The 72089-nt window shown below is 42.3% G+C and overlaps 1 protein-coding gene across 3 annotated transcripts; it reads left to right on the top strand.

Annotated features, from left to right (window-relative positions):
- The first annotated feature begins 11446 nt into the window (after positions 1 to 11446).
- pkma (pyruvate kinase M1/2a) lies at positions 11447 to 71249 on the top strand. 3 transcript variants are annotated; one of them, XM_048520929.1, is made up of 11 exons: positions 11447 to 11490; positions 46068 to 46246; positions 46845 to 46936; positions 53991 to 54122; positions 55208 to 55394; positions 56675 to 56945; positions 57370 to 57520; positions 59022 to 59174; positions 65139 to 65305; positions 70246 to 70427; positions 70622 to 71249. In XM_048520929.1, the coding sequence occupies exons 1-11, from the start codon at positions 11462 to 11464 to the stop codon at positions 70726 to 70728; spliced, it is 1650 nt and encodes a 549-aa protein (XP_048376886.1). In that variant the 5' UTR covers positions 11447 to 11461; the 3' UTR covers positions 70729 to 71249. The 3 variants fall into 3 exon arrangements, with proteins under 3 accessions (XP_048376886.1, XP_048376887.1, XP_048376888.1); XM_048520930.1 differs by lacking the exon at positions 65139 to 65305 and adding an exon at positions 64563 to 64729; XM_048520931.1 differs by lacking the exon at positions 11447 to 11490 and adding an exon at positions 40286 to 40417.
- The last annotated feature ends 840 nt before the right edge of the window (positions 71250 to 72089 follow it).

Genomic DNA, 72089 nt, shown 5'->3' with positions numbered 1-72089 from the left:
TAACTGTGCAACTGTACAATAACTTCCTCTGGCAGTTCATTCCATTCACAAGCCACCGTCTGTGTGAAAATCTTTCCCCTCAAGCCTTCTTTAAATCTTTCCCCTCTCACCTTAAACCCCATGCCCCTCTAGGTTTAGACCCTTCTACCCTGGGGATAAGACCTTTGCCATTCACCATATCTCTGCCCGTCATGAAGTTATAAGGTCCCCCCTCGGTCTCTGATGTTCCAGAGGAAAAATGTCCCAGCCTACCCAGTGTCTTCTTATAACTCAAACCCTCCAGTCTTGGCAACATCTTTGTCAATCTTTTTTTGCAGTATAATCACATCCTTTCTACAGGAGGGCAACCAGAATTGTACACAGTACTCTAACTGATCTTGGCTTTATCAGGTGACATTAAGAATCAATCATATTTTGTCAGTTGATAGCCAGACCTGGTAGAAATCATTGGTTTCTTCCTCTGACAAGTAATAAGCCAGATTTCTAACTATATATTATCTTTTGGCTCAACATCATTTTCTCAGGGGCATTTGAGAGTGGGCAATAAATGCTGGCCTTGCCAGTGATTAGATTAGATTAGATTCCTACAGTGTGGAAACAGGACCTTTGGCCCAACAAGTCCACACCACTCTTTGAACCATCCCACTCAGACCCATCCCCCTGAACACTATGGGGCAATTTAGCATAGCCAATCCACCTAGCCTGCACATCTTTGGGCTGTGGGAGGAAACTAGAGCACCCAGAGGAAACCCACACAGACACAGGGAGAACATGCAAGCTCCGCACAGACAGTCGCCCGAGGTGGGAATTGAACCCGGGTCCCTGGCGCTGTGAGGCTGCAGTGCTAACCACTGAGCCACCGTAATGGAGATGTGAAGGGAGTAAATTAATAATAAACGACTTGGCAAGAACATAATCAATGTAACCAGATTTTCTTCTCTCTAGAAATGAATTTAGAATTCTGTCTGACGGTGGAACGAAACAGCCCATTCTGGCAGTCAAGGGTATGGGATAATAATATTTAACCCTGCTATGGGAAAGATCGTGAAACTTGACCGGTTTCAGAAAAGATTTACAAAGACGTTGCCAGGTTTGGAGGGTTTGAGTTATAGGGAGAGGTGGAATAGGCTGGGGCTATTTTCCCTGGAGCGTAGGAAACTGAGGGAGGACCTTATAAAGGTTTATAAAATCGTAAAGCACGGAAAGGGTGAATAGCCAAGGTCTTTTCCCTACGGTGAGGGAGTCCAAAACTGAAGGGCACAGGTTTAAAGTGAGAGCAGAAAGATTTAAAAAGGACCTAAGGGGCAACTTTTTCACACAGAGGGTGGTGCATGTATGGAGTGATCTGCCAGTGGAAGTGGTGGAGGCTGGTACAATTACAGCATTTAAAAGGCATCTCGATGGGCATATGAATAGGAAGGTTTGGGGAGATATGCGCCAAATGCTGGCAAAAAAGGACTGGATTAATTTAGAATATCTGGTTGGCACGGACAAGTTGGATTAACTTAAAATAATCAGAGGGTTAGATAGAGTGGATAGGGAGAACCTTTTTCTTAGGATGGTGACGGCGAGCACGAGGGGGCATAGCTTTAAATTGAGGGGTGAAAGATATAGGACAGATGTCAGAGGTAGTTTCTTTACGCAGAGAGTAGTAAGGGAATGGAACGCTTTGCCTGCAATAGTAGTAGATTCGCCAACTTTAGGTACATTTAAGTCGTCATTGGATAAGCATATGGACGTACATGGAATAGTGTAGGTTAGATGGGCTTGAGATCGGTATGACAGGTCGGCACAACATCAAGGGCCGAAGGGCCTGTACTGTGCTGTAATGTTCTATGTTCTACGAAAGGGTCTGCTTCCATGCTGTACAGCTCCCTGACTCTCAGTAAGAAAACAGACTGGCTTGAAAACACACACCAAAACACTAGCAGTGAGGTTGGTCATTGCTTTAATGTGCGCATGCACTACACCTGCTTACTAAGTACTTATGTACCATCTTTAATGACCTCAGGACATCCTGAATTGTTTTAAAGTGAATGAAGTCTGCCCGAAGTTTAGTTGTTGCTGTAATGTAGTGAACGAAGCAGCCCAGATATGCTCAACAAACTCTCAGTAATGTATAACTGATGTGACAATGGGTCAAAAGGCACATGAAATCAGCTTATAGTCCAACAGGTTTATTCAAAATCACAAGCTTTTGTAGCACTCTCACTTCGTCAGCGCTGCTCTAATGAAGACTATTGGCCGGAAATTTTGACTTTCCTGTTCCTCCTGACTGGCTGTGCTTTTCCAGCTCCTTATTTATTGACTCTGGCTTCCAGCATCCGCAGTCCCTACTGTCTCCCAACACCTCCTCCCATCAGACATCACCAATCACAGAATATGAGGATCAGACCAGTTTTTTTGTGTTCAGTACTCTGAAGTGGAGCTTGAATGCGTGAGTTTTTAATCCAGAAAGAAGGCTAACAATAAGCCACCGCATCTTATTTATGCGAAATGGTAGATAAGCACACAAATTAAAACAATTCCAAGGGGCCAATTAATAATGCAAAAAAGATCCAGGGCTCAGTCTCTGCAGCAACAGCTGAGGGATATAATTCACTGCAACACATGTTGGTCAGAGCCGGACCTATTACTTTTGATCAACATCCAGTATCAGTTGTTGGAATGTGCACAGCCATTAAAATTCTTCAGGGTCCATCCCAAAGGTTATGTCATTTGTCAGTTTCACTCAGTATCCTGCAATTTTCTACCATCTAGAAGTGCTAAGGCAACAGATGTATGGGAACAGCCGAGTTCCCCTCCAAGCCGCACACCATTCTGCCTCGGAAATATAACACTGTTATGGGTCAAAGTCCTGGAAACTCCTTCCAAATGAAGTGCCCTTATACCCCAAGGCAGCAGCACACCCCCAGAAGTGGCACAGAGGCTCAGTGGCTAAGCACTGCTGTCTCAACACCAGGGACCTAGGTTCAGTTCCCCACCCTCAGGTGACTGTCTGCATGGAGTTTGCACATTCTCCCTGTGTCCATGTGGGTTTCCTCTGGGTGCTCCGGTTTCCTCCTACAGTCCAAAGATGTGCAGGCTAGGGAGATTGACCATGCTAAATTGCCCAGGGAACGCAGGTTAGGCGGATTAGCCATTGCAAATGCAAGGGATAGGGTGGGTCTGGGAGTGGTGCTCTTCAAGGTTGTTGTGGACTTGATGGGCTGAACAGCCTGCTTCCATGCTCTATGATTCTCACCACCACTTTCTCAATAGCAATTCGGAAACACTGACGTATCCATCAATGCTCAATTCCTTGATCCAGAATTCAACAGTGACAACACTTCAAAAGCTATTGTATTGACCAATAAGTCCTCTGGGATTTCTGTTATATAAATGTAAGTCAGCCTTTTTTTCCCCCTTCTTATTTATTTCTCTTGCTCTGTATCTATCTCTCTCTCTTTCTTTATTTATATCCTTCTTTCTTCCTTTCTGCCAACAGAACCAGAAACTGAAAGAGTCTTATCCTGGAACTGACAGCACACATCAATACTTTAAGAAAAGAAATAAAGGAGGGGAAAAAAAAGGCCAAGCTTTACTTCTCTAATTTGTGGCTTCACTCAAAACCTGCCACCAAGTTTGATATTTACGGAGCATGCACTTTATTCCCGGATGTGAGCCGCTGCTAAAAGTTATTTGGTGCAGTAGTTCAACATTATTGATTGATGGTCAGGAGCTAACCATCCATCTGTGTCAGATGGCTCTTTTGTTTAAAAATCACAGATCTTTGCAAGCAGAGCCAAGCTAACCCTACACACCATTCCTGTACAATGTGAGTAGACTTTCCTTTAATTCATTCACGGGATGTCACTGGCTAGGCAGCATTTATTGCCCATCCCTAATTGTCCAGAAGGCAGTAAGAGTCAACTACATTGCTGTGGATCTGGAGTCATGTGTAGGCCGGACCAGGTAAGGATAGCAGTCTCCTTCCTTAAAGGGCATTAGGGGTCCAGATGGGTTTTTCTTACAATGGATTCATGGTTATCATTAGATCCTTAATTCCAGAGATTTTAATCGAATTCAAATACCATCTGCCGTGCGAGGATTTGAACATAATCCCAAACTAAACTAGTCCCACTTGCCTGCTCCTGGCCAAGCAGCATCTCAGGAGCACAAAAGCTGACGTTTCAGGCCTGGACCTTTCATCAAAGAAGGGAGATGGGGAGAGGGTTCAGAAATAAATAGGGAGAGAGGGGGAGACAGACCAAAGATGGATAGAGGAGAAGATAGGTGGAGAGGAGAGCATAGGTGGGGAGGGGCTAGGTCAGTCCGGGGAGGACGGACAGATCAAGGGGGCGGGATGAAGTTAGTAGGTAGGAAATGGAGGTGCGGCTTGAGATGGGAAGAGGGGATAGGCGGGAGGAAGAACAGGTTAGGCGGGGGGGGGGGCGAGCTGGGCTGGTTTTGGGACACAGTGGGTGGAGGGGAGACTTTGAAGCTTGTGAAGTCCACATTGATACCATTGGGCTGCAGGGTTCCCAAGCGGAATATAAGTTGCCGTTCCTGCAACCTTCTGGTGGCATCATTATGGCACTGCAGGAGGCCCAGGATGGACATGTCATCTAAGGAATGGGAGGGGGAGTTAAAATGGTTTGCGACTGGGAGGTGCAGTTGTTTATTGTGAACCTGTTGTGTGATTTGAACCCTGATCCCCAGTACATTACTGGGGTCTCTGGATTAACAGCCCAGTGATAACACCATTCGGCCATCGCCTCCCCTCACGATGACAGGGGAGGGAGAGACACTCGGATTTCATTGGCATGCTTTACAAAAGACTGAAGTGAAGGATCAGTTCACTTCTTTGGAACATGGGAGTTGGAACAAACGTAGGCCATTAAGTGCCTTTGAGCCTGCTCCATCATTAGAACATAGAACATAGAACAGTACAGCACAGAACAGGCCCTTCAGTCCACGATGTTGTGCCGACCATTGATTCTCATGTATGCACCCTCAAATTTCTGTGACCTTATGCATGTCCAGCAGTCTCTTAAATATCCCCAATGACCTTGCTTCCACAACTGCTGCTGGCAACGCATTCCATGCTCTCACAACTCTCTGTGTAAAGAACCCGCCTCTGACATCCCCTCTATACTTTCCTCCAACCAGCTTAAAACTATGACCCCTCGTGTTAGCCTTTTCTGCCCTGGGAAATAGTCCCTGGCTATCAACTCTATCTATGCCTCTCATTATCTTGTATACCTCAATTACGTCCCCACTCCTCTTCCTTTTCTCCAATGAAAAGAGCCCGAGCTCAGTCAACCTCTCTTCATAAGATAAGCCCTCCAGTCCAGGCAGCATCCTGGTAAACGTCCTCTGAACCTTCATCAAAGCATTCACATCTTTCCTATAATGGGGCGACCAGAACTGGACGCAGTATTCCAAGTGCAGTCTAACCAAAGTTTTATAGAGCTGCAACAAGATCTCACGACTCTTAAACTCAATCCCCCTGTTAATGAAAGGCAAAACACCATATGCTTTCTTAACAACCCTGTCCACTTGGGTGCCCATTTTAAGGGATCTATGCATCTGCACACCAAGATCCCTCTGTTCCTCCACACTGCCAAGAATCCTATCCTTAATCCTGTACTCAGCTTTCAAATTCGACCTTCCAAAATGCATCACCTCGCATTTATCCAGGTTGAACTCCATCTGCCACCTCTCAGCCCACCTCTGCATCCTGTCAATGTCCCGCTGCAGCCTACAACAGCCCTCTATAATGTCAACAACACCTCCAACCTTCGTGTCGTCTGCAAACTTGCTGACCCATCCTTCAATCCCCTCATCCAAGTCATTAATAAAAATTACAAACAGTAGAGGCCCAAGGACAGAGCCCTGTGGAACACCACTCACCACTGACTTCCAGGCAGAATATTTTCCTTCTACTACCACTCGCTGTCTTCTGTTGGTCAGCCAATTCGGTGTCCAGACAGCTAAGTTCTCCTGTATCCCATTCCTCCTGACCTTCTGAATGAGACTACCATGGGGAATCTTATCAAATGCCTTGCTGAAGTCCATATACACCACATCCACAGCTCGATCCTCATCAACTCATCGACCCTCAACAAACAAAGGCCATTAAGTGCCTTTGAGCCTGCTCCATCATTCTAGATCATTGATGGCCATTGACCACAATGCTATTTTCTGGTATTGCCACATCTTTGATGGCTTCAGTGATTAGAATCTATCAAACCTTCTTCTGAACTGAGCTTCGATGGTTTTCTCAGGTGGACAATTCTGAAGATTCTATACACTTTGAGTGAAGAGTTTCTTCCTCACCTCAGCCCTAAATGGCCAACCCCTTGTTATCACAATTTGTCCCCTGGTTCGAGACTCAACAGCTTAGGCACATGTCCATTCTTGTATCTACTCTGTCCGTGCTTTTAAACATTTCTGTGGGATCAACTCTTATTCTTCTAAACTCCAAAGTATACAGGCACTGTCACCCCAAACACCCTCTACGGCAAGTATATCCTTCCATTGGCAAGAATGTATACAATACTCCAGGCACATTCTCACCAGTGATCCTAGTTCCTAGCAGTAACAATCTCCAACAATCTGTCCTAGTCCATCCACATTGATGTGATAGTCACGCGAGCACACACCTCTACTTTCTCAGGAGGCTAAGGAAATTCGGCATATCCATAGAGATGCTTACAAATTTTTATATAGCCCACCCTAAGGGCCTAGAGGGCAGTTAAGAGTCAACCACATTGCTATAGATCTGGAGACATATCTAGGTCAGACCAGGAAAGGATGGCAGTTTCCATCCCTAAAGGATATTAGTGACCCAGATGGGTTTTCGTCCTGACAATCAGCAATGAACCTATGGTGAATTAGATTGGTGCACCGTAGAAAGCATTATATCTGGATGCATCTTGGCTTAGTATAGCAACTGCTCAGCCCAAGACCACAAGAAACTAGAGAGTTGTGAATTCAGCCCAGTCTAACATGCAAGCCAGCCTTCCATCCATTGGCTCTAAATACACCTCTCACTGCCTCAGAAAGGCAGCCAACATCACCAAAAGACCCCTCCCACCCAGATTATAATCTCTTGCAATCTCTTCTGTCAGGTAGGTGATACAAAAGATTAAACACAGACATCAACAGATTCAAGAACAGCTTCTTCTCTGTTGTTACTAGACTTCTGAATGGACCTGAGGTTGTAGGCATGCTTGCTGAAGTAACGTCGTCAGCATGCCTCCAGTGTTATTGAGTAGGGTGACGAAACGTTTGCAATCAAACCCACCAGCTCAGCGAGCAAATCTACAACTGCATCCGCCACGCGAGCTGCAAATCTTCTCAAAACTTCTGAATGGACATCTTAAATTTCAAATTTAATGTTGATCTCGCTCTGCAGTCATACTATTGTATTCCTCACTTTGTTCTATTACCTTAATGCACTTTGTATGCTATGATCTACCTGTACTGCTCACAAAACAAGACTTAACGGCCTCAATACACATAGTCAAAGAAAGACATACATCTGACTAGGACAATACATCCATAACATCACAAGTCAAACAGAGACACGCCAGGGAATTCCTGAAGGCCTGGCATTCCAAATGCAACCCCATCAACAAACACATTGAACTGGATCCGATGTACAAATCACTGAAAAACTTGACCGGAAGTAACACCGACGAACCCAGCAAACTGAAGCATACAAATAATAACCAAGACAGAACACCAACGCTTCACCAGAGGTGCACGGATGATGTTACCCAGCAGCATATTGAAACATCAGCAATCAAACACACCAGCTCGGCGAGCAAGCCTACAACCTCATCCGTGGCCCGAGCTACAATATAGAACATAGAATCCCTAGTGTGGCAACAAGTCCACACCAACCCTCAGAGCATCCCACCTCGACCCAACCCCCTATAACCCACCTAATCTACACCTCCCTGAACACGATGGGCAATTTAGCATGGCCAATCCACCTACCCTGCACATCTTTGGACTGTGGGAGGAAACCCGAGCACCTTGAGGAAACCTACACAGACACGGGGAGAATGTGCAAACCCCACACAGATAGTCACCTAAGGCTGGAATTGAGCCCAGGTCCCTGGCGCTGTGAGGCAGCAGTGCTAACCACTGAGCCACCGTGCCGCCCAAACCTTCTCAAAAAACAATGAAGGCTTTTATGTGATCAGTTAAGTGTCACCACTAGATTGATTATCTGCCTCTCCAGCAGATGAGAAGAATGTCAGGTTTCGTCTCCGGCCTCCTTCTGGGCTGGGGAGAGAGACTCTATTTGCCTCAGTCTTGGTGGGGAGGGTGGAAACACAGGATGGTAACACAGGATGGTGGGTATACTCAGATCTGAAATCAAAGCACATAACTTCTTGCCATTTAAACCCCTAAAGCATAGCCCTTGAGAGATGCTGTCTAGTGCCAAGAAGCCATCAGGTTCTGATTGTCTGGCTCTTTCTGGTGGAGGTGAGATTTCAGTATGAAGGTTAGTAATTCACAAGCAGCTCGCTGGTCAGCTCTCAACTTGCTGATTGGAGCTATTATTTTTTCTTTCTCATTGTTGAATTTGGAGAGAGAGTCACTTGACCCTGAGAATGCCTGTCTCCACATTTAGTGCACGCATCTGTGTGTGAGCTAAGTGTCAGGCTAGCTCATTGGTAATGTTTAATCTTTGAGTCAGAAGACTTTCAGGTCACAGAGTTTCTTGGTGCATCAACCTTAAATCTTGCTGTAAAGAGAAACAGGTTACCATTATTTTCCATGTTTTACCCATCAGAACAAATGCAAGAATGCCAAAATTTGAATAATCATGACAATTTACACCTGATGAGACAGGGGTGTTAATTAATTAATCAGCACATTGACATTAGCCAAAAATGTTACCATGGGGAAAACAGTAGGGTAACTCGAGGTTCCCCAAGCAACAGGGACATTCGAAATAAGTTGTAAGGCTTGAATATTGTCCTTTTATCCTGATGAATGTAAGATGAAAAACTTTTAATACTATCTCTCACTTCAGCAATTCCTAATTTTTAAGGATAGTAGGAACTGCTGATGCTGGAGAATCTGAGATAACACGATGTGAAGCTGGATGAACGCAGCAAGCCAAGCAGCAGAGGAGCAGGAAAGTTTGACGTTTCGGGTTGAGACCCTTCAGAAGAAATGTCAAACTTTCCTGCTTCTCTGATGTTGCTTGGCCTGTTGTGTTCATCCAGCTTCACATCGAGTTCTCTCACTTTTTAGGGTTTTGCCCCAGTCTAGGAACATGAGTAAATCATTTACAATCACACTAAGAGATCACTGCACTTTTGAAATTGCCATTTTTTAACTATTAAATTAAACAGGCCCATCCCAAGTTCTTGTTAGATTTATAATGATCACACTCCATTAATTTAAAGTTAAACTGAAAGATTCTACCCATTCAAAGATGTGCAGGTTAGGTGGATTGGCCACGCTAATTTGCCCATAGTGTCTGGGGGTGTGCAGGTTAGGTGGTTCAGCCATACGAAATAGGGTTTATAGAGACAGGGAAGGGGTGGGGGGGTGGTGAGATGGGTGGGAGGGTCAGTGCAGACCTGATGGGTTAAATGGCCTGCTTATGCACTGTCAGGATTCTATGATTTTATCAGTTTCAATCCTGACCCAGGCCCTTAACTGCTACATGTGGAGCTTCCTATGTACAAATTGGCTGTCACATCTCTTCTACTGGAACAGCTCTTCAAAAATTCACCCTAGCCTGTATGTTCCTTTGGGGCATCCTAAAATCATGAAAGTTGATCAAGTTTTTCTTTTGACTTGTTTTGACTACTTTTAGCTCAAGTTGCCAATAAACTCTCTCTTCTAGTGTTGCAGATTTTGCTCTGAAAGCCTCATCACAGTTTGATCAGACAGCTAGAAAGTTTACACCCCTGTACCACATTAAACAAATGTCATTCCTGAGTTCTCTGATAGTTTAAAATATTAAGAGTGTGATTAAACCAAAGCTGATTTATCAAAATCAATTTGCTGAAGACTGGTGGTCAAATGGCCAATCCAGTCAGATTAGTATTCAAAAGAAAAATATAAAGAACAGAAAATATAATCAGAAATCAAAAACACAACAGAGGCTCCTGAAGGTAGATGGAGTTTGACAGAGAGCAGGGAAATGAAAACATAGTAAGCACTACCAATTTCATAAGACCATAAAGACATAGGAGTGGAAGTAAGGCCATTCGGCCCATCAAGCCCACTCCACCATTTAAATCATGGCTGATGGGCATTTCAACTCCACTTCCCTGCACTGTCCCCATAGCCCTTTCAACCTTCAGGTGATTGCCTGATGTAGTGGTAATAATCAGTGAAGTATCAATCCAAAGATTGAGGTTAATGTTCTAAAGTCACAGGCTCAATTTCCACCACAGCAGCTTGCAAAATTAATTATTTAACTAAATTTAACTATTAATACCTACAATTGAATGATTGTCAAATAATGGCAACAACTGTAACAACCATCAAATGTTATTAAAAAACAAAGCCCACCTGATTCTTTCAGGAAAGAAATCTGCTACTACTACCACCACCTTGTGCAAGTTACTCCAAACCTATGGAAATGTGATTTATTATGAACCATCCTCTGAAATGGCTCCCTCATTTCAAAGGCAACAAACACCCACGTACATAATCCCATCAACAAATTTTAAACATAACCTGCAGCATGAGTCACCAGCAGAAGCAGCAAACAGGGCCTGACATCATTGTAACATTACTTTTTTCCCCCCCAACTAACCAGGGCTGATTCAAACCTGCAGTCATTACTTAGGTTCTGAGGAATGATCACACAACCTGAAACATTAACTCTGATTTTTCCTCCACAGATGCTACCAACCCACTGAGCTTTTCCAGCAATTTCTGTTTTTATTACTTAAGGTCTATTTTGCACAATTCCAGAACATTCTGAAGGGTCATTGGATTTGAAACATTAACAGTTCTTTCTCTCCATAAATGCTGCCAGTCCTCCTGAGTTTCTTTAGCAAACTCTGTTTTTGTATCTATACAATTCTAATTGGTATAAAACCCCAATATTGCCTATGTACCTGACAAGGCACCCTGTTTGTTGCATTCTGAGGAAGGATCACTAACCTGAACCATTAACTCAGATTTCCCCTTCACAAACACTGACAAACCTACTGAGTTTTTTCTAGCAATTCCTAGTTCTGACCCTATTTATTGGGCAGGGTTGTAATGGTTGTGCCCATCTATTGGTGGCTTAAAATGTCAGTCAAGAGTCTTGAAGATTTTGACAATTATTGGCTGTACAGGCATGCCAATCAAATGTTTCCCCCGCCCTCATGTATCTCTAATGGGTGTTAGAGCAGCCCGAATCTTGAGGTTTTCTCCTGTATAAAAGTGACTAATATTTCAAAAGCTTTAAAAATTGCAGAGTTACTCTAACTGGTCATCTGTGATGGGCAATGCTGCAAGTAATACCAAAGTGTAAGTACAAGCCTAAAGCAGTAAACGTGACTATGTATATCCTTTTCAAAATATCTGTACCATGTTAATGTGTGACAATTCAAAAGCTGAGCTTTTGTTGTAATATATAAAAAGTATTTTTTATTCCCTTTAAAGGTTTGTTTCAACATAAATTCTAATTGGCAAATATTTGCTTCTCAGATCTTATGGCTCATTCTTATGAAATGTCATGTTATACTTTTATATTAGACAATATATTTTAAAAAGACATTTTCAATATGTATCTACTGATCGTTCTTCAAATTTAGGAAATTATTACAAGCACAGATTTATTTCATCTGGATAATGGTGTTCGGTTAATCGTTAAACCATTATCCTCTTACAAGGGTCAGGTGGATTTTATAAATACATATTTTTCCCACGTGCCTCTAGTGTTCATGACAGTTTTGAGTCCTTAGGTTATGTGTCAGAGAAAACACAAACAGTGAAATGATTGAACGAACAAGAGCTAACAGCTGACCAGAAGTGTTGTGATTTGTGCAGTAGGTTTTAGCAACCCAGTAATTCTTGGACAGACAAAAGGCAAGAGCTAAAAGCAAAGAGTAGAAAAGATGGACTTGCATTTGTATGGAGTTGTCCATAACCGAGACTATCCTGATATGCTTTAAAACCAATGAAGCGCTTCTGAAGTGCAACCTCTGTTGCAACATAGGAACTATGGCAATCAATGTGGAGTCATAGAGAGGTACGGCATGGAAACAGACCCTTCGGTCAAACTCATCCGTGCCAACCAGATATCCTAAATTAATCTACTCCCATTTGCCAGCATTGTGCCCGTATCCTTCTAACGCCTTCTATTCATGCACCATCCAGATGTTGTTTAAGTGTTCTAATTGTACCAGTCTTCACCACCTCCTTTGGCAGCTTATTCCATTCACGTACCACTCTCAACATGAAAAGTTTGCCCCTTATGTCCCTTTTAAATCTTTCGCCTCTCACGTTAAACCAATGCCGTCTAGTTTTGGACCTCCCTACCCTGGGGAAAAGACCTTGATTATTCACTCTACCTATGCCTCTCATGACTGTATAAGCCTCGATAAGGTCACCCTCTCAGCCTGAGACGCTCCAGGGAAAATAGCCCCTTCTTATTCAGCTTATCCATATAGGTCAAACCCTCCAACCCTGGGCACAGCAAGACCCCACAAACAACTATATTGTAATGACCAGATGGTGGAGATTGTTAATGACATTGATTGAAGGGAGGAAATTGTGTGGGGCACCCTTACCCTTGAATACAGTGGCAGAATGTTTTATTGCAGCTTGAGAAAATGTTGAGTAAAACTGTGTGAAAATGTTGCTCCTTAGGTCCCTTTTAAATCTTTCCCCTCTCACCTTAAACCTATGCCCTCTAGTTTTGGACTCCCCTACACTAGGAAAAAGACCTTGACTAATTGCCCTATCCATGCTCCTCATGATTATGTAAACTTCCACAAGGTCACCCCTCAGCTTCCAATGGTCCAGAGAAAACAACCCCAACATATACACCCTCTTCCTATCCTTCAAACCCATCAAGCTCAACTGCTCATTCTTAGTCGGAAACATTGCTTTATGGAGGCAAATTTACCCAGCCTGAGGTCAGAAGCAGCAACATTGAGCAAGAAGGACTAAGTGAGCTTGATAATAGAGATGATGTATTTTGTTTTTCTTGAAGAAACTTCTGTATTTAGTAGAATCAAGGTGAGGTTTGATTTTGAATGACACTCTGAACATTCACTTCTTGCCTTTGAAACAAAGCATCATATCAATTCAGAGATAATGGGAACTGCAGATGCTGGAGAATCCAAGATAACAAAGTGTGGAGCTGGATGAACACAGCAGGCCAAGATGCTGCCTGGCCTGCTGTGTTCATCCAGCTCCACACCTTGTTATCATATCAATTCAGTTGTGGTCTTGTCTCATTAAAATGTTTCTCTCTACCTTCTGAAATTGGTGAAATGCACATCAGAGAGAGGCGGTGGTAATGTCACTGGACCAGTAACCCAATGTAATCTTATTTGTTTGAAAAGAAACTGAAATGAAAGATAGTCTCAGTGATAGTGACCATTAAACTGCCATAAGTTGTCACAAATACCTAACTAGAACGAAGCCTGCCATCCTAACCTGGTCTGGTTCATGTATGACTCCAAAACACACAGTAATCTTAACAGCCCTCAAAAGGCAATTACTTGTGGGCAACCAACACTGGCATTGCCAATATTGCACAGATTCCATCAAAATAAGGAAAAAAAATAATTCTGGTCACTAGGACTGAGTGTGTGCACAATTTTTGGAAAAGAAAATATCATCATATTGCGGCTGTACAGGGCATTTGTTGGGCCACTTTTGGAATATTGTGTTCTTTTCCGGCCTCCCTGCTACAAGAAGGATGTTGTGAAACTTGAAAGTGTGCAGAAAAGATTTACAAGGGTGTTGCCAGGGTTGGAGGGTTTGAACAATAGGGAGACGCTGAATAAACTGGGGCTGTTTTCTCTGGACCATTGGAAGCTGAGGGGGTGACCTTTAGAAAATTTACATAAACAGGAGGAGCATGGTTAGGGTGAATAGTCAAGGTCTTTTGCCTAGAGTAGGGGAGTCCAAACTTAGAAGACGTAGGTTTAAGGTGAGACGGGAAAGATTTAAAAGGGACCTAAAGGGTAATCTTTTCATGCAGAGATTGGTGCTTGTATGGAATGAACTACCTGCGGAAGTGGTTGAAGTTGGCACAATTCCAACATTTAAAAGGCGTCTGGGTGGGTATAAGAATAAGAAGGGTTTAAAGAGATATGGGCCAAATGCTGGCAAATGGGATTAGATTAATTTAGGATATCTTGTCGGCATGGATGAGTTGGACTGAAGGGTCTGTTTCCATGCTGTATATCTCTGAGACTCTATGGCTAATACTTGTTTCATTCAAATCTAATTTAGTTTGTAATTGGCAGTCAGTTGAAATCAACAGCTTTAAATTCAGTCGATGCCAGCCTTAAATGGGGTTTCAGTGAAAATGTAGCTTGATTATGAGCCAGTTGAAACTTAAATCTTCATTCAATGAAACAGCTTGGCCATTTGTCTCAGGAACATAGAAAACAAGCCAGCTTAGTGTAGCTTAGCACCTGAGTGGAGAGTGCCAGGGTTAAATAATTAAGAATAAGGCAAGGAAGGGAAAGAAGTGCTTTGTTACTTTTCCTCTTCCTAAACTTTTTTTCAACCTCAGCAATTGATTATCCCTCTGCTATAAGGGATGAAGCTAGCTATTTGGTAAGTGCCTAAGGCCTATTGTATAGTGACCTCTGGAAAGGTTAATAAAATATGTAAAAACCTTAAAAATAACATTTAATGAAATAATTAAGTTGTTCCTTAGAATGTATTAAGGCTTACAGGGCAGGTGATGTGCCATAGTTTCATTTATGGGTGCTTCTAGATATGAATTTGGCCCAGAGCAAACATGTCTGCAACAAATGCTTGAGGTCCAAGCAACTTTGCTCAGAGTTTCTGAACTGGAGACTAAACTACATGGTGGCTCAGTGGTTCGCACTGCTACCCCGCAGCACCAAGAACTCAGGTTCCATTCGACGCTAAGGTGACCATCTCTGGAGTTTGCATGTTCCTCCCCCCATCCCTGCGTGCATTTCCCCCGGGTACTCCGGTTTCCTCTCACAGTCCAAAGATGAGCAGGTGAGTTGGATTTGCCATGTTAAATTGTCCTATAGTGTCCAGGGATGTGCAAGCCTGGGTAGGGGCTGGGGCTATGTAGGATGATCTTCAGAGGGTTGGTGTGGACTCAATGGACTGAATGGCCTGTTCCCACTCTGTAGCAGTTCTATGATTCTACAGACATGGTGATACACCAGGGAAGGAGAAGGTTACCTGGATTCTCTGAACCAGGCAGCAGCCATGCATTTTGGGATTCAGTTGGCTGAGATCAGTGTTCAGAGATGGGAGAATGTGAATGGGAGAATGACTGAGGATCCTGGGATTGTATTCATTAGAATTTAGAAGGTTGAGGGGAGATCTAATAGAAACTTACAAGATAATGTATGGCTTAGAAAGGGTGGACGCTGGGAAGTTGTTTCCATTAGGTGGGGAGACTAGGGCCCGTGGGAACAGCCTTAGAATTAGACGGGGTAAATTTAAAACAGAAATGAGGAGCCATTTCTTCAGCCAGAGAGTGGTGGGCCTGTGGAATTCTTTGCCAAGGAGCACAGTGGAGGTCGGGACATTAAGTGTGTTCAAGGCGAAGATTGATAAATTCTTACTCTCAGAAGGAATCAAGGGATAGGGGAGAGTGCAGGGAAGTGGAGTTGAAATGCCCTTCAGCATGATTAAATGGCTGAGTGGACTCGATGGGCTGAATGGCCTTACTTCCACTCCTATGTCTTATGGTCTTATGGACAGTGAGTGAGGCAGCTAATGTGACCCAGAAGGCAGGAGCACAGGAACCTCAGCATTTCCAATTGCTAAACAGGTTTAAGGTCCTTAAACGTGCCTGGATGAGAGGAAGGGCTACAGGAATGTGAGTATGTCACCATTGTTCAGGAACCAATTCAAGAAGGGGAGGAAATAAGAAGGAACATAATGGGAGTAGGGTACAGTTTAGTGGTGGGCATTGGCCTTATTTTCTGCAACAACCAGTCCAGGTGACTGCGTTACCTGCCAAGTCCAGAGTTCAGGACATCCCCTCAGAGAGGGAGAGGAACTTACAGCGAGAGGAAAAGGATCCAGTCGCAATGGTCCGTGGAGGTATCCATAACTGAGGCAAGAAAAAGAAGGAACAAGGCACCAAATTAAGAAGCAGAATTCCAAGGGTCATAATCTCTGGGTTATGAGTCACATGCAAATTGGCATAGGACAAATCTGATTAGAGAATTGGAGGATTTTAAACTAAATATAGAGGGTAAAGAATCAAACTTTAGAAGATATGGTAAATCCAAAGTCCAAAGAGAAAAGTATTAATATGGGGAATTATGAATAGACCATGGCAGATAAAGGTAGCAATTCCAAATCTAAGAGTCAACCAACAGATAAACCTGGAATTTATAAAGACAGTAAAAGGATAACACTAAATGGTCTGTACCAGAGCTTGACAGCTGAAACAAAACAGATGAATTGAGAACACAAATAGAACTGAATAAGTATGATCTGATGAGAGATAATGGGAACTGCAGATGGCTGGAGAATCCGAGATAACAAAGTGTGAGGCTGGATGAACACAGCAGGCCAAGCAGCATCTTAGGAGCACAAAAGCTCCTTAGATGCTGCTTGGCCTGCTGTGTTCATCCAGCTTCACACTTTGTTATCTAAGTATGATCTGATTGCCATTTTAGAGATTTGACTGCAGAATAAATTTAGTAATCTGGCAGGACACGAAAGGGAGGTAATGTTTGACCAAGCTATTGGACCTCTTTAAGGATTTAACACATGCTGTGGATAAAAGGGTCGATCTGGTGTGCTTGGATTTGCAGAAGATATCACATCATAGGTAACAAATTGGAATAAGTTAGAAGATAGGCTGGCTACCAAGAAGCAGACAGTGGGCATGAACAGGTCTTTATCAGGTTGTCAAGATGCAGGGAGTGGCATGCCACAGGGAGCACATCTGTTTACAATTTACACAAATTACTTTGAAGGGATAGATGGTATGGTTGCCAAATTTGCTGATGGCTTGAAGATTTGTATGTTAATGTGTCGAAGTTGTCTTACTTCTATTTTAGTTAATTGGATATTCACACAGCTCGGGTACATGTCTGAGCATAAGCAAATTAATCTGCTTTTGGCAGTTGGATCAAGAGATTAATGTTTGCTCACTGAAACAGACAAGTGGAATGTCGATTTTGCAACTCAGTAAACCCTCCTGCTGACGTCTATTTTGAGCAGTGGGTAATGTCCCTGCCTCAGAACCAGAGCCTCTGACTTTGGGTCCCATGAGAGCACTTTGTAGCCAAGCAAGCTATGGTCGTTATAAAATCAGATGAGTACCAATTAGCTAAAAGTACCAACACACCTCAGTGGCAGGGAGGAGAGATTCCTGGTCAGCCACATGATTGAGTGAAAACAAAGAACGGTTTACAACATGTGTGAAACTGAATGCCAAGTACGACAACCTGAAATCTCCTAGACATTCTTAGAACTCCACACCATCCTCATTTGCAGCATCATGCTGGTGCATCAGCTTCAATAGTTAGTTGAATTTCTGGTGTGGGCTCAAGATGCACCATAATGAGCGGAAATAATGTTTAATCACAAAAGCCTATACTGTTTACAGCATAAATTAAGGAAGCGAAAGTACAATTGTGAAAGCATATTTGAAACAGTCAATCTGAGGAAATTCTACCAACATAGCAAGAAACCAAATTATTTATGAAATTGCAAGTAAAAAATAAGAAAAATAACAAGAAAAATGCTTTTGATTAATTTGCATGATGTCAGTGTACTGCAAAGGAAATACAATTGCTCAGTGAAGCAAAGAAATCTTGGAGTTTAAGTTAAGCCAACAAAATATTTTTCATCAGTATTTATCATAGGGAAATATATGGAAACTAGGGAATTTGGGGAAATAAATCGTTATGTTTTGAAAATAGTCCGCATTTCAAAAGAGGAGGTGCTGGAGGTATTAAGCCACATAAAATTAGGTAAATTCTCGAGACATAATCAGTTGTATCCTGAGACATTGTGGGAAGCTTGGGAAGAAACTGCGGGGTCCCTAGCAGAGATTTGTATCATCAACAGCTATGACTGCCAGAAGACTGGAGGGTGGCTAATGTTGCGCCATTATTTAAGAAAGGCCGCAAAGAAAAGCCAGCGAATTACAGAGCAGTGAGCCAGACATCAGCAGTAAGTATGTTATTGGAGGGGCTTCTGAGAGACAGGATTGACATGCATTTAGAGAGGCAAGAACTGATTAGGGATATTCAGCATGGCTTGGTGCACGGGAAGTTGTGTCTTACAAATATGGTCAAATTTTTGAAGAGGTGACCAAGAAGATGGATGAAGATAGATAATCATTAGCAAGGTCTTCAACAAGTTTCTGTATGGTAGGCTGGTTAGTCAGGTTAGATCACATGGGATCCGGGGGATCGAGCCAACTGGAATCAAAATTGGCTAGAGAATAGGAGACAGAAGATAGTAATAGAGTGTTGTTGTTCAAACTGGATGCCTGTGACCAACAGTAAGTGCAAGGATCGGTGCCATTCCATTGTTGTTCATCATTTATATTAATGATTTAGATGTGAATACAGGAGACATGTTAGTAAGTTTGCAGATGACACCAAAATTGCACAGTGGACAGCAAAGAGGATTACCTAAGAAGAGTACAATAGGATCTTGATTTACTGGGCTCATGGGCCAAGGAATGGCAGGTGGAGTTTAATTCCGATAAATGCGAGCTATTGCATTTTGTTAAGACAAACCAGGGCAGGACTTACACAGTTTATAGTAGCGCCCCGGAGAGTGTTGTCGGAGAGACCAGGGTGCAGGTACATGGTTCCTAGAAAGTGGTATAACAAGTAGACAGGGTGGTGAAGAAGGCATGTGGCATGCTTACCTTCATTAGCCAGAGCACTGAGTACAGGAGTTGGAATGTCATGTTACGACTGTACAAGACATTGGTTAAAGCAAGTGCTGCATACAATTCAGTAGAAAATAGGTGCTAGAATAGGCCATTCAGCCCTTCGAGCCAGCACCACCATTCATTATGATCATGGCTGATCATCCACAATCAGTATCCTGTTCCTGCCTTATCCCCATAACCCTTGATTCCACTATCGTTAAGAGCTCTATCTATCTCTTTCTTGAAAGTATCCAGAGAGTTGGCCTCCATTGCCTTCTGGGGCAGACCATTCCATATATCCACCACTCTCTGGGTGAGGAAGTTTTTCCTCAACTCTGTTCTAAATGGCCTACCTCTTATTTTTAAACTGTGTCCTCTGGTTCTGGACTCACCCATCAGCTGAAACATGCTTCCTGCCTCCAGAGTATCCAATCCCTTAATAATCTAATACGTCGCAATGAGATCCCCCCTCATCCTTCTAAACTCAAGTGTATACAAGTCCAGTCGCTCCAATCTTTCAACATATGATAGTCCCGCCATTCTGGGAATTGGCCTCATGAACCTACGCTGCACTCCCTCAATAGCAAGAATGTCCTTCCTCATATTTGGAGACCAAAACTGCACACAATATTCCAGGTGCGGTCTCACCAGGGCCCTATACAGCTGCAGAAGGACCTCTTTGCTCCTATACTTAATTCCTCTTGTGATGAAGGCCAGCATGCTATTAGCTTTCTTCACTGCCTGCTGTACCTGCATGCTTGCTTTCATTGACTGATGTACAAGAACACCTAGATCTCGTTGTAAACACCTAGATCTCGTTGTATTCTGGTTGCCCTGTCACGGGAAGGCTGTAATGAAACTGGAAAGGATGCAAAAAGTATTTCCAAGGATCTTACTGAGACGTTAAGGAGAGGCCAGAAATACTGGGACTTCTTTACCTGAACACAAGAGTCTCAGAGGCGACCTTACCAAGCTTTATAAAATCATGAGTGGTGCAGATAAAGTGAATAGTCAAGGCTTTTTCCCCTGGGTAGAGGAACCAAAACTAAAGAGCATAGGTTTAACTGTGGAAAGATGTACAGTCATACACTCATACAACACAGAAACAGACACTTTGATCAAACTCGTGCAGACTGATTACTAAATTATTCTAGTCCCATTCGTCAACATTTGGCCCATATTACTTTAAACCTTCTTATTCAGGTGTCTTTTAAATGCTGTAATTGTACCCGCCTCGATCATTTCCCCTGGTAGCTTATTCCACCCTCTGTGTGAAAAAGTTGCCCCTTAGGTCCCTTTTAAGTCTTTCCCCTCTCACCTTAAACCTATGCCCCTCTAGTTTTGGACTCCCTGGTGGCATGAGGCTAAGTGGTTGGCACTGTTACCTCACAGCACCAGGAATCCAGGTTCAATTCCACCCTCAGGTGACTGTCTGCTTGGAGTTTGCACATTCTGCCCACGTCTGCATGGGTTTCTTCCGGGTGCTCTGATTTCCTCTCACAGTGCAAAGATGTGCAGGTTAGGGTGGATTGGCCATGCTAAATTGCCCATACTGTTCAAGGATGTGTAGATTATGTGGGTTATCAAGGGGTGAGTCTGGGTGGGATGCACTGAGGGTGGACTTGTTGGACTGAAGGGCCTGCTTCCACACACTAACAATTCTATGAAAAAAGACCTTGGCTATTGACCCTATCTACGTTCCTCATGACTTCATTAAGCTCTATAATGTCACCCCTCTGCCTCCGACACTTCAGGGAAAATGCCCCAGCTTATTCAGCTTCTCCCTATAAATCAAATCTTGCAACCACAGCACCATTCTTATAAATCCTTTCTGCACCCTCTCAAGTCTAACAACATTCTTCTTATAGAAGGGCCACTAGAATTGTATGCAGTATTCTAAAAGTGACTTCACCAATGTCTGTACAGCCACAACATGACATCCCAATTGCTATACTCAATATTCTAACTAATGAAGGTAAGCGTGCCAAGTGCCTTCTTCACCGCCCTATTTACCTGTGATTCCACTTTCAAGGATTTATGCGGCTGCATCCCGAGGTCTCCTTTTTTTCAGCATCGCTCCCAGTGCCCTGTCATTAACTGTATAAGTCCTGCCCTGATTTGCCTTGCCAAAATGCAAAACTTCACATGTATCTAAAGTAGACTTCAACTGCCACTCCTTGTCCCTTAGGCCCATCTGATCAAGATCACATTGTACTCTGACATAATCTTCTTCACTGTACACTACAACACCAATTTTGGTGTCATCTGCAAAGTTACTAACCATGCCTCCTATATTCACATCTAAATCATTTATATAAATGACAAAAAGCAGTGGATCCAGCACCGATCCTTATGGCACGGGCTGGTCACAGGTCTCCAGTTTGAACTACAACCCCCTATCACTACACTCTGTTTCCTACCCTCAAGCCAATTTTGTATTCAGTTGGCTATCCATCCCTGGAGCCCACATGATATAGCCTAACTAACCAGTCTACCATATAGAACCACGTCAAATGCTTTGCTGAAATTCATATCAATAACATCTATCACACTGCCTTCATAAACCTACTTTGCCACCTCTTCAAAAAAGTTAGTGAGACACGATTTCCCACTCACAAAGCCATGTTGACTATCTCTAATCACTCCTTGCCTTTCCAAATGCATATAAATTCTGACACTCAGACTCTCCTCCGATAACTTACCTATCATTGCCATAAGGCTCACTGGCCTATAGTTCCCTGGCTTTTCCTTATAGCCATGGTTAAACAATGGCACCACTTTAACCAATCTCCAGTCTTCCAGCACCTCACCTGTGACTGCCGATAAAACAAATATCTCAGCAAGGGGACCCGGCAATTTCTTCTCAAGCTTCTCTCAAAGTTCTGGGAAACACCTCATCAGATCCCAGGGAGTGAGCTACCTTTAAAAGGGACCTTAGGGACGACATTTTCAGAGGTTGGGGCGTACATGGAATGAGCTGCCAGAGAGAGTGGTCGAGGCGGGTACAATTACAAACTGTCTAATATGATACGCTGCAAGGCACCTTCTGCTTTCCTTATGAGCATTTATATCTTTGCTAGGGACTGCACAGCATTTACTCTGCCACAAACCCCCACTGATGTGGCTTAGTTTGACCAAAGAACTCAACAATAGCATACCATCTAAGGCTGTTATGTGACTACACGGATACAGGATTCTTGCGACCAAACAAGGAGGATGAAAGTTCACTTGGGAGTAGTGAAGGGGGAAGCTGCTTCCAGATCTGAAATACTGAAAGGGAATAGGTAACAGACAGAAGGAGTAGTGCTTTTTAAAGAAGAGGTTTGCATGCTCCAAGATGTTGTTCAGTGGCATCAACCAACTGGTTCATAAAATCAAGAAGAGCATGGATAGGGTGAATAGCTAAGGTCTTTTCTCCAGGGTAGGAATGTCCAAAACTAGACGGCATTGGTTTAAAGTGAGAGGGGAAAGATTTAAAAGACACCTAATGGGCAATATTTTCATGCACATGCTGGAACGTGAATGGAATGAGCTGCCAGAGGGAGCAGTGGAGGCTGGTACAATTACAACATTTAAAAGGCATCTGGTTGGGTCCATGAACAGGAAGGGTTTTGAGGGAAATGGGCCAAATGCTGGCAGATGGGACTAGATTTTTTAGGATATCTAGTTGGCATGGTCGAGTTGGACTGAAGGGTCTGTTTCTGTGCTGTAGAGTTCTATGACACTAATCTTGTCTGTAGGAATGTTAAGTCGATTCTCAGCATGCTGGTGAATTAGCATTCAAAGGCATCCCATCTTTGGGATAGAGATTATTGACTAAAAAACTCATAACATAACCCCAACGTACCCTTTTTAAGTATTTTGTTCAAATACCAGTATGAGTACGTAATGGCACACTTCTGTTGGAAGTAGCATTGAAGCCACACCTGCTGGCTGAGAGGTAGAGGCTCAATCACCTCACCCCAAAACCCTTTATATTTACACAATCATTTTCCCCAGTCAGCAGTTTAACCCTTGCTATAGTGACATGAGTTGTGTCAGCCAGGCAGTGACAAAAGGACATAAGGCCTTGGAGCAGGACTAGGAAATTCAGCCTCTCAAGACTGTCCTGCCATTTACAATCATGGCTGATCTTATCTCAGCCTCAATTCACTTTCGGGGCCACTCACCTTAACCCTTCAACCCATTACTAATTAAAAACCTGTCCATCTCCTCTTTCTAACTTACTGAGCATCCTGGCATCCATGGCAATCTGGGCTAGTGAGTTCAGCTGTTTACAACCCTTTTGAGAAAAGTAATTTCTCTTCATCTCGGATTTTTCTATGTCTTGTCTTAAAACTATGACCTTTCATTCTAGATTGCCCCACATGAAGAAACATCCTCTCCACATCTAATCTGTTGATTTCCTTTAACATCTTAAATACCTCAATTAGATCTCCTCTCACTCTTCCAAACTCCAGAGATTATAGGCCTCAATTGAACAAAGAATAATACAGCAAAGGAACAGGCCCTTTGGAACCCCCAGCCTACATCAACATATTTTGCCCTTCCATACTAAAGCTGTTTTTATTTAAAGGATCCATATTTCTATATTGCCTTCTTATTCATGTATTTGTCTAGCTGCCTTTTGAAAGCTGCTATTGTCTACTTCCACCACCTCCTTTGACAGCACATTCCAGGCACTCACCACCCTTTGTGTGGAAAATCTTGCCTCTCACATCTCTTTTAAACTTGGCCCCCATACTTTAAACCTGTGCCTCTAGTAATTGACACCCTACACCCTGTGAAAACCGCCTCGTTCTTTCCACTCTATCCGCACCATTCATAATCTTTTGAACTTCTATCAGTTCGCCCCTCAACTTCTTGCATTCCAGTCAATTGCTCAATCTGTCTTCATAAGAAAAACGCCTCGTTCTCTGAAATTGATCGAGTGAACCTGCTCTGAATCGCCTCCAATGCAACTATACCCCTCCTCTAGTAAGGGGACCAAACTGTATGCTAGTCCATACAGTTTTATAGTTGCAGCAGTATTTCCCTACACTTGTACTCTAAATTCTATTTTCCTGCTGTTATTACCTGCTGTACCATATTAGCTTTCAGTAGCTCTTTGTGAAAACAGTTTACTTCCCCATTCCACCCCCGACAAACACACACACACACACACACACACACACATATCCCTGGGCACAGGATGGTAGTCTTTCAAGGTAGAATGGATCTGATTTCTACGAGTTGGGGGGTTTCCCTTCTCCTATTGATGCACAATGTTTGCAGACAGAACAATTGATGTTGCAAAGTTCCCACAAATGGAGGATTGACGCCTTTGAAGCCTGAAGGTGACCTTGATGTGTATCTCCCTTGGAATGACAATGCTTTGAGGCTGGGATGAATGAGGACGGGCAAACAATGTGAATTGATTCCAACCTATTCATGCCAGAATGCTTTGTGTGAACAAGGGGACCAAGAAACAATTAAGCTGCTTACATGTCAGAGTGCTTTTCCAACCGTCCTTTTCCAAAGACATCCTTTTGTTCTTCTGAACACTTGTTGAAATTGACGAACAATAAAAGCAAAGTATTGGAATTGTTGGATGTTAGCAGACCATCATGAAAACACTCAGTTGCACAGTTTCTGATAAATTTTTGGAACACTGGGTGGACTGTGAATTCCGCTGAGATCTATGATATGCCCTCAGGCAGTTTAAAAGCCAGCACTCCACACCATACTGCAAATTCTGGTGACCAACTGGGGATCTTAGAAACAGCCTGCTTATTTTAATGAGCACTACACTTCAGATTGGCTGAATGGTTGGAAATACTCCCATCTTAATGGGAAGAGTCATAACCTGAGCAGGCAACATCTGTGGAAGGACAAAGATGTGCATTTGTATAGCCCCTGTCACATTCCCAAGACTTGTCAAAGCATTTTGCAGCTGATGAAGTACTTCAGATGTGCAGTCACTGCTTTGGGAATCATAGCAGTCAGTTTGCACACAGCAACATCCCAGGGTAAGAAATGTGAAATAAAATGAAACAAAGAACAATGATGCTGTAAATCTGAAACAAAAACAGAAATTGCGGGAGAAACACAGCAGGCCTGGCAGGATCTGTGGAGAGAAAGCAGATTCAATGTTTTGCATCCAGTGACCCTTCCTAGAACAAGAATGTGATAATGACCAGAAAATCACGGCCTTAAATAAAGTACGTAGAACGTAGAACATTACAGCACAGTACAGGCCCTTTGGCCCTCGATGTTGTGCCGACCTGCCATACCAGGACAATGCTACAAGCCTTGTCCAAGAAAGTGGGTCTTAAGATTCTTAGGGACAGGATTTACTTATATTTGGAGAATAGAATTAATAGGGATAGTCCATACAGTTTTATGCAGTGGACCTGCTGAGCCAAATGGCCTGCTTCCACATGGTGGGCATTCTATGATTCTACAGTGTAATTAGTAGTATAGTTGATGGTATGGTCTTGATGGGCTGAAAAGCATTTTCTGTACTGTCTGATTCTATAAATCTGAGTTTTTTTTTCATGTTTGATGTTTACTGGAGGTGGCACGATGGCTCAGTGCTGCCTCGCAGTTCCAGTGACCCAGGTTTGATTCTATCCTCAGGCGACTGTCTGTGTGGAGTTTGCACATTCTCCCGCTGTCTGCACGGGTTTCCTCTGGGTGCTCTGGTTTCCTCCCACAATCCAAAGTTGTGCAGGCTAAGTGGATTGGCCATGCTAAATTGCCCATAGTGTGCAGGGATGTATAGGTTAGGTGGGTTATAGGAGGATAGTTCTGGGTGGGACTCTGAGGGTCGGCGTGGACTTGATGGGCAAAAGGTCTGTTTCTACACTGTAGGGATTCTATGAATCTATGACTGACTGGGTAACTACTGGGCAGGATACCAGAGACAGCTCTGCTGCATTTCTTCCGAGTAAAGCAATAAGATCTTTTACACCTACCTAATAGAGATGATGGGCTTTCACTTTCACATTCTCATACAAAAAGCAGCATTTCTCAGTAGGGCACTCGCTCAAAACTGCACAGGAATGCCCATTGTGCTCAACCTATTTAGGAGAGAAACAAAGTTGGAGTTTTCAGGTTGATGCCCTTTTATGAGACATTAAAAAGCTGTGATGGGAACGAGGCATTTAACCAGAAACTCTTAAAAAGTACAGTGGCAGGATTTGGAAGTATTTTGTAAATTTTCAGGCTGCACATTTTCTAATGATCTTTTGCCTTTGACAACTTATGAAAAGCCTACTAAACATTTGCAATTGACAATGAGGTAAGGAGAACTTGATTTATGTATTATATTTTCTTCAAAGGATTGATTTAGGTTTCCATTAGAGTCACTGCCAAATTTACAAACATAGGAACAGTTCAATAGACAGTAAATGAGATTATAGCTATCAGTTGCCTGCTGGGGTCTTGAACAGGCAACCTGAAAACTGGTGATAGCAGAATCAATAATAACTTTTTCAAAAAGAGAATCGGATTTTGACTTAGAAAGGAGAAACTTAAAGGGCAAGAGCTGTCCAGAGAATGAAAGGCCAAATAGCCACCTCCTGAGTTGCGCGATTCAGAGGTAATCCACTTTTATTTGGGTCACGAATGTCGACATTTAGCAGCTCCCTTCATTTTCTTAAAAACCAAAAGACCTGTGGATGCTGTAAATCAGAAAGAAAAACAGAAGGTACTGGATAAGCTCAACAGGTCTGGTAGCATCTGTGAAGAGAAATCCGAGTTAACATTTTGGGTCCAGCGACCCTTCCTCAGAACCGAAAGTTCTGAATGACCCGAAACATTAACTTTGATATCTCTTTACAGGTGCTGCCAGATCTGTTGAGCTTTTCCAGCAACTTCTGTTTTTGACCTTTCATTTTCTTCGTCAATATCCAGCATTTCTGACAAGCAGCTTATAGGCAAGATTTCAGTTGGCATCGTAACCTGAAATGCAGTCCCTCCGACACTACAATTCTCCCTCCCGGTATTGGACATACACACCTAGATATGCTTGTGGTAGACCCAGCCATTCCTTATGCTGCTAGTTTACAATGGCACATTTTAAAGTTATATTATGGAGAGTGATTGAATTACAGGGCTTTCTTAGAATTGTTTGGCATGCTGTAAAAATGATTTTGTCACACACTCCCATTCAACCATTTAATTAGCTAAAGCAAACTTTTTTAAAGTTAACCATGTTACATTTCTTAAAAAGTTTTCCACATGGTCAAAATGGAGGTTGGTGCTGTTTGAGTCAGCACAACTTTCTCGCATAGATGAAACTTAAATTGTCATTCCAAGTTACTTTTGATGCATATTACTAAGACTGAAAATGCCTTGAGTCAAAAAACTAAACCACACACTCATGGCATGTACAACAAACAAAATTTGGCATAAAGTGTTTGCTGGAACTCAAATAATCCTAAATTGTGACTTTCATTTTAAGATGAAGGGTATAAATAGCGGTAATAGTTCTTTCTTCCCTAGGATGGGGGCTTTCAAAAATTGGGGGCACATTTTTTATGGGAAGAGGAGAGAGATTTAATAAAGTTCTGAGGGGGCAAACTTTTTACACAGAGGGTGGTTTGCATGTGGAATGAACTTCCAGGGGAAGTGGTGGGTGCAGGTTCAATTGCATCCTTTAAAAGACATCTGGATAAGTCAATGAATAGTAGAGGTTTGGAGGGATATGGGCCAGGAGCAGGAGGGTGGGACTAAATTAGTTTGGGATTATGTTTATCATGGACTGGTTGGGCTGAAGGGTCTGTTTCCATGCTGTACGACTCTGAGTGTCTACCAAGGGATAGATTTTTAACAAAAACAGAATTACTCATGAAATTTAGTAGGTCTGGCAGTATCTTTTTTCCTTTTATTTATTCATGGGATGGGGGTGTCACTGGCCAGGCAGCATTCATTGCCCATCCCTAAATGCCCAGAGGGCATTTCAGAGTCAACCACACTGCTGTGGGTCTGGAGTCAAATGCAGACCCGACCAGGAAAGGATGGCAGTTTCCTTCCCTTAAGGACACTAGTGACCCAGTTGGATTTATCCACCTGACAATCAGCAATGAACCCATGGTCATTCATTACTCTCTCAATTCCAGATTTTTGTTGAATTCAACTTCCACCATTGGCTGTTGTAGGATTTGAACCCAGATAAGGATGGCAGTTACCATACTCAAGGACATCAGTGAACCAGATGGGTTTTTCCTGACAATCGACAATGACTTCGCAGTCATCATTAAATTCTTAATTCCAGATTTTTTAACTGCATTCAAATTCCACCATCTGCTGCAGCGAGATTCAAACCTGGAAACCCAGAAAACTATCTGGGTCTCTGGGTTAACAGACCAGCGATAATACCACAAAGCCATTGCCTCCCTCTGTGGGGGAAGAGGCAGAGTTAACATTTTGAGTCCAGTGACTCTTTATCAGATGGATTTTTAACTTTCTGTTCTAAAAAAAGAGTCATATTGGGCTAGAAACATGAACTGTCTTTCTCTCCCCACCGAAACTGCCAGACCTGCTGAATTTCTTCAGTGCTTTCTATTTTTGTTTCAGATCTCCAGCATCTGAAGAACTTTGATTTTCTGAACTGATTTTATTCTTTATTTCATTTTAAAAATTTCTTTGTGTTCACATGCATTACAGTTCACACACTGTACTTACTCCTTGATGCATTGCCAGCAGTTCAAAATGCAGCTTACTACCAACTTCTCAAGGGCAATTAGGGATGGGCAATAAATGTTGGACCATCCTACGGCACCCACATCCCACAAATGAATAAAGGAATCACCTTTTTCCAAATGAGTGTGTGCGTGGTGGGCAGTATTTCTCCCCCCTCCCCAAAGATCCTTATCCGGTACTTTAGCAATACATCCTCAAAAAGTTCTGGATGTGAGTTTGCTCGCTGAGCTGGAAGGTTAGTTTTAAGACGTTTCGTCACCATTCTAGGTAACATCATCAGTGCGCCTCCGATGCTTTGTCGGAGGCTCACTGATGATGTTGCCTAGAATGGTGACAAAACGTCTGAAAACTAACCTTCCAGCTCAGCGAGCAAACTCACATCCAGAACCTCAACTTGAGCTACAAATCTTCTCAAAACTCACTATCCTCAAAAAGTTGCTAGAAGTTCGGAACTCAGCCCTTTCTCTCTGTGAAGAGTTCTCTTGAATACCTGCATTGGTTGACTTCGAGATTTTGTTTTAAACTGTGAGCTACAATACCCTCTGCTCCAAAGTTGAGGAGTGTTGTCAGGTCTCGCGAAAATGTCAAAACCGAAATTAATAGGCATTTGTTGGGAAAGGTTATTCAGGTTTATGAAAGGAAAGTAAAGCAATAAAGGTAAGGTACATAATAAAGTGTGGAGCTGGATGAACACAGCAGGCCAAGCAGCATCTCAGGAGCACCTGGTGTGTTCATCCAGCTCCACACTTTATTATCTCGGATTCTCCAGCATCTGCAGCTCCCATTATCTCTTATCCAAGATAAGGTATATATTGCCTACAATCGAGGTGAACAGACTGAAGGTGTTGAATTACTGATCAGCAACACATATCCTGCCATTCTGTGCTGTGACAACATAGAATCCTAAAACTAAACTGCTTCAAAGAGAGATTATTTTTCAGCCTGTTGGGCAATCGCCCTGTGTTTCCTTAACCGACTTCCTGATGTTGTAAATGTAATTACTGCATTGCTTCCAGAACTGACTCAGAGACTTGAAAAAGTAGAGGGTTGTAAGAATGGCTTCCCTAAGACTGTGTTTCAGCCAACTGTCAATTGGTGACTTGGTGCTAGTATGAATTAGTCTCCTTTACTATTGCATTGCCAATACTTGTTTATAATCCAGCACCAATCTGTATAGAGGTGAGATCGGTTAGCTTGGACAGCTGATTGCAATGTTGACAACAATGTCAATTCAATTCCCATACAGCCTAGAGTTATGTTTAAGGTCACTCCTTCTCAACCTCTCCCCTCACCTGAGCTGTCGTGATCCTCACATTAAACCACCACCACCCTCTGGGATCTTGACGACTTTACTACTTGTAAGATATTCACACTGAAATGTATTTTGATGTATCGGACTTCAAACTTAACACTAATAAAATGATCCTTATTTTTGAATGATCTAAAATTATGTGAATCTAATTATTGTGAGGTGGAGGTGAAGATGAAACTGGAGAGAGCTTTGACATTCCTGCATTAATATATCAATATCTGAGCATTGGAATATTTTCTGTCACATAAATATGGATAAGACTGACTGAGCTGCTGCAGTAGGCTTGTATCCTAAGAATATGCCTGCCTGTAAATTTGATGCAATCTTCGATATTTAGTTAAAGTCAGTGTTCAAAGCAGGGTTTTAAAAACCCTACAATATGTGACATTCTATGGAATCCCAAACTTCCCTGCCTTCTGAGAATTAGAGAATCTCAACAGTGCATAAAAAGGTGATATGGCCCATTGAGCCTGCATTGACGTTCTGAAGAGCTTCCCACCCAGACTCACCCATCCACAAACCCCATCCTCGTAATCCTGTATTTTACCACGACCGATCCACCCAACCTGCACATCTTTGGACTGTGGGAGGAAACTTGAGCACCTAGAGAAAACCCATGCAGATGCAGGGAGAATGTCTAAACTCCACACAGTCACCCAATGCTGGAATTGAACCCAGCTGCTTAGTGCCATAAGAAAGCAGTGCTGTCCCTCCCACTGTTTATACATTACAGATCAAAATTTAAGAAAAAAAGAGTTAAAACTGGGCTCAAATCCTAACTGCTCCAGGGATGTGTAATAACATCTCTGAGTGTGTCGCTTAGAAAATATTTAAAACTGGGCTTATCTGATTAGGGGAGGTTGAATAGGTTAGAAATGTAATTGCTGGAGTTCAGAAGAATGAGCAGTTAACATTTTGAAACAATATAAGACCTTGAGATTCAGTGATTGGTGAGTTCTTCCAGGTATGGCATGGGGGTAGGAACAGTTGAGAGGGGCAGGTAGGTAGTTAATGAAGTGGGTTCAGTAAGATAAGGTGAGGCATCTTGCTAGGCCTTGTGGCAAAAAAAACCTAAAAATCCAACAAAACTATCACTCAGGCAAAAAAAAACAATATTGCCATCTGTTTTTCTTTGCACAGATGTTGCCCAAAAAGCTTAAATTCTCCACCACTTTTTTTTATGTTTTAACACTGGCTGCCTTTGCAAAAGAGAGCTCCAAATACCTACCAGAGATAATAGGAACTGCAGATGCCGAAGAATCTGAAATAACAAGGTGTGGAGCTGGATGAACACAGCAGGCCAAGCAGCAGGGCTTTCCTGCTCCTAAGATGCTGCTTGGCCTGCTGTGTTCATCCAGTTCCACTCCAAATACCTACCATCCTTTGCATGTCAAAGTGTTTCCTAATTTCTGAACTGAAAGATCTGGTCTATCTTCTATGCATCCCCTAGTCCTGGACTCTTTCAAAGAACAGAAATAGAGTAAGCAGAGAGGAACTGCTGCAGAGCTGGGCAGAGACGTGGCAAATGGAGTTTAATGCAGACAAGTGTGAGGTGATACACTTTGGTAGGAGTAACCGGAAGGCAAAGTACTGGGCTAATGGTAAGATTCTTGGTAGTGTAGATGAGCAGAGAGATCTCGGTGTCCACGTACACAGATCCTTCAAAGTTGCCACCCAGGTTGACAGGGCTGTTAAGAATGCATACAGTGTTTTAGCTTTTATTAATAGAGGGATCGAGTTCCGGAACCAAGAGGTTATGGTGAAGCTGTACAAAACTCTGGTGCAGCCGCACTTGGAGTATTGCGTACAGTTCTGGTCACCATATTATAAGAAGGATGTGGAAGCTTTGGAAAGGGTGCAGAGGAGATTTACTAGGATGTTGCCTGGTATGGAGAGAAGGTCTTATGAGGAAAGGCTGAGGGACTTGAGGCTGTTTTTGTTAGAGAGAAGAAGGTTAAGAGGTGACTTAATTGAAACACATAAAATAATCAGAGGGTTAGATAGGGTGGATAGGGAGAGCCTTTTTCCTAGGATGGTGACGGCGAGCACGAGGGGGCATAGCTTTAAATTGAGGGGTGAAAGATATAGGACAGATGTCAGAGGTGGTTTCTTTACTCAGTGAGTAGTAAGGGAATGGAACACTTTGCCTGCAACGGTAGTAGATTCGCCAACTTTAGGTACATTTAAGTCGTCACTGGACAAGCATATGGACGCACATGGAATTGTGTAGGTTAGATGGGCTTCAGATCGGTATGACAGGTCGGCACAACATCGAGGGCCAAAGGGCCTGTACTGTGCTGTAATGTTCTATGTTCTATGAACTATCTGTCCCGTTAATATCTTAAGGTTCCAATAAACCACTTTTAACCTTCTGAAATTGTTGTTTTCTTTTCAGCTCCTACCCTTTCATGTGATGGAGGACTATAGATCAGGAAAATCTGTGCTGCTTCAGTTATCTCATTGCAATTTCTTGAGCATTGCTCAAACAAATTGATTGCCAAATTACTCTGCTTTATCTCCACAGATGTGGAGACTTTCAAGCAATTTCTGTTTGTTTCTGACTTGAGCATCCATAGTTGTTTTATTTTGGTTAGGTTTTTGCCTTACTGCCACATCTCTTCCAGATAAGCCCATCCTGAAGATGTTCTGATCCTCTCTGATATGATTTCTGTTCTAATCTTGTTCTTTGTCATTACTTTCACTGTCACATCTGGTACTTGGCTAGGTATTGGCCAAAACTCCACTTCCACAGCCACATCTCATTTCTCTGTGACTGATGCCAGCTCAGAACCATCCCACGTGGATTCCAACTGAAGTTTCGTCCTTCGTGTTTTCAACCCACTCAGGATCACGGATATCTCAGTGATGCTCTGCATTCCTCAGAGAGCTGTTTTCGCCACATCCTGAGCTTCACATTCAATGCTATGTGTCATTATATGCACATGCTTAATGCTTGCTCTGTCAGTACCACCTCACGTTGGATCAGAGCTGCCTTGCCTCCCAGCTCCACTTCATCTTCCAGCTCATTCTACATTCTAACCAGAAACTTTTTTTTTCTTTTCCTTTCAGACATTAAAGAATGTGAGATGCAACAACTTAGAGATACCCACACCCCTCTGGATCCTTCCTCTGGTCTGGAACCTTCCTCCCCTCCCCTTCCGAGATAACGAAGTGCAGAGCTGGATGAACACAGCAGGCCAAGCAGCATCTTAGGAGCAGAAAAGCTGACATTCCGGCCCAAAACGTCAGCTTTTCTGCTTCTATTATGCTGCTTTGCCTGCTGTGTTCATCCAACTCTAAACTTTGTTGTCTAAGATTCTCCAGCATCAGCAGTTCCTATTATTCCTTCCCTCTGATTCCATCCCAACTCCTAACCCCATGTATTTCCTATCCCTTCTGACCTCCCCCTCATTGATTCTGATTGCTCTGTACTCAGCAAAAGTCTAAGTTTTATTCCCCTGCACACAACATGATGTTGGACTTTCCTTCCATTGCCTTTATCTCCACGCCCATTCCTTTGGACTAGAGTTCTCTCCCCATCCCACAGATCCCTTCACCTTCCTCCAACACTCTCCTTCCACCTGAACCCCTCCATTTCGCCTTTTACCTGCACTAGATATGTTCATTGAGGACTGATATTGGTCAGCTCAATTTCTCTGCCCCATAACCATTCAAACCTACCTCCTTCTCAGCTGACTGATTGTTTGCTCTCCGGTCCAATCATGACTTCCTCATCAATCCTGCCAACAAGAGTGGCGCTATTATTGTCTGGTGGAGTGACCTCTACATTACAGAAGCTGAGTGCCGGCTTTCAGACACCTCCCCCTGGATCATGACCCCAGAATTAACCACCAAGCTATTGAATTCACAATGGTGATCGTCACCCTACTATCTTGAATCTCATAATCTCGCAAAAATACGTTCTTCCCAAAATCCACAAACATGACTGTAGACCCATTGTCTCTGCCTGCTCCTACCCCAAAGAGCTGATCTCTTCCTACCTTGACTCCGCTTTCCTTTTCTCCCCTTGTACAGTCCTTTCCCACTTGCATTCGCAATTCTGCTGCAAGCTTTAATTCAGTTTCAGAAATTCCAGTTTGCAGGCTCCAGCTGCCTCTTTCTCACCATGGATGTTCTGTCCCTTTTACATGGCTCTCCACATCCTCCTGGGGGAAAAGGCCTAAACCACTCCCATCCACTGTCACTCTCCTCTGCTTGGCCGTACTCATCCTCATTTTAACCTATTCCTTTTTTAACTCCTCTTGCTTTGCCCAATTGGATATGACCATCGGTACCTGCATAGGCCCCAGTTATGCTTATCTCTGTGTGGAGAACATTCTTTGTTCCAGTCCTACTCCGGCCCCCACCCACAACTTTCTCCGGTACATTGATGATATCATCGATACTGCTTCCCTCTTGCGTCTAGAATCGGAAAGGTTTATCTATTTTGCTTCTAATTTCCATCCCACTCTGGAGAGGTGACTTTATAAGATCATGTAGTTAAGGTTAATGGTAAGTGTCTTTTCCCTGGGATGGGGGATTTCAAGACTAGAGGTCATATTTTTACCGTGAGCGGAGAGAGATTTAAAAAAGACAGGAGGGGCCAATATTTTAGAGGGTGGTGCACATGTGGAATGAATGTCCTGAGGAGCTGGTGGATGTGGGTACAATTACAAGGTATTAAAGATATTCGGATAAGTATATGAATAGGAAATGTTTGGAGTGATATGAGGCTAGGAGCAGGCAGATGGGCCTCGTTCAGTTTGAGATTATGTTCAGCATGGACTGATAGATTCAAATGCTGTATGGCTTTATGACTGTGATTCCATCTCTGACTCCTCCCTTCCCTTCCTTGACATCTCTGCTTCCATTTGTAGGGGAAAAAAACTGGCTACCAATATCTATTTAAAAACCCACAACTCCCACAGTTATCTGCATTACACATCCTCACACCATGCTTCATGTACAGATTACATCCCATTTTCCCAGTTTCTCTGTCTCAGCCATGTCTGTTCCTCTGACGCCAACTTCTACAAGGGTGCCTTCAAAATGTCCACCTTTCTCCTCAACCAAGAATTCTCCATACCCTCATCTGTGTCTGACCCATCTCCTGCACTTCAGCCCTCACCCCCTCTCTTCCCTCTCACAACAGCAATAAGGTCCCCTTCATCCTCACTTACCATCTCATTATCATCCACATCCAAAGGATCATTAGTTGCCTTTTCTGGCACTTCCATTGGGTAATCACCACTAAATACATATTTCCTCCATTCTCTAGTCAGCCTTCTGCCAAGACTGTTCTGTCCTGATCACCCTGGTCCACTCCTTCTCCACTACCACACCATCACATCATCTTCCCTAGTAATTACGGAGTATGTAACACTTATTTGTTTACATCCTCACACCTCACCATCCAAGGACACAAACATATCCTCCAGGTGAAGCAAAGCTTTACCTGCACTTCACAACTCACTGTCCACAATGTGGTCTCCTCTACATGTGGGGAGATGAAGTACAGACTGGGTGACCGCTTCGCGGAACACCCACATTCTGTCCACAAAAATGACCCCGAGCTTCCAGTTGCCTGTCATTTCAACATTACCACCGTATTCCTTCGCTTGTCTTGGGAATGCTGCATCGCTCCAGTGAAACTCAGTACAAGCTGGAAGAATAGCATCTCATCTTTTGCTTGGAGACCCTGCAGGCTTCAGGAGTCAGTATCGAGTTCATAATTTTAGGGGCTGAGCACCTTCAACAATGTGCTTACCCCAACCCCAACACACCAGGCCTTGTCACCACATGAGCTGCTATCGCACACACCTGCTGTCAGCCACTAATAGTCCTCATTAGCAGACATTCATTCTCCCAGGCTGACCATTTCCCGTTCCTTTTATCGGCCTAACTATATTTTTCTCTCTCACTGGGCTCCATCTCCACCTTTTGTTTGTTCCTTCCGCCTCCCCTCACCCCCTCTTCTTCTTATATACCAACCTTTTCCCAGACATAATCGTTCTGAAGATGTGTATGCTACAAACATACATAATCAGGAAATAGGAGCAGGCGTAGACTATTCAGCTCAGAGTCCATTCATTATGATCATAGGTGATCATTCAGCTCTTCCCACTTTGCCAACATGTCCTCTGACCTCCAAGTATTCTATCCAACTCCTTGAAATGTACTCGATTAGCTGTGAAGAGCACTGAGATGTTGGATATGAAAGAGACCGTAGAAATGCATTGAATCACCACAATGCAGAAAGCAGCTGCACACACACACACACAGTCCCTGTAACCCTGCAATTCCCATGGCTAACCCACCCAATCTGCTCATCCCTGGACAACACTGGGAATTTAGCATGCCAATCCACCCTAACCTGTATATCTTTAGACTGTGGGAGGGAACCGAAGCACCTGGAGAACATGGGGAGAATGTGCCCAAGGCTGGAATTGAGCCAAAGTCCCTGGTGCTGTGAGGCAGCAGTGCCAATCACTGAGCCATCATGCTGCTCTGAGAGCTGAAAGATCCTGCATGCTATTATGCCGGATTTAATGGGAAGCATCAGCAAGTCTGAAAAGCTAAGAAAAACAATTCAAGCTGAATGTAGTGAAAAATACTGAATGTGCATCAGGAAAAGTATGTTACCACAGAAACCAAAGAAGTAGTAAAACACAGGAAGAGCCATTCAGCCCATTTTGTGTGCCCAGCTGCATAAACTAGCCACCCATTCTAATCACCTTCCAGCACTTGGTCTGTGCCCTGTAAATTCCCGCACTTCTCTTTCTTTGTACTTTTTTTCAAGAGCAATTATATCCTTCCTGGACCAGGACTGTACATGAAATTCCAGCTGTGGCCTAAATAATCTGCTATATAGTCCTGGCATTACATTTATGTTTTTGTATTTAACACCTCACCCTGCAAAGAAAAGCTTCCCATATGCTTTTTACACCCTTACGCAAAGCAAATGTGAAGGACATGCCCTTTTGTAACACTACCAACCTGTCCTGCCACCTTTGCAGGCCTGTAGATGTGCTCTGCTTCCATGTCTCTCAAAAGGTCCCTGTTTGTTCTGTTCTCCCTTGCTTTGTTCACACTCCGCCAGCTCTGAATAGGAGATATATTAGACTTGAAACACTGACTATGTTTTCTGTCTCCATAGATGCTTCCAGACCTGCTGAGTTTCTCCAGCATTCTCTGTGTTTGATTCTATCTCTTTGGTTTGTTCTACCACTCAAATAGATCATGGTAACTTCATCTATCTGCCTTGTGCCCTGCAAAAATCTGTCAACGGCAATTGTTGGATGTAATTTACATTTCAGCATTTCGGGCATTCATTTCCCGAGAAATGACAGTAGGTGCGGCCTCTCAAGTCTGCTCTGCCATTCGATATGATCAAGGCATTTCTTGTGCTCCAAATCCACTTTACTACCCATTTCTTGTATTCCTTGATTCCCAGAGAGAATGTCTGTGTATCTTTATCTTAAGTACATTCAACAATGGAGCATCGACAATTCCATGGGTATAGCAAATTCTGAACATATAGGCAGAAAAGCTGTCCCTCTTTAGTGAAGGAATATGTATTTTTAATATCTAATTGTTGGGATGTGGCCATCCCTGGTCAGGCTGTTATTTTCTTCCCAACCCTAAATTAAAGCAACCATTAGTTTGAAATAAAAACAGAGTCACAGTTCAAACATTAACTCTGCTTTTCCCTCTCCATAGCTGCTTTCAGACCGACTGAGTTTCTCCAACATCTTTGTTTTTATTCTTCTTTCAGTTTTCCACAGTATTTTCATTTTACCCATTTGGAAATGATTTGCAGGGCAATGACATGATTGGAGCAATGACAGACAACCTTATTGAAGTACACTAGTGTCTCTGGGGACTGGACAAGGTAGATGCGGAAAGGTTGTTTGCTGTTGTGGCAGACCCCTGAACATAATCTCAGAACAAGGGCTCACCGTCTAAGACAAAGATGAGGAAGTTCTTCTCTGAGTCATAAAGTCACACTGCATGGAGAAAGACCCTGCAGTCCAACCAGTCCATGTCGACCATGTTCCCAAACTGAACTCGCCCCACCTGCGTGCCTTGGCCCATATCCCTTCAAACTTTAAAAGCCGAAAGAACTGTGGATGCTGAAAATCAGCAACTAAAACAGAAATTGCTGGAAAAGCAAACCAGGTCTAGCAGGATCTGTGGAGAGAAATCAGAATTAACGTTTCGGGTCCTGTGGACCTGCTGAGCTTTTTCAGGAATTTCTGTTTCTGTTGCCTCCAAATCTTTCTTATTCATGAACTTATCCTTTTTTTAAAATATTGTAACTGTGGCTTCATTCTCTGGAAGTTCATTCCACACTTGAGCCACTCCCTGGACAAAAAAGTTGCCCCTCATGACGTAATTAAACCTTTCTCCTCTCACCATGAAAAATGCCCCCTTGTTCTGAACTCCTCCACCTTAGGGAAGGGGTCTTTCACCTTATCATTTGCCCCTCATCATTTTATAAACCTCAAAAAGGTCACCTCTTAGCCTCCTGCACTCCAGTGAAAAAGTTACAGCCAATCCAGCCTCTACTTTTATAACTCAAACTCTCCATTCCCAGCAACATCCTGTTAAGATATTTTCTGAACCCTGTCCAGCTTAATAATATCCTTTCTATGACAGAGCGACCAGAACTGCACACAATGTTCCAAAAGAAGCATCATTAATGTCTTGTACAACCTTAACCTGTCAACCCAACTCCTATACTCAAATGTCTGAGCGATGAAGGCAAGCGTGCTAAACAACTTCTTAACCTCCCTGTCTATCTGTGATAATGGATGGAATTCTTTAACACAGAGGAGTGTAGAGGCTGGGTGGTTAAGTATATTCAAGGATAAGGTAGGCAGATTTTGAATGAATAAGGGAATCAAAGGTTTCGAAGAAAATGCAGGAAAGTGAAGTTAAGTATTATCAAATTAGCTATGATCTCATTGAATCATAGAATCCATAGAGTGTGGAAGCAGGCCATTTGGCCTAATGGATCCATATTGACTCTCTAAAGAGCATCCCACCCAGACAAACACCTCTCACTGTAGCCTCTATATCTGAGCCACCTAACTTACACACCTTTGGACTATGCAAAGAAACAGCAGCACCTGGAGAAAGCCCATGCAAACATTGGGAGAATGTGTGCAAACTGGACACAGAACGTCACCTGAGGGTGGATTCAAACCTGGGTCCCTGATGCTGTGAGGCAGCAGCGCCAACACCTGAGCCACTATACCCCCCACAGTGGCAGAGCAGACACAATGGCTGAATGGCCTACTTCTGCTCCTACGTCTTACAGTCATGGGGGCAAAAAATCAAACCATTTGGGACAAAAAAAAGTATTAACCTACATTGAAAACAGAAATTGCTAACACAACTCGGTAGGCTTGGTAGCATCTGTGAGAAGAAAGCAGACTTAATATTCCCAGTCTGGTAACCAATAGCTCTGCTGAAGAGTTACCAGCTTCAAAACGGTTAAACTATGCTTTCTTTCTCCACAGATGCTGGCAGATCCGTTGAGTTTCTCCAGCAATTTGTTTTTGTTTCAGACCTCCAGCATCTCTGTTTTGTAATAGATTAATGTGTTTCAGCTTTCATTTGTGCATTTGATTCAGAAAGTGAAAATTAACACAAACAAATATCACGCTTTTATTCCAAATAAACAATGCATTGCATTTGAGGAGCATTTAGGAAGTTTTCACAATCTTCAGTGCCTCAGCTCTTGAGGACTGAACTGGTCACGTGATACCCCAACAACACACGGCCTTGCGGTGAAATCCATCCACAAGGCCAAGAAAGAAAATAGTTCTCCCGTTATGTGATGCCCTGGCCGCTCAACAACTTATTAAAAGCGGGTGAGGAGTTGTAGGGAGAACGGCGCTTAGCTGTTTAAACGGTTAACAGATATTCAGCGGGTTTCTTGAGGGAGGAGTACGGTATGGAGTTACGTGGTCCTCCCAGAGTGATGCGGCTGGTCCTCCAGTGGAGCGGCACACTGCTGTCAGATGATGGTGGAGAATGGAGGACTATTGCCGGGCGACGGCGGATGGTTACATAGCGACTGGTCCTCCGAAAGTGATACGGTCGGTCCTCCAGCGGAGCGGCCCACGGCTCCTTGTGGTGGGGATGGGCACGACTACAACGGGGCGGCGGCGGATGGATACGTAGCGGTCTGCCCTCGGAAAGTGATGCGGTCGGCTCTCCAGAGGCGGAGCGCCACCCGGCTCAGGCGGAATGGTGGCTGTGAGGAGGCGGCGCTAGTTTATATAAAGAGAAGGAGGAGGCGGCGCTGCCAGCCGGACTCGTGCGTTCAGGGTCAGAGGAGCTGGGCTCATCTCGGGCAGGTTTGTTCTAACGTGCGGAAGGGAAGGGACAGGACAGGACAGATTGTTTTGCTTTGTTTGGGAGGGAGAGAAAAGGTTAAGGGTGTACGTAGGGAAGGGAAAAGGGAGTGAGGCAAACAGATGGTGATGGAGCGATTCCCGGGGAGGGCCCGCAGAGCCTGGGCCTAGGCCCCGGGGTTTCCTGAGCAGGAGGCGGCGGTCCCCTACACCTCGCTCGCCCCCTGCTTGTACATTTGAAACAAGCCGGCTCCCAGTTAACCAACCCCTCCTCCACTTGGAGTTTTGCTGTTCTGTTGTTACACGACCCCCCACTGAGCTCCTCATCATCTCCCCTTTTAACATGACCCTGAGCCACCCCTCTTTATCACCCAACCCCCCCTTAAAATGACCCTGAGCTCCCCCTCTCCATCACTGCCCTATTAAAATCATGCTGAGTCCCTTCTCTTCTTTCATCATCCGCCCCCTTTTAAAATGACGCTGAGCCCCCTCTCCTCTTCCTTTCCTCCCATTTAAAATGATCCTTTGTCCCTTTTCGTCACCCCCCCCATCTGTTTAAAATAGCTGAGCTCGTCACCCTCTTCTTAAAACTTCACCTCTTTTCACCCTTCCTTTTGTAATGTTGCCCAGAGTTCGTCCTTTCACCACCCCCTCTACCTTAAAATTGCGCTGCGTCCCTTCTCACCTTTTATAATGGCCTTGAGCACCTTGTTTCGCCATCCCCAGCCATTAAAATTGCCTCTAGCTCCATTCTTCGCTCATCTGAAATCACTATTTTTCTTTGTTTCTCCCTCCCACCCCCGCCTGGAAGTGCCCTTCTTACCCTCTGAAGGTCGATTTTTGCCTCTCCGCTGTTCATCATGCGGCGCGATGCTTGCACGCAGGCGTCCTATTGCCCAGATTAAAATCTGAAATTAAAGGGCTTTAAATGTTAATTTTGGTTAATGCTTTTTTGTTCTCCTCTTCCTAACGGGTTTTGAACTATTCGTTCCATCCTCCAATGAAAAGGAGAAAGTGGGTTTGTTTAATTCTCTATGCATTTGCAGTAGATGCATTGTTCATGATTTTTTAAATATATAATTGTGACCCCTTTTCTAGTCACTTAAAATCGTTTTTGTACTCCGATTTTAGTTTTAAATTGGAGCTGCGTTTCTCTCAGCTCACTCGTTTCTATTGTGACTAGTTCGTTCCTAACATTTTAGGTATGTTAGAATGTATTTGAGCTAATTTTACTCCCCGGTAACTGGAGTACTTTTGCGTGATCGATGCTTAGCTGAAGGAGGCTGTAATGATGCTTACAGCAATGCGATACCAGGCACTCGTGGCAAGACATTCACTTTTGGTTACTCCATTTACTCCAGAGGTGTTTTAATCTTCAAATGTCTAACTCTCCTGCGCTTTAGTAAAGCAGCGAGGAGGTTTTGATCGTCTAAAACAGTCACTTTATGTAAAATGGGAAAGAAACCTGCACTAATACTAGACAAAAAAGGTTCGCAGGCTGAGCCTTAGCATAGATTAATCATGCTGCAGCATGGGTCTGCAATAAATCATCAAATCCCTTGCCCGTGCCACTTATTTCTCGAAAGATGCATATCCAGTTCCCCGGTGGAAAGGTGCGATTGAACATGCCTCCGCAATTTCGTTCAAGGTTACGCGACATGTTCCTGGCAAGTGGTGTTTATTCTGAAGTATATCTTTCCCAACTAGCTATATGCAATTTTCATTTTAAAATGACTTGGAATTGAATTTCGTATTGCGTCTTCTGAAGGTATCATGTTAGCCGGCAGGGGGAGTAAACAATGTGGCGTAGTCTAAATGAAGTTCATTTTTCTGGAGTTTCCAGGTGCTTTGTTCTGACCTCGGACCGAGCACGGGATTGATGCAGGTTGCTGCTTGATGCGTCTTTTTGGCGGCGGGGAGGTTGGGCAAGAAAGTCAGGAGTCTAGTAAACGCTATTTCATTTTGTACTCCTCATGCCATGCGGTCAACTCTACACGTTCTAGTGAGCCCCCACCCTGCTATCAGTTCCGTTCGATTGGTTAGGAGAAGCGGTTTCGGTTTAATGCTCATCTTTAAAGCCAATCCCATTTTACAATCTAGCATGAGTATTCTTGGGTGCGTCATTTGCGGTTGCGAGTTTTCGCTTTTCTGAGCAATATTTCGGAATAGATTAACCGTCTTCTCCGTTACTCATGCATGGAATATTTTTCACATTTTTTCTACCCTACTTTACTGTCAGTGGATGCGAGGCAGACCGCACGTACACTCAGCGCCATTGGGACGTGACTGCAGTAGCGCCCAGATTATTGCTGCAGACAGCGCATCTCCAGTCTCTCTCGCCTTTTTTTGGTGTGCAAGTTCATTTTTCTTGCAGGCTCTATTTTCTTTGATTTCTAATTTTAAATCGAATGTTGTAATAGAGGCAAAATACCTGGGATGCTGGATGCAGTACTCAGTTGAAGAGAGGAGAGCATAAACATTTCAGCTCGATGCTGTTGTGCATTTTCAACGGTGTTTGGTCCGAAGTTGTCATTGCTGTATTCCTGAGTGGCATTCTGTGTTGGGAATCGCCTTTATTGGTCGAAACTCAGAGCCTTGGTAGACCAGTTTCATTTGTCATCTTTGCCCTCACTCCTCCATTGCCTCCCATCTCCTCCCCCCCTCCCCATCTCTTCCTTCCCCTCCCCAATCCCCCCCCAAAACTTTTTTGATCAAAAATGTTTAAACTGAATTGGTTTTACATTAATGCTTGCAGTGACAGAAGCCACACAGAATGTTTTTGGCCAGTTACCCATTTTCCTTATGAAGAAGACTACAATTCCCATTAGCTCCACAAAATCATGGCTTGTTATCTCTTATCTGGTTAAGCCATGCTTGCTAATAGAAACAATTTCAGGGATCAGTCTTGCATTAACATCAGTGAAATATTCCATGTTGTAACACTACTGGATCTGCAAGCAAATTATTATAGGTGATTGCCTGAGATTGAGTGCAGACCTTCTTGCATCTTTAAAGGTCCCTCAGTCTTATGATATAGTTATTTACCTTAGGGATGACTACCTCCTACTAGGGAATTTTGATCTCTTCTAAATCGATTCTCTAATCATAATGGGGGGGGGGGGGGGAGAAAGAGAGTGGCGGCACACATTTTGATCAGTACCTTTTCTTTCTTAATCATTGTAAATTGGAATCAAAGTAAACCAGAATGTGTTTTTCTAAACAAAATAAGGCAGTTCACGTGAAGACTTTGCAGCAGAAATACTTTGGTCTTTGTTGTGGACGTGAGTCAACATGGGGAAATTACTTGGAATCTTTATTAGGGGAAGGATACTTAACAGATTCTCATTAAAGGAAATGTAGTAAATCCATAGAGCAAATCTGAAACTAAATGTTAAAATAATGAACTAGTGGAACTACTTTGTCCTGTGTAGATTCAACTTCCTGTTTTTTTGGTTTCATATCTAACTTCTGAGTTTGAATTCAGAAGCTGTAGTGCTTTAAGAGTATACCTTTCTTGAGCTTCGCAGCTTGCCAGTTCAGCGGGAAAGGCCAGAGTTATCTTCAGTTCCCCTCACTTTGCTCTTTATTTCTCCCTCTGTCCATAGCCTTGCTGAGTTCTCCTTTGCAATCTTGAATTCTATTCATCCCTGCTGAAATGGCTGTTTTGCATCTTTTCGCAAAAACGAGGTGCTCTTGTCTGACTGACTTCTACTGAGGATGACCTGTGTCTTTGCCTCCAGCGCTGACTGCTTGTGTGTTTCCTGTTCGGAACCATGCCCACATCCTATTCCACTTTCCCATCACTCTTGCCTTTGCTGACCTACAAGTTGCTCCAAATTCTATACCTCAATCAAAAGTCCACTCTGAGAAATCCTTTAATGGACTCAGTCTGCATATCTTTGGATTTATCTATCATTCCATTCTCACTATCCCATTTCAGCCTAACTTGACCAAGTCCTGGCCTGTGTATTTTCCCTGACTTTTTCCTATTCCTCCTTATCACCAATTATTTGTAGATCTTTGTCTAATTAACTTACTCAAACATTGAGACATCCCTAGAAAGGTAGGACATGATCAATGATACCAACACTACATCACAAAAGCCCAACAATTATTTGTATCTGCTTCCTATCAATTTGAATGCTCCAGTCTGAATTCTTTCCCCACATCCCCTTGTTTCAAAGTTTTGGCTAACTCTGATTTTCTCCTTCCTTGCTTTCCATTTATTTAGTTGAAATGAGTCATCCATCGCATTAAAGATTTCCTATGAATGCATGTTACTGAACTTTTCCTCCAATTTACTTTTGGCTATTTGATTTATTCTACTGTTCGTGAATCATATCCTTCATATAAGCTTGACTGAGTGCCAACAATCAATACAAGGCAGAGATGGGAACTTAAGTTTTGTCTTCAGGAAGTAGCTAGACTTGGTTATCAATTTGCATTGCTAACTAATTGAAGCTATAATGTCTTTTGCTTGGGCAATCATGGTGATATAAGAAGTCAGTGTGTCCTTGGTAAAGATTATCCTAGAAGTGCAGCTTTTACACAAGTTAGCTGCTTAATGAGTTCCAGTGCACTGTAGATCTCCTGTGACCTTTGTTTATAATTGCTGTCTTTTCAGTCAGATGTATGCTTAAGTCTTAATATTTTCAACAGAGAACATAATATATTAACAAACTTATAGTAAACTTGATCTATTCAAATGTGTTTGTAGTAATTTGCCTGTTGAAGCATGGTTCTGGCAGATCCAGGAGCAATTCAGTTTGCCCTTTCTGAATTTCTTGAGGTCATTGTATAGTAATCTCTGCTGTGCCATTCACGTATAGTGATTTCACCCTTTCAGTGCAGCAGCCATGTGAGTTATCTGAATAATCTGGTGATTTGATAGTTGGGGAAGAAAAAAATGGTCTTGAATATCAGGTTCACTTCCGATCTACATTGCAGATCTTCAGATTAACCTCAGCAGCTTGGAATCTTAGAACCTTTGTTTACATACTGACCTTCAAATTCACTGTGGTACTTTTGAGACTGCATTTGCGTATGGCTCTGCAATTCCCATGCAGCGGACAGGTTTGTCTCAATATCTCTGAACAAGCTGATTAGAAAATATCTGGAGTGCAGTTGGTTTAAACAGTGTGGTACATGGTTGTTGATCTTAGTTGAAGCTAACATTGACTGATGCATTGAACACCTTAAAATCTCTTCCTTGTATTTGTAATCTTACAAACGAGACTTCTGCATTTTTGCATTTACATGTGCTATCTTTAGGTGGATAGCGTCCCATGGTAAGGCGTTCCAAAGTGGGGCCAAGACCCCAATTGGAAGTGGGAGCTGGCACTTTTAGGTCTCAAGCTCAGGCAACAACAAGCACTGTGTAGTTCTATCTCTTTATTTCCTTTCCAGCCCAGGTATTAGGTGTTTGGCCCCAGCTATACACCCCAGAATCCCTGTTTTGATAGGTTTCTGCCTACTTCAGTCTGAATTCTGAGGCCCTGACAACCTTTTAGTCTCTAAATGGGGTCACAGTGGAGAAAAATGTCTGAAAGTAATGCCTCAACCTTGCAGATAAAAGTTGATGTCAAATCTAAGGAAGATATTATTGGGTATGCACTTTACAGACTAATTGTTGTATATATTCTCTCCACATCAGGATAGAATCAACAGCTATGCCAATCACGAAAGACGTTATGCATGAAATGGGCACATCCTTTGTTCAGCGCCAGCAGCTGAGTGCTGCCATGGCTGACACTTTCCTGGAGCACTTGTGTCTGCTAGATATTGACTCTGAAGCAACAATTGCACGCAACACTGGCATTGTATGTACGATTGGTGAGTATTGCGTAAGCCACAAATGCATCCTCGTGTGAAACATGGTTACTGTGAAGCTCGTTCAGATCTTTGCATTTTGCAAATTGATGTTTCTGCTTTGAGATGCTGATGCTGCAATGCTTTGTATAATCAGATATTCATGACATTGCGTGAAATGTCTCTTTGCCTACTGAGGCTTCCATTTAATTACACTGTATTGCTGTGTTTGGAGATTAGAAATAGTGTTATTTCTTCGATACTAACTTGAAGCTTTCCTTAGTTTGTGCTGATTACTTAACATACCTTGCTTGAGCATAAAATCCTAGTGCTTGTCTGGAGCATAACTAGAAAATGCTTTTCTTTGAAGCATTACACTTGGTTTCCATCTGATCCATTCCTCCGTTTTGATCATGTAGTTCCCTGATTGTTACACCCAGTTTTCTTTCTTGAATTCCAACGCTGCTCTGATTTATCACATTCCCAAGATCAGCCATAAACTTCTACATTTACTTCACCTTAGAATTCCAGTATTTATTTGTATCTGTGTTTCTAATGAGACAAGTAAAATATAACTAATCAACTTGAAAGGATCTGATGTAATTATGCTTGTTAATTCCAGGACCTGCTTCCAGATCTGTGGGAATGCTGAAGGAGATGATAAAAGCTGGGATGAATGTGGCACGGATGAATTTCTCGCATGGGACACATGAGGTATTACCTCCTTGTACTCTAAACTGGAACACTCAAGCCGCTTAGTGTGGTGCTAAGCCATGCAAGTCAGTTAGAAGCTGCTGCTCCGATTCTGCTATACAGCTGATTGATTCAGTTAGTGACTATTTGAATAGAAGAGTCTGTTGCTCTTGCGTGGTATCGTAAAATGAAAACAGGATCCACTCTGTTTTTCAATGTTTCCTTTTAACATGTAGACATTAGACAAGCATTTGTTTTATAATGTTGTCTTTTCATGGATAATTTGTGATCTTTTAAAAAAGGCTGTTAACCAAGTACTGAAGTATTAATGATATCAGAGATAATGGGAACTGCAGATGCTGGAGATTCCAAGATAATAAAATGTGAGGCTGGATGAACACAGCAGGCCAAGCAGCATCTCAGGAGCACAAAAGCTGACGTTTCGGGCCTAGACCCTTCATCAGAGAGGGGGATGGGGGGAGGGAACTGGAATAAATAGGGAGAGAGGGGGAGGCGGACCGAAGATGGAGAGCAAAGAAGATAGGTGGAGAGGGTGTAGGTGGGGAGGTAGGGAGGGGATAGGTCAGTCCAGGGAAGACGGACAGGTCAAGGAGGTGGGATGAGGTTAGTAGGTAGCTGGGGGTGCGGCTTGGGGTGGGAGGAAGGGATGGGTGAGAGGAAGAACCGGTTAGGGAGGCAGAGACAGGTTGGACTGGTTTTGGGATGCAGTGGGTGGGGGGGAAGAGCTGGGCTGGTTGTGTGGTGCAGTGGGGGGAGGGGATGAACTGGGCTGGTTTAGGGATGCAGTGGGGGAAGGGGAGATTTTGCAGTGGGGGGAGGGGATGAACTGAGCTGGTTTAGGGATGCAGTGGGGGAAGGGGAGATTTTGCAGTGGGGGGAGGGGATGAACTGGGCTGGTTTAGGGATGCAGTGGGGGAAGGGGAGATTTTGCCCGAAGGTTGCAGGAACAGCAACTCATATTCCGCCTGGGAACCCTGCAGCCATATGGTATCAATGTGGACTTCACCAGTTTCAAAATCTCCCCTTCCCCCACTGCATCCCTAAACCAGCCCAGTTCATCCCCTCCCCCCACTGCACCACACAACCAGCCCAGCTCTTCCCCCCCTACCCACTGCATCCCAAAACCAGTCCAACCTGTCTCTGCCTCCCTAACCGGTTCTTCCTCTCACCCATCCCTTCCTCCCACCCCAAGCCGCACCCCCAGCTACCTACTAACCTCATCCCACCTCCTTGACCTGTCCGTCTTCCCTGGACTGACCTATCCCCTCCCTACCTCCCCACCTACACCCTCTCCACCTATCTTCTTTGCTCTCCATCTTCGGTCCGCCTCCCCCTCTCTCCCTATTTATTCCAGTTCCCTCCCCCCATCCCCCTCTCTGATGAAGGGTCTAGGCCCGAAACGTCAGCTTTTGTGCTCCTGAGATGCTGCTTGGCCTGCTGTGTTCATCCAGCCTCACATTTTATTATCACTGAAGTATTAATGTTAGGAGTTAGGCTAAGAGTTTGCTTTTTGCAAAGAAAATCATGCCATCCTTCCTTGCCTGAAATTAAAATCTGCTTCTTTCCCTGAGGCAATTCCACATATTTACAGGTGATTGCAGATGTTTTTTCTGGCTAGTCAGAATTGCCCTGGAGTATATTTTTGGCATTTCTCGCCTTCTAATAAATACCTTGTCTAACATTGAAAAAATGTGCAATGTCTGTTTAAGCCACGCTTTCTTGACTTATTTCAATGTGTTAAACAAGTCTATTTTTCTTTTGAAGAAAAATGATGGCCAGAATTGCATTCAACGTTGTGAAGTGGCGCTAAGATGCGTTTCCTTTTTTATACTGTTGGGTATATATCTAATACCTCCAGAGATGGTAATAGAGGAAATTCTGACATTGCTACAATATTACAAACAATACTGTGTATTGATAATTTGCCTGCAGCAATACTTATAATAGGTTTTAAACTTGATCATAGTGGCTGCTATTTCAATGAAGACATGGTTTAAATTATTTTTTGTATACACCAGTGCTTCCAACTTTATCAAGGTTTCTTTCATGCTGTTCGGTTGAGGAGCTGCAACACTAGTTTGAGGTTTTTATATATGAATTCACTGCAATGTGTGAACTCTTGCAGTATTAAGTCTTGTTTTCTTGATACCTAAAATGTTGGAAATGCTCAGCAGGTCAGGAACATCTGAGGAAAAACACTTGACATTTCAAGCAGGGGTGACCTTTCATCTGGGAAGCCTTCTGTCTGGAACATGAGCACTATTTCTCCAGTGATAGCCCTGACCTCGATCACAGGCGTTTTGTTTTATCTAAGTTCCAGTTTTCAATGGTTTTCTGTATTTATGATTTGAAAAGTGGCTAACACAATTTTTGACACGCAGTGAATAATCAAGTTTTGTGCAAATATTTGCCAACTTGCCTAACCACCTTTAACCTCTATGCTAGATATCGGAATAGTCATTGCAATAAATCAGTTGGTGCTGTAATATGAGCTGCTAAATGGCAGTTCAGACCGTAAGTGTAATTTTAGTTTTGGGGGTATCTCTGATCAGGGTTTCACATTACCCTATCAAATGCAGGGCTGGTTTGAGTGCCCAGCTGTCTCTGCCTGCTAGACCCTCTCAACAGTTGAGACTAGGTGTCCCCTGGTGTGCATGTCTATATAGTAGAGGTCAAATGAAATGGAATATGTTCCATTGATCAACTCGCCTATTTATAGGAGTTCTAACTGTGCTGTGTAACTAATTACCCTCTTTATTCACGAGGAAGCACAGGCCTAGGAGGCCAAAAGGTCACTTATTCCATTTGTTGCAAACAGCAGATGGTCCTAACAGTCCTGGTTATTATGATATTGTATAAGATGGAAACAAAGGTAAATCTGGTGTGGAAATTAATGACGTTTGGCCTAATGAAGTTCTTGCCCCAAAAAAACTCAGTTGGAAATCAGAAATTGTTGGAAATACTCCAGTCTACCAGCATCTATGGAGAGAAAGCGGAGTTAATGTTTTGCAAAAGTAACCTTTCTTCAGAACTGATTTTAGCTAGGAAGAAGTTGGAATATATGCTAAAGATGGTGTGAGGGAAGGGGAGAAGTAAATGATAATTGGACATGCAGCCCAGAAAGAGAAAAACACAGTTGGTCAGAAGAAAAATGGATAGAGGTCAGCCTGAAAGAAGGAATAGCTGTCAATGGGTAGTATTAGTGATTGACAATGGGTTGTTAGTGGTAGGCCTGGTGTGTGGGGATTGGTATAAGGACATGGTAGAAGTTGTTTGAGATCTAAAATTATTGAACTTGATATTGAGTCCTTAAGGTCGTGAGTTCCCAAGTAGAAAATGAGGCACTGTTTTTCCAGCTTGTGTTAAGCTTTGCTGGAGCACTGCAGCAAGCCCAAGAAGCACATTGGTCGGGGAACGTTGTGTGTTGATGAGAGGGCACTGGAAGCTCATGGTTACTCCTGCAGACAGAATACAAGTGTTCTGCAAAGTAGTTGCCAAATCTGCATCCCATCTCCATTGTAGAGGAATGATGAATACATTTGACTAGGTTGAGTGAAGCGCAGGTAAAGTGTTTGCCTGGAAAGTGTGTCTGGGGTCCCTGGCTAGTAAGGAGGGAGGAAGCAAACCAGCAGATATTATACCTTCTACAATGTTGTGGGGTGGTGTTGGGAGTGGAGGAGGAATGGACCAAGGCATCCTGGAGGGAACAGTCCCTATGAAAGGCTGACAGGAGTGGAGGGGAATGTGCTGGTGGAAATGGCTTCTTTTGGATCTGGATTGCTGCTGGAATGGTAGGTGAGGATGAGGGAGACATTATTGCTGCTGTGGGAGAGAAAAGAGAGGTTGAGAACTGAAGTGCAGTAGATGGGTCAGACAAGGCTGAGGGCCCTGCCAACCAGGGTCATTGAAAATCTTCACCTGTGGAAGGTCCTTTTGGAAGCTTCCTTGCTGAAATTGGTGTTGTGGGAGCACGTGAGAGGGAGGAACCGGGAGAATGGAATACTCTTAGCAAGCAAGGAATGAGGATGTATAGTCAAGGCAACTGGGAGTTAGTGGGTTTGTAGTGGACCTGGAACATTCTGCTTTTTCTCTCCACCGAAGCTGCCAGACCTGAGGTATTCCAGCAGTTTGGTTACTTCCTGGTTTTCTAATGTAACTTGAATGTAGTGTGTAAGTGAGGGATATCTGCTGATTAGCTAAATCTCTCACTGAGATCAAGCATGTTGTTCTAATTTTGGGGAAGACAATGGATGGCGTCTCCTTAGGCAATACTCTGAATAGTGTAGAACTGGATGAGCACAGCCCAAGTAGCATCAGTGGAGCAAGAAAGCTGACGTTTCGGGCGAAGGGTCTAGACCCGAAACATCAGCTTTCTTGCTCCTCTGATGCTTAGCCTGCTGTTCATCCAGCTCTACACCTTGTTATCTCAGATTCTCCAGCATCTGTAGTTCCTACTATCTCTGAATAGTGTGATTGCTTTAGCTTTATGTGCTTGCCCACGATTAACATGGGATTCCATTGCTCCTTCTGAAGATTATTTTCCAAGTCCTACCCATGCATAACAAGTGATGGAGCTGTCATGGAATTGAAAAGGCATGCTTCGAATGCTAATCTAAAATATCTTTATGCACTGTCATCTTGTTTGTTTGGGTAACGTCCTCCAGAGGTTCTCTGAGCTGGCTAGATTCTCTTCCTGCAAGTAAAAGTTGAAAATGTTTGTGATTAACTAATTGTGCGGATCTTCCCAGCAAAACTAGCTGTCCCATGGTCTTCAAACTTGCCAATCTTGGCAATTGGGAGTAGGCTTTTGTTAATATCATTGGATATGCCTCAAAATAGCTTAGCTTCATATGCAAGACTACAATTGGGGCAACTTGGTTTGTCTGAGAGGGATAATTTCTGACAGTTGAAGTAGGAAAATTTGCTTTGTCATACCCCTTTAGTAGACCTGCAGTGTAGCTAAACTGATCAGTTGCTGGATGAACTAAATGTTGGTGTCCAGAAATCCCTTCCCATATCATTAGACAAGTCCATAATCTGTGTTTTCTTTCTGTGGGTGAGTGCTTTAATATTGAAGTCTTACTGGCCAGGAAGAAAATCACATTGGCAGTGACAGTGTTTTTAAAGCAATTCAAATTTGGTCTGCAGTTTACACTGCAAGGCTGTACTAAACCCTCACCCTGTCTAGAAATGAAGCAGACGTTTTTGCTAATTCAGCCAGAAATTGCCTGGTAAGGTTGATCAGCTATTAGGCTTCCATTGCTATAAAGATTTAATGGCCTAAAATTCAGCAATATCTTGCATAACTTCATGGTTTTCAGATTAAATATATTTCTCAGATGAAATAATTGATAAAATGCTTGGCGCTATAAAGCTAATAGTGATTGAAGAGTTTAATTATCTTGCCGAATGTTTAGGAATGTTAATTCCCTGAAAATTGAAGTCTCTGCTGTGTATAGTGTGAGCGTACTTGTTCTGTCATGGGAGGAGGTAAAACAGCAATTAAAATATTCATAGAAAACAGTTTTTTGCATGCTTTAACTAATTATAATTAGCCGATTGAAGAGATCCAAGTTTGCACTGTGGTCACTAATTTGTTTTCATATTTCCTTCAAAATGTACTAAATAACAAGTGGATAAGATTGTAAAGAAAACTTATGACATGCTTGCCTTCAGTTGGAGCATTGCTGCAACATGACTTCCCAACTATTATACTCAATGTAAAATTTTAAGCTGTGTTTGGTGTATGGGGTGCAGTCTTGTCACCACACTTCAGAAAGGATTTGCAGGCTTTGGAGAAGGTGCAGAAGAAGTTTACCAGGATGTTGCCTGGATTGAAGTCTGTTAGCTATAAGGATTTGGAAAACTTGGACTATTTTTGCTAGAGCATTGGAGGCTGAGGGACAACCTGATAGAGATATATAAAATTAGCGTGGATAGTCAGTGTTTCTCCCAGATTGGAAAATTCAAATTCAAGGGTCAAAGTTTGAAGATAAGATGAGGCAATTTTAATTTTGAGGATGGTGGGTACCTGAACGTGTTGCCAGGGCAGGAGGTAGAAGCAGATATGATAGCAAAGTTTGAGGCATTTATACAGTTAAACTGGCACAGTAGAGGGGAATATGGGCCATGAGCAAATAGATGGGGTTAGATTCGAATGACATCATGGTCATCTCAAGTATTGTGAGCCAAAGGGCCTGTTCCTGTGCTGTACTATGCTAAGGTCTAAAATGTTGCTAGACAAACATACTACTAACTACTTTCTACATAAGGCCTCCTGTTGTTGCTTGGACTGTTTTCTAAATGAATGTACTTCGGTTTGAATGACATTAAGAATACGGAGCTGGAGAAACACAGCAGGTCAGGGAGCTCTTCTGATGCTGCCTGGCCTGCTGTGTTCCTCCAGCTCCATACTGTGTTGTTTCTGACTTCAGCATCTGCAGTCTTTCTATCTCTGTGATGGTTTAAAAGTTTGGTTTACTTATCTGAGTTACTGGGTCACATTCCACCATTAATTGTTAAGCCAATCTAATCCAAATTGAGATACAAGAACACTGAATATTTGAAGTGTCCTCATTCAGTCCTGGTCATTGAGGCATAGTGAAGGGTTGGGAAGGTTGGGTGCCTAAGTGATTGAGACTGCAGCTACAGATTAGATTCTGTTGTCCTTGTGCAATATCGAGTGTTAAGTTTTGAAGCATATCATTTGCCATGGTAATCGTTGATACCTGGTAGTGTCAAGATGGGGAAGTGCTTCTCTACTGTGCTGGAGAAGCATGCAATCAAGTTGTTTCTTCCTTTTTGACTCTGGCTTCTTATCTGCTCAAGTTATTCAACAATTACTAAATTTCTTGTATATGAAAGGTGTTCTTAGAAAGCTGGCCTGTGTGCCAGTGGTGAAGGCAGTCTCAGCAAAACTGCATTTTCATTTTGGATTCTGTCTTGGGTACGAACGACATAGACTTGTCAAGTAGTTAAGACATTAACCAAATATTTTCAGTGGCACATAAAACATTGATATTGGCGGAATGTTAAACTTATTTCTTATTTGCAGTACCATGCAGAGACCATCAAGAATGTCCGTGAAGCTACAGAGAGTTTTGCTGGGAATCCCATCAGCTACAGACCAATTGCTGTTGCTCTGGACACAAAAGGACCTGAAATCCGCACTGGACTTATTAAAGGAGTAAGTACTTCTGTGAAATACTTTACTGCAGCTCAATCCTGTGCTACTTGAAATATGTAGGGGGAACAGTATTCTCCTGTGCAGTGAAATTGATTATCTATACTGCTCTTGATCATCAGTTGGTTGACCTGGTACTAAAACAGACAAAAGACACCTGCTTGATTTGCCTGTTAGTGCTTATGTTGGAAAAAAGCACAACTGTATTTATTTGGGTGGCTCCGTTTTATGGAGCGCAGCTTGTCTGAATTCATATTTTGTCAAATGGTTTGCATAGAATTTCACTGTGTAGCACCCTCTTGAGCCAAATAATGCCACAGTTGATTTAAAACACTTATAACTGGCGTAACTCTCCAGTTTAAACTGCATCTTAAGTGTAGCTGTAAACTGTTGATAAACAGTTCACTGTAGAAGATGTGCATTATTGTATGAACTTATGTACTTTAAGATGCACTGTTTCAACTGCAGAGCTGTGATGTGATTTAGAAGTATAGTTGCAAATAAAATGTTTGCTGTGGCATTTCTCAAATGTTTTGAATGTATGCAAATTTCTGGTGCCTGAACTGCTTTGGAATTTTGTTAGGCACAGCAAAGAACTTCTTAGCGTGGGTTTTTGGAAATGGGACAGTCATTTCAGTAGTTGCCCAATTTATTTGCAAATTATATATTGCTACATGACGTTTTTGAAGTAAATTTTGTCAAATTACTCACAGAAGAGCAGCTTTCCTGAGAAGCTTCCAGATGTTGGTTTCATCCCAACCTATTTTGTACATTCAACGTAATACTTCTGATTTGCGTATGATATCGAAAAGTTAATTCAAGCCAAAATGGACTGTTGTTTTTTGCTGTGCTGCATTTCTTTCTTGGTCTAGACAGTAGTTTTTAATGTGTAGAGCTGGAGGAACACAGCAGGTCAGGTAGCATCAGAGGATCAGAAACGCACGTTTGCTGTGTTCCTCCAGCTGTGCACTGTTATCTGACTCCAGCATCTGCAGTTCTTGCTATGTGAGTACTCTAATATGTCATGTCTGTCTGTTATAAAGCGTAATTGGTATTATTAAAGCTTATTATCTATTCACTTTTACTAGAGTGGCACAGCTGAGGTTGAACTGAAAAAAGGAGCTAAGCTTAAAATCACTTTGGATGATGCATACAAAGAAAAATGTGATGAAAATATCTTGTGGTTAGATTACAAGAATCTGACTAAAGTGGTTGAAAAGGGTAGCAAAATCTACGTGGATGATGGCTTGATCGCTCTCCGCGTGCTAGACAAAGGTTAGTGTTGTATGATCATGTATTCTGACTGCTTCAGCCATTTATCAAGCTAGTTTGCTTTATGCCAAACATATGCTCCTTTCATGTACTGAGATAGCTCAGGGCCAGCCATTTAGTGCATTATTTTCCTCTGCAAAACCAGATTTGAAATACTGTTTTCTTTTTAACCTCCCCCAGTTTGGTCCCTTTATTCCTGATACTGTATGAATGTCCAGTCTCAAACAACAAGGTGTTTGCTAATTTTAAAGGATGTGAGCATCACTGGCAAGACCAACATTTGTTTTGTCCTTAGTGAGTGGCTTGCTGAGGCCTTTCAGGAAGCTAAGAGTCTAGCCATGTTTGGAGTTCCATGTCAGCCAAATGAGGTGAAGATGACAGCTTCCTTAACTGAAGGAGATGATTGAATAATCCCAGAAGTCATTGGTTTCATTGTCATTTTCTTTAAAATAAACTTCCAGTTAGATTTGTTAATTGAGTTTAAAACTCTTCAGCTGCTATGGTAGGAATTGAAACCATGTCCTCAGCATTAACCTGGACTTTTTAATTCAAGGGATCAAAGGATGTGGAGGGCAAGTGGGACCAGGGTATTTAGATCAATGATCATAATGAATGGCTGCTGTCTCCTGTAGTCTATAATCTGTGAATTACTAGTCCAGTGATATCACCTGTCTACTACTTGTCCAAGCCCATTCTACAAAAGCAAACCCTTAAGAGTACAGTTGTGCTTTGTATTGCAAACTTGTCTTTTACTGGGCCAGGTGCTGATTAAACAAATTGTTTCAATTTAATATCCTGTAAGTGATATTATCTTTGAGAAGTTGGTGAATGCTTGCTGGTAACAAATTCTAATGCCCTGTACAGGGTAAAATGTTTCCACCCTTTTTTGTATGAAATTCATAGTGCATGTGACAAACAAAAACATCGTATTGCTACATTTATGCATTGTAATCTGCCAAGGCATCAATAGAACAATGTGAATTTATCAGTAACTCATTTTGTATGTGGTCAGAACTATCATTCTTCCTTCTGCTTCCTTGATGCAATCTGTATTCAGTTACATTGCCTATGACCAAAATAAGTGCACTTTGGCTTTTGGCTATTTTCTAAACAATTGTTAAGATATGTTATCTCAGTTCTGGAGCAGGTGGGACTTGAACCTGGGCCTCCTGGCTCAGCGGTAGGGACACTGGCTATGCACATGTTCACGAGCTAGGTGCTTGGTTTACAGATTTCTCTTTTTGACTGTTTATAACCTGACTACTTGCCTATTTTAATTACAGGAGCAGACTATTGTGACACTGAGATTGAGAATGGAGGTTTCCTGGGTAGTAAGAAAGGTGTAAACTTGCCTGGAGCAGCTGTTGACCTTCCAGCCGTCTCGGAGAAAGATATCTCTGATTTGAAATTTGGTGTGGAGCAGGGTGTAGACATGGTATTTGCATCATTCATACGCAAGGGTTCTGATGTCCATGCTGTCCGGGAAGTGCTGGGTGAAAAGGGAAAGCACATCAAAATTATTAGCAAAATTGAGAACCATGAGGGAGTTCGACGGTGAGTGGCTAATAATGATCTTGAGGCAATTGTCTAATTAGTGCAATGGAATAAGTACCATAGTGCCATTGGACATTTCAACTATGCAAACTTTGTACATTTTTCCCATGTTTAACCCCCAGAAGGTTTTATGGCATATAAAAGCAAATTGTAAAGATTGCCTTACATTTTAAGATATATATCTCCAGGGGAATAGCAACGTTAATTTGTATCCTGATTTGAAAAGTTTGTCTTCTGGCTCTAGATATTTGCACAGGAGAACACTAGTTGACCAATAGTAGTTTTTCTATAACTATAGAATTAAATAGATGTTCTTTAATTAGTCTGATTCAGCTATGATTCTCTCATATTGCCATTTGCTTAATCTGAACTGAAAACCATGACCATTGTGATTAGCTTCTCAAGTGGCTATTTCTCCACTTAGATTTGATGAGGTTCTGGAAGCTAGTGATGGTATTATGGTTGCTCGTGGTGACCTGGGTATTGAAATTCCCAGCGAGAAAGTTTTTCTTGCTCAGAAGATGATGATTGGGCGCTGTAACAAAGCTGGCAAACCTGTCATCTGTGCTACTCAGGTTTGTAGTTTTTCATCAAACAGTATTGTGGTTAATAAGAACTTGCCTGCTGGGTGAAGTTTTGTCATAAAATACTTTCTTGGGAAATTATTAAAATGTATAAATTGCCTGAGATTAATATTCTCAAACATGTAACTTAGAATGCTATGTAAGTGTTGCCAAAACACACGACAAATGCTAAATTTCAAAAAAATTGCAACTGTTTATGTAATCATCAGTCAATGAAAGCAAGCATGCACGTACAGCAGGCAGTGAAGAAAGCTAATGGCATGCTGGCCTTTATAGAGTTGATAGCCAGAGACTATTTCCCAGGGCAGAAATGGCTAGCACGAGGGGTCATAGTTTTAAGCTGGTTGGAGGAAAGTATAGAGGGGATGTCAGAGGCGGGTTCTTTACGCAGAGTTGAGAGCATGGAATGCGTTGCCAGCAGCAGTTGTGGAAGCAAGGTCATTGGGGTCATTTAAGAGACTGCTGGACATGCATATGGTCACAGAAATTTGAGGGTGCATACATGAGGATCAATGGTCGGCACAACATCGTGGGCTGAAGGGCCTGTTCTGTGCTGTACTGTTCTATGTTCTATAACAAGAGGAATTGAGTATAGGAGCAAAGAGGTCCTTCAGCTTTACAGGGCCCTGGTGAGACTGCACCTGGAATATTGTGTGCAGTTTTGGTCTCCAAATTTGAGGAAGGACATTCTTGCTATTGAGGGAGTGCAGCGTAGGTTCATGAGGCCAATTCTCAGAATGGCGGGACTATCATATGTTGACAGTTTGGAGCAACTGGGCTTGTATACACTCGCGTTTAGAAGGATGAGGGGGGATCTGATTGCGATGTATTAGATTATTAAGGGATTGGATACTCTGGAGGCAGGAAGCATGTTTCTGCTGATGGGGGAGTCCAGAACGAAAGGACACGGTTTAAAAATAAGGGGTAGGCCATTTAGAACAGAGTTGAGGAAAAACTTCTTCACCCAGAGAGTGGTGGATATATGGAATGGTCTGCCCCAGAAGGCAATGGAGGCCAACTCTCTGGATACTTTCAAGAAAGAGATAGATAGAGCTCTTAAAGATAGTGGAGTCAAGGGTTATGGGGATAAGGCAGGAACAGGATACTGATTGTGGATGATCAGCCGTGATCATAATGGTGGTGCTGGCTCAAAGAGCTGAATGGCCTACTCCTGCACCTATTGTCTATCAGCACTGTAGTGCCCTGCAGAGAATTTGATAATCTGAAGATTGGCATTCTTGTAATAGCCCTGATGAGTGCAAACTAAAATCTTTGGCAGCATGTCTCTATTCACTAGTATACAAGATCTGTGTGCTTTAGAATTTCACTTGTCTTCGGATTCAGGTTTTTGCATTGCAGATTCTGTTAACGTTCTTGTCAGTTCATGCTTAGTGATTTCAGACCTGCAGCAATTGTATAATAGCGAGGTGGACCTTTTAACATGTTTGTAGAATGGATCTTAAATTGTTTGTGGCTTTGCTTCCCTTTTCAGATGTTGGAAAGCATGATCAAGAAACCCAGACCCACTCGAGCTGAGGGCAGTGATGTAGCTAATGCTGTATTAGATGGTGCAGACTGTATCATGCTGTCTGGAGAGACTGCAAAGGGAGATTACCCTCTTGAGGCTGTAAAAATGCAGCATCTGGTAGGTAATGAACAGTATTGGTGTGGCAACCGCTCATTTTGGAAGCTGTTAGTACTCACAGGAGTAGAGGTATGAATTTGATCCAGGAACTAATGATGAATGTGGTGTAAGACTCCTACTTCCACTTCCTGTCAAAGAACCAGGAAACAATTTGGGGAAATACGATAATAGCGCGATGACCTTGCACTAACTTTAATGTTGCAATAATAATTGCAATCTTCATTTTTCTGGGCTGTTGAGCTGTTTCATGACTCATTAGAATAATAGTAGCACCCAACATTTTGTTTTCTGCTTCGGGGCTATTAGATATTTAGTTGAATCATCTTAGACCTCAAAGCAATTTGACTTTTTTATCTTACTAATTGCTTGTTTCCCAGATGAGTGTAATTGGTTTTGTGGAATCTGCTTTCCTTGCTGTGCTTTGAAAAAGAAAGTTACTGACTTGCTGGAATCAGTGTTAAAATGTGCTAAACACTGAGTATTGGATTCTGAATAATGAAATCCTTCCATACAATGGACACTTCTGCAGGATACAGATATGATTGACTGGAGCAGACTAACTGGTTCATCAGTCCTGTACAATATGCAGTTCCCAATATATCATGATGAGCAGCATAATGCTCACCTGCATCATCTCCTAGATGACATGAAAATAAGATCATTGGGTAGTTTTGGGGTGAAGCATGTAAAATATTTTATAACATCTGAAAATAAAAGCATGTGATCTAGGATCCTATTGATTCTGAGCCGTTCCTGTGGTGTGACCCTACCTATGTTTTTTAAATATTAAAAAAATCAATCTTTATTTGGAATTTGGCTGAAGGCATGCAGCCTGTTTGTGTAGGTTAATAAATATCTGAAAATGTAATCTTCCCATTAACCTCTTCATGCTAACAGCTTTTATTGATGTCCTTACTCCACTGACCATCTAGATTATCATTGAAACCAAATTGCTATCTCGATTTTAATTGAATATCACAGTTGATTCTATTTCTTCTGAGCAGTAAGCCACAACACACTTCCTTTATTGTGGTCACAGTCCTTTTTAAACCAGTGCCATTCTTCTGAGTCTGTCAGTCAACATAAAAGCTAAGTTTTTTCCCCATTACATAGAATCTGGAAACTGATGGCATGTAGAAGCACCAAGTTTGCCAACCCTGGAATAAGTGTATTGACAGTAAGACTCCTACCTAAGTCCTAGTTTGAAAAACTGCATGCTCAGCCTCCAAACTTGTGTGGGCATACATTTATCTGTTCACTGACTGTTGGATGTAAGCCTTATTTTCCTTCCTTCATTTACATTAGTCTGTTTGATCACTATTGTCAAAAGATGCATTTTCTGACCATGTCTACTGCACTTTCAACCAAATCATTTGAAGAGCAAGCTGCATCATTCCTTCAGAGCTGTAGTAATTGCTCCCAATAAAGAATGATTTCTGTGAAACACTTTCCAAATGAAAAATGATTAGCTAATCCCTAATGGAGCCAGTAAAGTAGTTTATTGTCCAGTTTTCCTTAATTAAACTTTTCTCCATTTCAACTGAGTTACTTGTATCCCACCTGATGTCAGTGATGGCCATGCTCATTTCCAAAAGCTGTTTCGTGTTTCTCAGATGACTTTGTGCTTAACTGTTAACTCACTGAAACACCATGTCTCGTTTGTAAATTGTAGGACCTGCTGATTGCTGGAGTCTGAGACATCAAGGTGTAGAACTGGAATAACAGCAGGCCAGGCAGCACTAGAGGAGCAGGATAGCTGATATTTCGGGTCTGGACCCTTCTGAAGAAGGGCCCCGACCTGAAACGTTAGTTTTCCTGTTCCTCTGCTGCCTGGTCTGCTGTGTTCACCTAGCTCTATACCTTGATGTCTCACTTGTAATGTTCAAAATGCTACTTTGAAGTGATTTCAGTCTTTGATTTTTAACATAGCATTTGTCCACCAAATTACTTTGTAAACTTGATGCATGCAAGGATAAACTGAGGATAAGGTTTGCTTTGGCATGCTTTTTGGCAGAGAAATGCCACCTTAAATAATCAAGCAAGCTTGACACAACATCATGTCGTCACAAATATTTATTAATCATTTCATTTAAGTTTGAAGCTGGGAAGCTTGTTACAGTGGTCTTAATTTTATTGCAATTAAAGTTTTAAATTTGGCAAAGTTCAAACTTCAAATTGGAAGTATTTCAGTGTGTCACAGAGCCCAATACTCAATACAAACTGGATAAATCAAAATGTAACTAATATGTCCTGATGTTTAAGCTTGCCCTCTACTGATTTTGGATTAAAGATCCCAGATGTTGCAGCATTTGCAGCAAAACATGTTAAATTTCTCTTGATGTGGTTTAATGAATTAATCCATGCCGTAATTGGGAAACACGAATTCTTTATTTCTTTATGTTGAAAATTAAGCTCATTCAGTTTTGTTCTATGAATTTGTAAATGTCCAGGCACAGCAGTCAATGTTCTGTCAAACCTACAATAGCTTTGCCTAAAATGCTGCACTCAACTGGAGGGACTCTTTAATCTTTGTCTCCCCGCAGTGCAAGAAAATTGCTTTTAGCTGGTAAGAAACCAAACATTGAATGTAGATAACTGTTTTAAAAAGGCGTTTTGTGGAGCTGGCTATGCAGTTGTACCATTTTGCAAGTGATTCTGAAGTTAATTTGGATATCATTTAAGCTACTTGTGGCATGCTTTCTTTCACTGAGGTGGGGACAATCTAATGTGTAATTAACCTGGTTTTATTTTTCTTTATTTTTAAACTTGACTAACTTTGTCTGATCCACCTGCTCCAGCAGCCTTTTGTGCTTCATTTTTGCCTTGCAAAATGAACCTTTTTGGCACAGACCCAAACTAATGCTCAGGCTAGTAAACAAGCACAACCCACAGAAAGAAGTCCCACTGGACTGTGACCCCTGTGTATTGGGGGAAAAGTGGTTGGTTGTCTGCCTATACAGAACAGAATTCTTTTAAGTTTGAGTGGTCATGTAGGTCTGATTATTTTTCAAGGAAATGGCTTGTCCCTTATTCAAAGGCACTTAGTGCATTTATTTCCCCACCATATGATCCCTTTCTTATCTTGTGGAACGGGTCCGTAGGCAATACATGCACCCCAGTTGGGTGCATTAGTAGCAGTAGCCACTGCTTTACAATTGGTACTGAATATTTGTGGTTGGGATCTCCATCGTTTGCCTAATTGGCACCTTGTCCAGCAATCCTTTCTGAAAGGACGTGACGTGTTCTCTGTGCAGCTGGCAGAAGCAATCCCTGTCACCTATGTAAAATTCTGCCCCATTTGCCCGAGTGAAGGTGTCATACAGTAATCAATCATTTCAGACCTGTGTTGGTTGACTGATTTTTATTTTTGTGACTTATTGATAGTGTCCCAGCAGTAGTTGATTTGCCTTGCTAATCCTGCCTTCAGTCATGCAGCTTCTCAATTTTGTTTTGCTTCCAGTCATAGTTACAAGAAGTTCACAGATCTGGTTTAGGCAATAGCAATAAATCTTCAACCTCCCCTGGTATTTCTGATGAACAGAACATTTGTTTGGATTTGGAAGATGTGCGAGTTGCATTGCTTTATCATGAGTCTTGATGTGTGAAAGTTTGAACTTAAAATTGGCATTTAACCTGTATGTAAGCCCCACCCTGACCTAATTTGTAAACTGAAAAGGTGATATTGTTTGTAAATTTTAGTTTCTGCTACCATTAGTCTGTGGAGTGGTGCACCATCTTTCGAAGAAGCAGTATTGACCAGCAGAAGCCTTCAAGCTGACTTTATTTGGCTGTTCTCCTCCATGCCACTTAGATTTTAAAGGCATCAGTATTCACCACCAGCATCTTCTTTCACTGGTAAAGCTAATGGCTTGGAACTTCCTGTGCAACTGCACACTCAATTATGCATCAGTTTCTAAATTCCCCTTCCTTGGCGCTAATTTGTCACTAAAAGTTATCTGTTCATCATGGCCCAGTTCCTTAATTAGAGCCGAGAGCATGAGTTCACTAATTGTGCTTGATCAAAGGCCGTATTCCAGCTGAAATTTTCAAATCATGGATACTTACCCATTGCCACCTGAAGTAGGCACAAACAGCTGCAGATAGCATTGATGCCATTCTGCTAATGTAGACATGTTTGTAGCTTTTCCCAAGGTAAATGAAATTGCCCTCCTTCCAGTTCAGAGCTCACCAGTACCTGCATGTGGGGAGAATGAAGCACCACTAACGGGGCAGCAGCCTTTACACAAGCGTCTGCCCTGTTCTTTAAAGAATTGGCATTTGCTGGAAGAATGATTTTTGCCTGGCTCCGGTGCCATGTAATGAAATTTATCTGGTTGTCTATCTCCATGCTGATGGCATTTATTAAATGTGTTTCTTGTAGGTTATTTTCAGGAATGTAAGAATTTTATAATGGATGCCTTCACTTTTAGAGTTTTTGCAAGTTGGTCTTAACATGATCATGCCATTCACCCCCTAGTTACAACCTTCACAACTAACCATTTAGTCTAATTCTTTGCTCTCCAAATTTGGATCCAGATTAGTTGTCCTGTCCTTGTTGGTAACATTCACAAAGTTAGAAAGAAGCATGAATTTTTTTGAATATGTTTAGTTGAATTTTTAAAGATTAAAATTCCCATGTGAAACTTTGCCTGGGCGTTGTTCACAATATGGGAGCCATTTGCCTAGCTTTGTGAGGAAACGGGCTGCAATTATTTTTACAAGTCTTTGCCACAGGACCTGAGATCTTTGTTCATAAAATCTTTTGGCTTCATGGGAGCAGAGCAAATCAAATCCATTGAAGAAAAATGATTTAATAGGATGTTTCAGCAGCATGTCTGTGGAGTTTCTCACAGTATTAATTTTTCCCCATTTTTTTCTCTCTCATCTTCTAATCCTAAAATCATAACCGTCTAAGGAACCATCCAGTTCCAATAAATCAGTAGCCTAACTAACCTCTCCAGTTGCTACTGTGAATTGCCTTGCATTCTAATTTTTCAATTGGGTACTAAATTTGCATGTTCTTTTGCCTGGTCTGGAGCACTGGCATGTTTAGATGGCAGTTGTGCAATCTACATATAACAGTAAAACACTACCCAATGTCAGTCTGTACAGATTGACTTACTTTACAAATCAAAATTTAAAATTGTTGGTTTCACATGCTTGGTTCAGGATGATTTGAGAGAGCAGTGTCTCCCAAATTTGATCAGTTGAATTGGTATTCACCTACTGCGCAGGCACAAAATAACAAGTGGGTTTTTATTCTCACTCCTTTGTATTCCTGACATATGAATGTTGCACAACTACCCAAATCTATCTATCACTAATGAATCACGTATAGCTGACTCTTTTGCATCTTTCTCTGTCCCTGTCTTATTTTGTGGCCTACAGATAGCTCGTGAGGCAGAGGCTGCAGTGTATCACCGACAGATGTATTCTGAGATCTCTCATCTCGCGCCTCCTACGATAGACCCTACGGAGACTGCTGCCATTGGCGCTGTGCAGGCCTCTTTTAAATGCCTTGCTGCTGGTATTATAGTCTTGACCAAATCTGGCAGGTAGAGTAGCAAAGGAGTCTTACTCTGCAGAAGTATTAGAATTAACTATTTCTCCTTGCAGGCTGCTGGATTGTTCAAGTGGCCTGGCGGCTGCATTGCCAAACGTTTCTTATTTGGTTTTCACATGTGCACTGAGGAAATGTTAAAAGAACTAGATGTGTGAACTGACCCAAGTGCCTTTCACTGATCCAGAATGGGTCTACCTAATTTATTGGCTTTTATTATACTGCCAGGTATTTTACCATTTCCAATTAAGGGAGCACATCAACTGTGCTGAACTTGGCTAGAAGGTAGGTGAAGGTAGCCTGAAACCAAGCGCACAAGATGTAGGCAGGATGAATGGAGCAGTAGTAGTGGTGACTGACTGGAATGTTCCCTTCCCTGGTGCTATTTTATGTGGCATCTGCAGATTGCTCGTGAGGCTGAGGCTGCCATGTACCACAGGCAGTTGTTTGAAGAGCTGCGTCGCCTAGCACCCCTCTCCCGAGATCCATCAGAAGTAGCAGCCATTGGTGCCGTGGAGGCCTCTTTCAAGTGCTGTGCTGCAGCTGTGATAGTGCTGACTAAGTCTGGAAGGTAGGACTGATTCCATTGCTCCCTGAACTATTGACATTTCACTGGTCTATTTTCGTCAATCAGCTGGTTATCCTTTGCCTTGCAGGGTACATAGGCGGGCTGAACTGCAAATGTCACACTGATTTTAAACTGTAGATACCTCACCTTCTTGGTTAAAGTGATGTTGAAGGCCAAGTTTTTTTGTACACTTTTTAGTGTTACACTAATTACTCTAGGCGATTTTTGACTGTGTAGTTTGAAGTTGGTGTTCAGTTAGCTATTAATGAACTCTGACTTGTGGTCTTGTTGCAGCAATTAAACATTAAATGTACTTGAAAAAATATTGGCTCTTCAAGTGGCAGGAAATTTTTTTATTCTTGATGGCAGTTGTCACTGGGTCTTGCACCTACAGATGATGCAAAGCCACTGCTAGTTCTAGAATTACTGTGACCCTGAAACTAGAAATTGGCTGTTTTGAGCTTATTGTAAGAACAAGATGAATATAATTTTTGCCAGTTTTTTGTACGGGAATGTACCTGCAACTCCATTGTCTGCAATGTGTCATGGTTATTTGCCAGTTATGGCTGGTTAACTTCAAGGACTCACCACTTTGAGGGAAGTGGTGCGGTGCTGGATGGTGTATATTTGTCTTTTACATTTGTAAATTTGAGTCTTGATTTCAGCTCTCCACCTTTCCTGATGTTTTCTAACCTTTGTTCTTTGCAGTACAATCTCATTGGGAGGTAAATTCAGGAATGGTCATTGTTCATTCCTAGAGTGTCCTTTCGGCTGATTTAAAAGTCTGAAGTGTATAACAAGTTGACTAATGGTTGGATTTACACTTCACAAATTTAGATCATCATTGAATCTACAGGATAAGAACTGGTGTTCTGGCCCAATTACCTGTTTGTAGTGTTTTTAATCAACCAGTTTAGACATGTACGCTCCTGAGGAGCAGGCTGAACTTGAACCAAGGCCTTATGGCTGTGAGGTAGAGAAATCAGCGCAGCATCAGAGGATAACTGAATTCTCTACAAATTTTCCCCTCAATATTCTTAGCTTGTACCTGTGTGTGTCTCTCTCTCTCCGCCCCGCTTCTCCTGCTTTATATGGATTTAGGCACCGATGTACTGAGGGGTAACTGCATTGATCATTTTCCATGGCAGAGTCCTAGTCTCTGTAAAGAAGGTCCTAAGCTGCAACATGAAGGGACTTGCAGTTATTCATGCACCAGAAGGTTAGTGCATAGGTACAGCAGGTAATCAGGACGAATAATAGATGCTGCTCTTTATTTCAAAGAGGTTGAAGTGTAAATAGGGAAATTTTACTGCATCCGTACAAAATGTTGGTGAGACCACATCTGGAGTAGTGAGCACTTTTGGTCCCCTAATTTAAGACAGATGAGGAATTTTGAGGATTGAGCCTCTTTGTCAAAGAGAGCTGTGGGACCAGAGTCCATGCGATATTAATTCCCCTACTCACCAAGGAATCACGAATTATCTGGAAAAGATAGGAAAGTGAATATGAGGAATGTCAGATTAGCTGTGATACTGTTGAATGGCTGAGCAGCCTTGACCTGAATGGCTGCCTTCTCCTATTATGGTTCTTGTGGTCTTTCTGACCTCTTGCGGGCTGCCATATTTACACTCCAGTGTTCTAGTCTTAAGATGGATCCATACTTCATAATGCATGCTATTGAATTGAAAAGCTATTCATTCAGTCCGGGCCTTGATCTGAATTTCTGAAGGGGAAGAATACTCTGAAACGTTTTTCATGGAGTGTGTGCTTTGCTGGCTAGGCCAGCGTTTGTCTATTCCTCGTTGCCCTTGAGAAAGTGGCGAGCTGTCATAATAGGTGCTTTATCTTATCCTAAGCTGTTTATTTTCAAGTCCTGTTTTGCCTAATGATTTAACTTCCCAAGCTAGACAGCTACTAGAGTGCATTAGGAAATGGTAACTTGTTTCTTTGCAAAAATTTTGTTCTTGAATGTTGGACTGAATTTTAAGAATTCTGTCCTGTTGCTTCATTTGTTTGTGATGCATTTGATATATTTGGCATCCTTTTGAACACATGGTCATGTACCTTAAAGGATCTTCTGTATTGTGGTGGGCAGGTCTGCAGAGTGCACTAGCTATATTTCCTTTCATTCTTTTTCTATATAAATAGTTCTCTGTCCTGACTTTTAATATTTGTTTTGCTTTTCTTAATTGCATTGCTTCATGGTCTATGAAAATGCACACCCTCGCTCTGGAAATCTTTTCGGTGCACCTCTCCACGTTGGCCATATTACTTCTCTACCCTTGTCAATTTGGTGCCATTTTCATTTTGAAACCATGAGTCTGATTTGTGTATGATCTTCAGAACTGTGGCATTCCTCTTTAAATTTAACTTTTAATGCTGCTATCACTGTACCCCAACCTGACCTTAAGTAAGTTTGTCTAGTTCTGTCTTTTTTTTGTCTCAATTGAAAAATGTCTTTGCATTGAATACTGACTGTATTCATACAGTTAGTTACATGCTTATGAAGGGAGTGCCAAGAATTGAAAGTATTTTGCTTATCCACCTTTCTAATGGACTACTTAACCCCATCTTTTCTAAACGTCTCCTGTTACTATTTATCCTTTTGCTTTATACCTTGTATTCTACTGCCTTCCTTTGGATTCTGCTGTATCACCTTCTCCAGTTCATAGTAACATTTTCTGCACCGAGGGTAGATTTACCTGGCCTGTGATAGCATTTATTGTGCACCACTCCTCTGTTTCATTGCAGTATATTTCTGCACTTTCTTAACTAGCCCTTTTTAACTTTGAGTTTGTGTGGCTTTGGGATTTTTAAATATTTTACAGATGGGTGGGTTTTGGCCTGGGTTTTCTAGCCTTCATTTTATGGCTGTCAAAAAGCAGTGAACATAGATATTACTACATCCCCAGTACGTTTGTCCTTGGATTGGAATGATTTAATGCAGACAGTTTGCATTTTGCCTTTTAAGTGTTTGTACATTGGAGTTTGCTGTACAAGCACTAACCTGGTTTCTATTGGCAGTTGGCTGAGTTTCAATGATTTGATCAGCATTAGAATACTTATTATTTTTTCTTCTTAGTGCCGTTTTTGTAGATAATATATTATTTTGCCATTTTCAGTTTTAGCTGCCAAACATATAGAAAATACTTTTCTCCATGTAGCTTCCTCCATTTTCAAGCAGGGTGTAATTCACAGTCCTGATTACATTTATATTTGTTGGGCAGCACTGCATATCCTTTTCAACAAGCAGCATGGAGAGCCTCAGAATCAATGCAACAAATGCTATCAATGTGGTTACTTCAGATGTCACTGCCCAAGTCCACTGATGAAAATTGGAATTTTAGAAGTTGCAATCCAGGTATATTGGGCATGAAGTGGGTTCATGGGTCTAATAGTGGAATAACCCTAATTCTTGCATGATGGAATGAGAAGTAAAACCTTAACCTGATTTTATTTTAATTAATTGAATGTGGGTGTCAGTTGCTGGACTAGTGCACAGTGCCCAGGGTGCAATTGGGAGCCAATCTCATTGCTGTCGTCTGGAGTCACATGTAGGCCAGACGAGGCAAGAATGACAGATTTCCTTTCCGTAAAGGACGTTAGTGAACCAGATGTTTCTTTTGACCATCTACAGTAGTTTCTTGGTTGTACTTGACCACTTTTTTCCCCCAGATTTTTATTGAATTCAGGCTTTGTCACCTGTGGTGGGATTAAAATTCATGTCCCCAGAACACTGGTCTGGAGTTTGGTTTGCTAGTCCAGTGATATTGCCATTTTGCCATACCATCCCATGTGGATGTGATCAGTTTGAGCTAGATTTATCATGTATCCTAAATATAAGCAGAACGTTTTTGTGACCCAAATGAAGTTAAATTTAAATTCCCCTCAAATCAATCTTGCGGTTTGCTGAGTTTACAAACGTCAGATGTTGAGAACTGTAAGTGGATTGTGTTCAGCTAGAAACTGGATAGGAATCTGGGGACACCAATTCCCACTGATAACTTGATGGATCCCAACTGTGCAATGACAAATGTGCCCAAATTTATAATTGTTTAATTATGCTGGGAGCTAGTCCATAGTATATTGGTAAATGGGCAGAATTACTCTAGTGGACATTTTTATCAAAAACCTGCTCTGAGACTGCCTGGAAGTAAAGTTTAAAGATTGTAAATTGGCAGAGAAGATCCTTGACCTGAGCACCTGGCAAACCCAGACATGTTTCTTTCCTCCATCCAGACCATGGATGTCACAGAAATACTTGGTTAATTTCTCTGCCTCCAGGTGAACTCCATTTTGGACCGGAAATTAAGTTTTTTGTTTAAGGTCTAAACTTGCCTTGCAAGGTAAGATTTTCTAATTGTGTGGTTCGTGCTAAACATGAGCTGCCAATGAACAGTGAGGCAAAGCGTGCCTTTGGGATTTGACAGTGAAAATAAATTGTCAGCCCCTGCAGACCAGATGATTTAGCTACTAAACTTATTTTTTGCTGAGCCAGCTTTACAGTTGAGATTCTGTTTTGATTCAGATATAAAAGTTAAGCGATCTGTTTTTAATGCTTTGCAGCACAGAAGGAAATTGTCATTTCTGGTTCTGCACTGTTGGGTCAAACCTGAGACCAATTTTGACATATATAATTGTGTTGACTAATCAGCTAATGCTCTGTCCAGGCTCTCAAATAAAAACCTGGTGAGGAGCTGGGGGCTACATACATGAGTTCTCAATGCCTTGAGAGGGTTGAGTGAAAATCCACAATAATCTTTGGACCTAGAGACAATCAAATGTCTAAGCTTGATAGCCCAGTATCTGATCAAATTGCATCTCGTAACTTTAGCCAGCTTCCGAGCCTAAGCCGTGGAGTTGATTTGGAAAGTTTTGCTACTGCAAAACATCAACTGTTTACCCTATGAATTCCAACTACCAACATTGTTGTTTGTGTTTAGGTCTGCACACCTGGTATCCAGATACCGCCCACGTGCTCCTATCATTGCTGTAACTCGTGAACCTCAGACTGCACGTCAGGCTCATCTTTATCGTGGCATCTTCCCTGTCCTCTTCAGACCACCAGCTGATGCAGTATGGTCTGATGATGTTGATCACAGGGTGAATTTTGCCATGGAAGTTGGTAAGTTGAACACAGTTGTACAAGTATTTCCTTTAAGAATGGCAAACTCAAATACTTGAGCAGGTCTTTCAGCAGTGGGGTGTTTAATGATTTGGCTGAAATGTGATTCCTCAATGGGCTGCATGAATCTTTGGGATTGGGTTTCGTTACTTTGATTTTTCTGCATAGCTGAATTTATTGTTTTATACTTGCAGGCAAGGCTCGTGGTTTCTTTAAGTCATGTGACTTGGTGATAGTGTTGACAGGCTGGCGCCCAGGATCTGGTTCCACCAACACTATGCGTGTGCTGCAAGTGCCCTGAGTGGATAGGAACACCTTCATCCACTGCAGTACCACCATCTCCCGTACCACCACCTCCCTTTAGGCAGCTGTCGCTTTATGTACTGCAGAGCAGCTGCTAACCCTTTGAGCACCTCCACTTCAGCAAATAAAAGAATGCAGCGTTCTTGGTCATAACATGTTCGCTCCTTATCGCATTGCTCTGTACTGAACTTTGACTTTCCGATGTAAGACTATTATAAATGTTTCAGTCAGTGTAGTATGTTGTACTAAGTGCATCATACCTTTATTTATACTCGTGGTTGAGATCGACAGTAAAATAAACTGCCCAGTAATGAACCCTGGCATTATTTAGGTATGGCCTTGGCTAAATTAGATGTGTATTATTCAGATACTGTACTATTCTTTTTAAGTTCAACCTGTTGAAGTTTGAGATTAGACCAGATGTTTCACTTAGTACAACATGCTTTGTGAATATAGGAGAAATGCAGTTTAATTGCACATTTTGTGGATATCAATAAAAGCTAGCTCCCAAAAATTTCACCAGCCGTGTCAAGTTTTTTTTTCAAGCAAATGCTCTAAATTGATGCTAAGGCTGGGTTCTCATTCTTGTTGCAAATGATTCTTGCTGAATATAAAATAAAAGACATTTAAAACAGTGGAAATCCACCAAGTCGGCTGCACTGCTCAGTCCAGGTGCATGCCTCTTAACTCAAAACTTACCATGCTAGGAGGAAAATCTGCTAACAAGGGTGCTGTGAAATTTCAATTTATGGAATGTGATGGCTGCTGGTTAAACCAGCATTTATTGTCCATCCCGAATTTGTTGAACTTGATAGGCTTGCCTTGCCAGTTTGGAATGTAGTTGATTTGCAGATTTCTTTTCATAAAGGACATCCAAGAAGGGTATTTACAATAATTGACAGTAGTCTAACAGTGACCATAATAATTCTAGATTTTGATCAAATTCATTTTCTGACATGGCAGGATTTGAGGCTTGTCCCAGGTCTTTAGTCTATGCCTCTGGATTATTACGCCAGTGATCTTGTCATTTCATTGCCCCCTCTCCATAATTGTGGGTTGTCTTTATCCAGTCCCTACTTATGAATTGAATGAAAAAATTGAGAATGTTGCTCCTAGCATGGAGAATGTTAAACTAGGGGACATGATTACTGAACAAGGGGACACATGTTTAAAACAGATGTGAAAGAATTTCTGCCAGTGAATGCCTGAAGTTCCATTTCCAGCATTGCAGAAATTAGTTGAGCTGTTGAACCTTTTTTGAACTATCAAGGAATTGAGGATTATTAAGAACTCGAACAAAATGAATTTTATCTGTGATCTAGTGTGGTGGGGGTCTGTCAGTTGCCAGGAAGAATAAGC

This window comes from Stegostoma tigrinum, chromosome 36, assembly GCF_030684315.1.
Source record: "Stegostoma tigrinum isolate sSteTig4 chromosome 36, sSteTig4.hap1, whole genome shotgun sequence".
NCBI lineage: Eukaryota > Metazoa > Chordata > Chondrichthyes > Orectolobiformes > Stegostomatidae > Stegostoma > Stegostoma tigrinum.
The sequence above is the reverse complement of the archived record's forward strand: the minus strand, read 5'-3'. Positions and strand labels throughout refer to the sequence as shown.

Bases quoted from the DNA above. Each gene is read 5' to 3' on its own strand.
- pkma (XM_048520929.1), top strand. From the start codon at position 11,462: ATGGGCAATGCTGCAAGTAATACCAAAGT. The intron at 65,306-70,245 runs GTAGGACTGATT...GTTTGTGTTTAG, and splicing joins GTGCTGACTAAGTCTGGAAG to GTCTGCACACCTGGTATCCA. The intron at 70,428-70,621 runs GTAAGTTGAACA...TTATACTTGCAG, and splicing joins GAATTTTGCCATGGAAGTTG to GCAAGGCTCGTGGTTTCTTT.